Source organism: Coenobita brevimanus, chromosome 38 (genome assembly GCF_032717465.1).
Source record: "Coenobita brevimanus isolate Jiangsu-jjx chromosome 38, ASM3271746v2, whole genome shotgun sequence".
Classification (NCBI taxonomy): Eukaryota; Metazoa; Arthropoda; class Malacostraca; order Decapoda; family Coenobitidae; genus Coenobita; species Coenobita brevimanus.
The window spans coordinates 7,320,001-7,377,500 of NC_136991.1; the positions used below are offsets into that span (position 1 = coordinate 7,320,001).

General features: G+C 42.2%; 1 protein-coding gene across 1 annotated transcript; it reads left to right on the plus strand.

Moving 5' to 3' along the window:
• Positions 1-1,255: 1,255 nt before the first annotated feature.
• Positions 1,256-39,845, plus strand: LOC145396495 (glucose dehydrogenase [FAD, quinone]-like). Its single transcript, XM_080269866.1, has 13 exons — positions 1,256-1,391; positions 10,236-10,438; positions 10,929-11,118; positions 11,651-11,785; positions 13,003-13,124; positions 19,126-19,182; positions 24,551-24,664; positions 29,794-29,953; positions 32,419-32,576; positions 33,159-33,336; positions 35,372-35,445; positions 37,686-37,837; positions 39,653-39,845. The coding sequence occupies exons 1-13, from the start codon at positions 1,256-1,258 to the stop codon at positions 39,843-39,845; spliced, it is 1,872 nt and encodes a 623-aa protein (XP_080125992.1).
• The last annotated feature ends 17,655 nt before the right edge of the window (positions 39,846-57,500 follow it).

Consider the following 57,500-nt stretch of genomic DNA (forward strand, 5'->3'; position numbering starts at 1 on the left):
AACAGCTGAGTGGAGAACCACTGTAAAGGAGCTAATGGTCACTCTTATTAACTCTTCCAGTCCAAGTTCACTCCAAACCGTATAAAATCGCCTTATCGTGGCAAGAAACCTATCGCTACATTTCTATTTTTTATTTCTTGCTATCTCCTGACGATTTAATTTAGGTTTGGGGAGACGTTTCTAACTGGGTTTTTTAGATGCATCCTTTATTAACGTCTTCACTTTGAGGAGGTCTCTAGCCTTGCATTAGCTAGAAAATCAATACACCCTGCGTCATCGGACTTAAAGGATATTGAGGTGTCACCGTACAGAAAATAATAATAATAATAAAAATAATAATAATAATAATAATAATGAAAATAATTAATAATAATAACAACAACCACAACAGAATAAAACTCCTGACTCAAGACCACATGCAAAACGGGAGGCAAACGCGCCACCCACTGAACTAACTTGGCTCCTATTTTCATGTTTTTAATTTTTGTACTGACTTTGTGAAATCCCGAAAATATATATATTCTTTTCTTCAAGTAACATTATGGAGGATTTGTTTTGCAGCTAATTAAAAACTTGTTACCTCCCTCTCCTTACCCCCTCATTATTTTTTTTTTTTCAATTCATCTTTTTTGTTTTACTTTATACCCTTGGAGGAATGTTGAAGCGAACTGTATTATTCCGTGGTCAGTTGTGGGGACAAGAGCCTTGAGAACACGGGATTGCGAAGTGGTGAGTAAATGTTATATTTTGCCTAAGGCTGGTACTGTGAAATTTTTGGCAGAATTGCGATAAGGTCTAGTATTTTATTCTTCCCACAGACGGTCAGCTTTATTAAGCTTTGAGGAAACCGTTTGTAGCTGAGGAGTAAGCTAAAGTTATATCTTGCACGCTAGTAAGAAAAATCTTCCATAAACTGGAGGAAGTTGTCTGAAGGAAGCAAAAATGAAAAGGGAAAGACTTTATAGACATGATCAAGTGGTTAATCTCTCTCTCTCTCTCTCTGGGAGTAGGGTAGCTCTGTGGTAGAGCGTCGGACCCGGGACCGAGGAGTCGTGAGTTCGAGCCATGCGCGGTAGCTGCCATGCCGAGAGGGGTAGCGCCCTTCTGTCACCTAACAGGGATGTATGATCTAATAAGGTCTAGCTCTGGGGGAACATTTCCACCCTTCTCTCTCTCTCTCTCTCTCTCTCTCTCTTGTGTGAAGAGGTAAATCCACAGTTACTCGTAACAGTTCTCCTGTTATTTCAGAGTGGTGATGCTGAGTACTCTAAAGCGCAGCATGATGGGGGCTATGATGAAGCTGCTAACCATGGCCCTGGTATATAATGCTGGCAGACTCCCCTTCCCAACCCCGCCCACAACACTCCACGCACAGTACGACTTTATAGTGGGTGGGTGCACTGGCTGTGTTGTGTATACCTGTACTGGTGTGGGGGGGTTCATATCTGTAATGGTGTGTGTGTGTGTGTGTGTGTGTTTTATCTGTGGTGATGTGTGGTGGTTCCGTTTTTACCTGTAGTTGTGCGGGCGTTGTCGTCTATGGTGGTGCTTGTAATTTGTCGTGGGATGGGCGTTGCTGTCTCTAGTAGTTTGGGTGTATTATCTACACCTTCAGTGATGTGGGTGTGTTGTCTGTGTGTGTGTGTGTGTGTGTGTGTGTGTGTGTGTGTGTGTGTGTGTGTGTGTGTGTGTGTGTGTGTGTGTGTGTGTGTGTGTGTGTTGTCTGTATATGCAGTTGTGTGTGTGTGTGTTGTCTGTATATGCAGTGGTGTGTGTGTGTGTTGTCTGTGTATGCAGTGGTGTGTGTGTGTGTGTGTGTGTGTGTGTGTGTGTGTGTGTGTGTGTGTTGTCTGTATATGCAGTTGTGTGTGTGTGTGTTGTCTGTATATGCAGTGGTGTGTGTGTGTGTGTTGTCTGTATATGCAGTGGTGTGTGTGTGTGTGTTGTCTATATATGCAGTGGTGTGTGTGTGTGTGTGTTGTCTGTATATGCAGTGGTGTGTGTGTGTGTGTGTGTTGTCTGTATATGCAGTGGTGTGTGTGTGTGTTGTCTGTATATGCAGTGGTGTGTGTGTGTGTTGTCTGTATATGCAGTGGTGTGTGTGTGTGTTGTCTGTATATGTAGTGGTGTGTGTGTGTGTGTGTTGTCTGTATATGCAGTGGTGTGTGTGTGTGTGTTGTCTGTATATGCAGTGATGTGTGTGTGTGTGTGTTGTCTGTATATGCAGTGGTGTGTGTGTGTGTGTTGTCTGTATATGCAGTGGTGTGTGTGTGTGTGTTGTCTGTATATGCAGTGGTGTGTGTGTGTGTGTTGTCTGTATATGCAGTGGTGTGTGTGTGTGTTGTCTGTATATGCAGTGGTGTGTGTGTGTGTGTTGTCTGTATTTGCAGTGGTGTGTGTGTGTGTGTTGTCTGTATATGTAGTGGTGTGTGTGTGTGTTGTCTGTATATGTAGTGGTGTGTGTGTGTGTTATCTGTATATGTAGTGGTGTGGTTGTGTTGTCTGTATATGTAGTGGTGTGGGTGTGTTGTCTGTATATGTAGTGGTGTGGGTGTGTTGTCTGTATATGTAGTGGTGTGGGTGTGTTGTCTGTATATGTAATGGTGTGGGTGTGTTGTCTGTATATGCAGTGGTGTGGGTGTGTTGTCTACATGTAGTGGTGTGGGTGTGTTGTCTGTATATGTAGTGGTGTGGGTGTGTTGTCTGTATATGTAGTGGTGTGGGTGTGTTGTCTGTATATGTAGTGGTGTGGGTGTGTTGTCTGTATATGCAGTGGTGTGGGTGTTGTCTATAGTGGTGTGGATGTGCTGTCTATAATGGTGGGTGTGTCGTTGTTTCTAGTGGTGTAGGTGCGTTGTCTGTACCTGTAGCGGGTGTTACCTTTTTTATAAAGGCGTGGATGTGTTGCCCATAGTTGTAGTGGTGTAGGTCTGTTACCCATAGTTGTAGTGGTGTAGGTCTGTTACCTATAGTTGTAGTGGTGTAGGTCTGTTACCCATAGTTGTAGTGGTGTGGATGTGTTGCCCATAGTTGTAGTGGTGTGGATGTGTTGCCTATAGTTGTAGTGGTGTAGGTCTCTTACCCATAGTTGTAGTGGTGTAGGTCTGTTGCCCATAGTTGTAGTGGTGTGGATGTGTTGCCCATATGTAGTGGCGTGGGTGTGTTGCCCATAATTGTAGTGGTGTGGGTGTGTTGCCCATAATTGTAGTGGCGTGGATGTGTTACCCATAGTTGTAGTGGTGTGGGCGTGTTACCCATAGGTGTAGTGGTGTGGCCGTGTTACCCATAACTGTAGTGGTGTGGGTGTGTTACCTATAACTGTAGTGGTGTGGATATGTTATCCATAGCTGCAGTGATGTGAATGTGTTACTCTTTTGATGGTGTGAGTGTGTTACTCTTGTAGTGGCGCGGGTGTGTTGTCTACACCTGTAATGGTGCGGGTGTGTTGTCTATACCTGTACTAGTGCGTGTGTGTTGTCCATATCTGTAGTGGTGTGGGTGTGTTGTCTATACATGTAGTGGTGTGGGTGTGTTGTCTATACATGTAGTGGTGTGGGTGTGTTGTCTATGCCTGTAGTGATGTGGGTGTGTTGTCTGTGCCTGTAGTGATGTGGGTGTGTTGTCTATGCCTGTAGTGATGTGGGTGTGTTGTCTATGCCTGTAGTGGTGTGGGTGTGTTGTCTATACATGTAATGGTCTTGGATTGTTGGTACCTGTAGTGGATGTGATGACTATGCCTGTAGTCATGTGGGTATATCTATTGAGAGTTGGTGGATGGTGTGAATAATCTATAGTGGGTGAATGATGATATCCAGATAGTGGTGTGGGGTGGCTGGTGTGGGTATAATGGTATATAATGTACATTGGGTCGGCAGTCCTGTGTTGCTGGGGTTAATGATTATAATTGCTGTCTTAAGTGATGAACAGGAAACATCACCCCTCTCGTCTCCCCCCCCCCCACACACATTCCATTGCACAGGCCGATGCAAAACAATGCTTTCAATGATGAATAGACGTCTTCCTCTACCCTCCTGCCCCTCACATATTCCCCACGTCACCTCTCTATCCTTCTCCCACCCCCCCAATATATTCCCCACGTCACCCTCTACCTTTCTCCCTCTATACTTTTCCCTGCACAGACAGATGCAAAACAATGCCGGACACAAAGTAAGTTTCAAAGCCAGGCACAAAATTGTCTGTACAGTCAAATGCAAAACCAAACCATCCACACAGCTAGGCGTGGAGTCAACGTAAACCTGGAAAAATTATACCCATATCTCAAAGTTGTCCTTAGGGAGCTACAGTAGTTTTGGCTCGACCTGTATCTCTTCAATAAACAATTGTTTCAACTGAATGTATGATTCATCCAATATATTACCATTATGCCGGGCATCGAACCCGGGATTCTCAGTTGTGAGCCAGGAAGCAATCCACTACATCAAGGCTTGGTAAAAGTTATCTCACATTGTCACAATCGTGTAACCAATGTCCCTCTGCCCCCACTGTGGGCCTGAAGAGGTTTTAGATAACCCCCTGGCACTCGGGCAAGTAGATACTTTGGTTACAAGATTGTGACAATGTAAGATACCTTTTACCTGATCTTGGTGTAGTGGATTGCTGCCCGGCTCGCTCGCCTAAGAGTCCCGGGCTCGTTTCCCTGCATGATGGTAATATATTGAATGATTTTTTCCTTTAAGTACAGGTTTCTCTTCATTCTGACTTGCCGTAAGTGCTTGGGATAGATTATAAGCATCTACATGCCCGAGTGCCAGAGGATTATCTCAAACCTCTTCAGGCCCGTAATGGAGGCGGAGGGACCCTGGTTACATGATTGTGACAATGTAAGAAAACTTTTACCTAGTCGTGGTGTAGTGGTTTGCTGCCTGGCTCTCACCTGAGTCCCGGGTTCGACTCCCGGCAAAATTGTAATATATTAGATGATTTTTCCTGTGTTAAGTACAGGATTCTCTTTTCTTGGACGTGTGATACTGTACCTCTGTAAAAAAAAAAAAAAAAAAAAAAAAAAAAAAAAGGCTCCTCCAAGAGGAGAATCACACCAGCCGCGATCCCATACATATCTAGCGCGGCTCGGAATATGACCTTGACCTTGACCCACTTTCGCCAATTTCGAATTCGTAGATTTTCATTCCTACTGCACGCCAGTAAGCACTTGTGATATTCTGAGCAGTTGCGAAGTTTTCGTGCTAACAGGCACACAGACCTTGACCTACTTTCACCAATTTCGAACTCTTTGGAGATTTTCATCCCTACTACACACCTGTAGAGTTTTGTGATGATATCTTGAGCGGTTGCGAAGTTATCGTACTAACAGATACACACCGAGAGACAGATAAATTGAAAACAGTACCAGCTTTGCTATAGCGATTGGTCAAAAAAAAAAAAAAAAAAAAAAAAAAAAACTGGATGTGTGATGGCCGGATACGGCATAATCCTATTCCATTTAGAGAAGAAATATGAATCAGAATCTAGAAATCTCTTTCCTCACCCGGAAAGACAACAGAATAACCAAATTGATCAAGGCTGGTTTCTTTAACAATGCCTCGACACGTTGGTTTAGGAAAGCAAAGGGTTATAGGCAGTGGAAAGATATGCTAGTAAAAAAGGATAAGCATTAATCCCCGAACTAGACCTCATCAGATCACATAGCCCTGCTAGGGTTACAGGAGAGCGCTACCCCTCCCAGCACAGCAGCCAACGGGCGGGGCGCGAACTCGCAATCTCACGATTAAGAGCCCGACACCCTACCACCGAGCAACCGCGCTCCCCGGCTGGTAAAAAAGTATATATATATAAGCTGCCCTGTTATATACTGTAGCTAACGAAATCACTTCTTTTACTGCGGTAAATAATCTATGAGCAGATATAATGTAAATGGCAAACGTACTTTGGCCTAGGAATTTTAGATAGTAGACTGAAGTTAAACTTAGAGGAGGAAAAAACAATCTACGAATTTTTGTCTCTGGCTGTTTGTATGTAACAGGAAATATGATTGTGGGAATGAAACTGTGGTTACATATGTAACAGGGTATTTGTATAACCAGCGGTTTCATGAAATCCCTATGAAAATCGAGAAATGAGTTAATATTAGGATGGATTAATTAAGGTCAGGTTAATTTAGACTGAGGTTAGGTTAGCCCGGGATAATCAAGATTAAATTTAGTTGGTTTAGCTAGGTTAGTTAGGATAAGTTAGGTTAGGTTGATTTATATGAATGCTAAGTTGTTAAGCGTTCATATAAATTAACCTAACCTAACCTATCCCAACTAATCTAGCCTAACCTAACCTAAACTTAACCTAGATTATCCTAGTCTAAACTAACCACAGCCTAAATTAACTTAACCTTAATTAACCCATCCTAATTAAAACTCATTTCTCGAATTCCCTAGGGATTTCATGAAATCACTGGTTACACATACTCCCTGTAACATGTATAAGAAATGAAACTGCAGATGTTATATATATATATATATATATATATATATATATATATATATATATATATATATATATATATATATATATATAAATAAATAAATATGTATATATATATATAAATAAATATGTATATATATATATAAATATATATATATATATAAATATATATATATATATATATATATATATATATATATATATATATATATATATATATATATATATATATATATATATATATATATATATATATATATAACGTTGGGTCTGGTTAGTACTTGGATGGGTGACCGCCTGGGAACACCAGATGCTGTTGGCATCCCTACGTGTCAAGTGGGGTTGGTGGAGGATTAGTGCCCCTCCCTGTAAAACAATTAACTCTAAGCCCTTGGCCACCCCGTCTGGGATACATGGCGTCTGGCAATGGATATATATATATATATATATATATATATATATATATATATATATATATATATATATATATATACAGTGGGGTCTCTTTTATCCGAAATTATTTTAACTGTAATATGCCATTAACCGTAAGTTTTACTAAAACGTTCTCATTTCGATTAACTGCAAAAATTTGAAATCTGTCCGAAAATTCAAACATGGCGGGCTTGTTTCCCGCCACTAGCGTTAGTTTACAATAATGCTCCACTAGTCACTAGAGCGAGTTGCCCACTCCCTCACCTGCATCCACCTCCTCGGAAAATTTGGATGATGTGGAAGATGATGTGGATGATGTGGAAATGATTGAAAAAGGAAACAGAAAACATGAAAAAACAACTAGGTTTAAGACTTTATTTGTTCGAATTGCTTACAGTGAATTACGTAATTGTTTTGGTGAAGGTTTCTTTAAGTTTGAGTGAAGATTTATTTAAGTTGACATTTTCTATTTCATTTACAAAAGTGCAGTTACATACGTAGTTACTACAGTGTATTAAGTGGTTTGGTGATGGTGAGTGGCTATTGGGGTGCTGGTGGTGGTGGTGGGCTAGACGTCGCCAGAAATGGGTGATGGGCGAGTACAATAATGTTCCCTTGTATCCTACATATTATTACAGTATCTTTTATCCGAGAAAATCGATTAATCGAAACTTTAAAAGTCCCATGATTTTCGGATAAAAGAGACTCCACTGTATCTATCTATCTATCTATCTATATACCTAGGCTGCTTCTCCCAAGGAAAGGGAGGTAGACGAGACAGGACGACACACTCCCCATTTACTCATCCATTCAAACACATTCATTCGCATCTTAGCCCCAAGGGGGGCTATATATATATATATATATATATATATATATATATATATATATATATATATATATATATATATAGCAGCAGCAGCCATTACATGTCCACTGCCGAACAAAGGCCTCCCCCAACCTTCTCCACGAATTCCTTGACTGAGCCAATCTTTGCCACGTTTTCCCAGCAAATTTCTCTATCTTATCCCTCCACCTCCTATATATATATATATATATATATATATATATATATATATATATATATATATATATATATATATATATATATATATATATATATATATATATAGCCTTGGTACAGTGGTAAACTGTGTGTTCTTACACACTGGAGAGCGAGGGTTCGCGCCCCGCCAGCGTAAAAACTTTGGGAGCGTTCTCCTGGCCACATACTGCTTGGCGGACATAAGGGGTGCTGTGGTTGAACCAGTGTCGCCTACTATAAAAAGTATGCTTGCACCCAGTCGGCTTGCGAGGGCCGATTACACTTGGTTCACAGGCTACACACACATCCAAAGCCACTCCAACACAACAATGACACTTACAAGCACTTCTCACTCTACATACAGTCTCTACCAGACAGCCTAAGCCACTTAGCAGAGATACATTGGCTGTATCGTTCCCACTTCGGTTGCGATAGGCCGGTCCTGCAGTGGACTCTCAAACGGCTGATGACGATGATGACGATGATATATATATATATATATATATATATATATATATATATATATATATATATATATAGATGTATGTATATCTATCTATCTGTATATATATATATATATATATATATATATATATATATATATATATATATATATATATATATATATATATATATATATAGATGTATGTATATCTATCTATCTGTATATATATATATTTATATATATACGTGGAACGACATTGTGGAATACATTATAAATATATCTATATCTATCTACTGTATCTAGGAGAGAGAGAGAGAGAGAGAGAGGTGGCCTGCAGTCCCACCGGACACAGGTTCAAATCCCCTCTGGGCCAGGGAACAGTTTAAGGATTTGAATTTAGTAAAAGCAGACTTTACTTATGTACTAGAAGACCCGACGACATGTCGTAAAAATACGCCCGCTAATATCAATACACCAGTCCTGTATGAGACAGCCCTAGCATGTATTCAATATGGACGGTGGATGTTAGTGCCGAAGTGGTAACATGTATAGGTGTATGGTATGTAGGAGGACTAGTAGGCCTTGGGAACAGGCTGTGAAGCCTTTGCCCAGAGTCGGACACAAATATATATATATATATATATATATATATATATATATATATATATATATATATATATATATATATATATATATATATATATATATATATATATATATATATATATGGTGCCTCTGTAGTACAGTGGTAATGTGTGCGTTTTCGTACATTGAAGAACGACGGTTCGCGCCCCGCCAGGGCAATAAACTTTGGGAGCGTTCTTCTTCCCATGTACTGCATTGGCGGACACAAGGGGTGCTGTGGTTGAACCAGTGTCGCATACTATAAAGTTTGCTTGCGGGCCTATTACACTTGGTTCAGAGAATACACGCACATCCAAACCCACTACAATTACACTTACAAGCACTTCTCACCCTGAGCCACTTGGTAGAGATGCATTGGCTGTATCGTCCCCACTTCGGTCAAGATAGGCCGGTCCTGCAGTGGACACTCAAACGGCTGATGAGATGAAATTATATATATATATATATATATATATATATATATATTAGTGTTGTAGTGGCTTTGGATATGTGTGTGTAGTCTGTGAACCAAGTGTAATCGGCCCGCGCAAGCTGACTGGATGCAAACATACTTTACAGTATCCGACACTGGTTCAACCACAGCATCCTTGGTGTCCGCCAAAGCAGTTCATGGCCAGAAGAACGCTTCAAAAGTTTATTACCCTGGCGGGACGCGAACCCTCTCTCTCCAGTGTTCAAAAACGCACACTTTACCACAGAGGCTCTCTCTTTCTCTCTATATATATACAGATAGATATACTGTATATTTAGTATATATATATATTACATGTCCGTCTCTGGGCAAAGGCTTTCATGGCCTATTCCAAGTCCCAGTAGTCCTCCTACACCTCCACATGTCACAACTTCGGCGCAAACATCCACCATCCATACTGAATACATGCTAGGGGTGTTTCATACAGGACTGGTGTCCTGGTATTAGCGGGGGTACTTTTATGACATGTCGGGTGGTCATCTGGTAGATCAGAAAAGTCTGCTTTTTAAGTAATGAAAATCCTTAGACTGTTCCCTGCCCCAGCCGGGATTCGAACGTGGGTCCATTAGGACTGCAGGCCGTCTCCCTTCCAATTCTGCCACCGCCTTTTTATATATATATATATATATATATATATATATATATATATATATATATATATATATATATATATATATATATATATATATATACTGTATATATATATGGAACGACGCTGCGAGTTCCATTATCTTTTCCTCTAGTGGGAGCAGGGTCAGCAGGTGCGGTGATAGCCTCTCGCCTGGCTGAAGTGAGCGGGTGGCGGGTGCTGCTGTTGGAGGCCGGGGATGTGCCGCCCCCAGAAAGCACAGTGCCTGGACTGGCGCCCCTGCTCATCGAAACACCCGTGGACTGGGCTTACCGGATGTTGCCACAGACTTCGGCGCTTTCGGCTTTCGAGGACCGTGTGGGTTGAAAAGATTTTTTTCTTTTCTTTCCTTTTTGTATCTCTGAATTAGAGAAGGTATTTCATTGGTTTATCCTCCCTGCCACCAGAGTTTATTGAGCTGTGTTAAAGGGACTTTTTTTTTTTTTTTAAATCCCTAAATCTGATTATGTATTTCACTGGTTTACTGATGTTACAACAAACCGTTTTATTGAACTTAGACTCATGTAGTGATGGAGAGAGACATACCAATTGCTGCCACAGGCCTCCACGCTTAAGGTTTTTTAGGACAATAGGTGTTGAAGTGATTAACTGAGATCGTGTTTTTTAATAGTTTAATCATATTAGTGGCTAAAGTGGTGTGTTAGTAGATACAGTGCTGAGTAACAGAAATATTTTTAAAAACAGCGTCATTTGTTTGAAATGGCATATTAATAGAAATGAGAACATACTGTGGCTGCCTTATAAGATTTCACAACACCATTTCTTATCCACCTTATATCTTCTCCAGTCCTTCACGCTCTCAGCCGGGAAGGCCCTTGGAGGCGGGTCATCTGTTAACTGGATGCTGTACGTGAGGGGCAACAGGCGAGACTTCGACAACTGGGCCTCGCTCGGGAACCCTGGCTGGAGTTTCAGGGATGTGTTGCCCTTCTTCAAGAAATCTGAGAACTACCACGGGCCCTTGGATAGTGAGTCGGGTGGGTGGTAGCATGAAAACCAAATATTACTATACTCATTTTACTCGAACTTAGCCTAAAATTCCTAACTCTCCATGAATGCTAAGTTACAACAATAGGTTGACAGTAGAATATGATACTAGTCACGAAAGGATTCTAGGTAAAGGATGTAGAGCCGTAGCGTTGTATTTTTCTGTCTCTGAGCTACATGAAATATGTTCACTTCCATGCAATCTTTTTTCTGAATTAATTCTGTTCGCACTCATGTATAATTTACTTCATCCCTAATCGTGGTGTCCTAGTCTCAAATCTCTGTCAGTCATCCCTAACCTCATTCGATCCTAATCTGACATGTATCTGCTGTAATCGTATTTGCATCTATTCTCATTCAACGTTCATCCCAGTCAGCTTTCGCCTCGGTCACCCCTTATCTCAACGAATTCCAATCTTAACGAATCATAATTTCATTCAACTCTAATCTCTTTCAAAGCCTAATCTCACTAACTCTTACCTTACCACCCTTAATTTTATCGACTCTAATCTTTCCCAACAGCACACTTCCGTGGCAGGGGTGGACCCATGAGCGTCGAGTCCTCTCCATGGGAATCGCCCATCACAGCAGCCGTGTTACAGGCAGCACACAGTCTCGGCTACCCCATACGAGATTACAACAGCGCCGAACAGATTGGTGAGCAGGGATGAAGGATGGATATTATGCAGTAATGTCTTGTTTAACTACACCCTTTTTTTACAATAATCTGGCCTAATATTGCTGTCTCTCCATCTTGAATGCTAAATTGTGGCGGTAGATTAACGCTTAAATATGATGACAAAGTACTATTAATAGAATGTAGGACCAGAGTATTGTCTTGTTCTGCCTCTTGAGCTATGTGAAATAAGCTGTAAAATGATGGAAGTTTAGGCAAAGTATCTTTTTGTATCTTTTTGTTTGACACCTGTTTACTCCATGTAAGTCGTCAACAGAGCTGAACAATTTGGTGAACCGATTTTCTTAACATTTTTTTTTTTATTATTTACGTTTCTAATATGCGTAATAAATTTATTATTCGGTACAAGGTTTCAGCGGTACTGCGCAGACTGAGTTGGAGTGGAGAAAAATGGGTACTTTAATATCGCTTATCAACCATACCTCTTATATCACCTGTATTATGGATAAAGTTGGGAACGAAATATAGAAGTATGAAATGAATAAAGATTATTATAAATGATGGGCTCATTTAAAACTTGTTTTCCTTTTTATTCGTAGGTGCAATTCAGTTATTTATCGATTTTTGTACGTTGCTTTCTGCTCTGAAAGAAAGATTAGGAGAAATACACTGAGGTGGTTTGGACATGTGGAGAGGATGGAGAATGAAAGACTGACTAAGAGGGTGTATGTAGGTGAGGTGGAGGGAGGGAGAGGGAGGGGTAGACCGAGGATGAGGTGGAGGGATGGAGTTGAGAGGTATATGAGGGAGGGGGGGGTGAGTTGGGGGGAGGGGAGTCAAATGGTGGGTGACAGAGTGACTTGGAGGCGTTTTGTCTGCGGCCACCCTTTGCGGGATTAGGGCGTCGGGCTATAGATAGATAGATAGATAGCTTTCTGCTCTTCAATATGAGGCTCAAATGACGTCATACATATTGATGAGGTGGACCGGAGACTGTCCGAGATTAGCTAATAATAGTTTGTCTTGTGTATTTAGCTATTTGTCTGTCTATCGTTCTACTTTTTATTAAGTTTTATGATATTCAAGTGTGTATTTTCTTCTGCGACTAATATTCATGCTTTTTTTTTTTTTTTTTTTTAAGCTATGATATGCACTGTTTGGGGTCCTATCTGTACATGTGAGGATGTTTTCTATTTATCGCCCGCCCTGGAATTAATGCACTATTATTTCACTCCAGGGTTCTCCATCCCGGACTTAACCGTTGGAAATGGAGTGCGTTCATCCACCGCCTCGGCCTTCCTCCAGCCTGCCTCTTCCCGACCCAACCTGCATATCCTCACCAATGCTTACGTCACGCAGGTAAGGGAGCAGGTGTGATAAGTGACCCTTTCTACTAGTGGACTTCATTTTGATTTCATTCTTATTACCGGGTATTCAGCTGAGGAAAGACTTTTACGACTGGAGGGTTACTGTAGATATAGCCTTCATTAACACCTTCACAGTGGAGTCCATACAAAGGTGTACAAAATCGTTCGATGGCAACAAGAACAAGAAGCATTTGGATGCAACACCCGCGCCATACAGGCAGTTTAAATTTCGTTTACACGATCACCGGGCACTTATGGTTTTGGAGTATGCTGTAAAATAATTCTGTAAATGCGATACGCCAAACATTTGACTATTCGCCCTGGCCTGCACTCTTGACCTTAACTGATTGCTCTCAGTCCATACTAGTTAATTTTTTCGTGACCCTTAACCAGTACATAATGTTTGGTGCAAATCATATAATAGCTGCTTAAATTGACCTTACACTGTGACCCTCACTTTTGATCTGTTTTTCTGAAAACAGATTAACTTAATCTCAAGTTAACATTAATCACCTTCATAAGGTTTGATTATATCGACTCTAGACAACTTTGAGTCAAAGGACCGAACTCTGGCCTTGCCCTGTGCCCTTTATCTTTGACCGATTAGTCTCATAACTGAATCATATCGCCCTTTCCCGTCCCACAGTTCTTCCACCAAGTTTGGTCAAAATCGAACATAGCCTGAGAAGACTTACCCTTTACCTATGAACTATTACTTTTTTCTGGCCAAAATTAATCACCTGTTCCTTGATGGTAGTAAATCATTGTCAAATATGGCTCAGATGCTGGTACATTTAATACTTTTGTATTAAGCTTGCTGTGAAAGACAGCCAGATAGACACGAGGACAGACAAACAAGAGCAAACACAAAACCTCCTCACGACGTCGCGCAGGATTAATAAAAACACTGTATATTATCGGATGGCCGCGGTCAATAAATGCGGTATTATGTGGAAAGGTTTGGTGTTAGGAGGACTGGTGTGGTGCTAGGAGGAAGTGTGTAATGTTAGAACAGGTGTGGTGTTAGGAGGATTGGGTGGTGCTAGGAGGAAGAGTGTAATGTTAGAACAGGTGTTGTGTTAGGAGGAAGAGTATAGTGAAAAATGTGGTGAAAGAATTACAGGTGGTGTTAGGAGGACATGTGTTGTGTTATGAGAACAAGTGTGGTGTTAAGAAGAAAGGTGTGGTGTTAGGAGAAAGGTGTGATGGTAGGACAGGTGTCTTGTCATGGGGACAGATGTTATCATGGGTACAGGCGTGGTTATCATGGGTACAGATGTGAGACCATGAGGACAGGTGTGGTATTATGGGGACAGGTGTGGTATCATGGGGATAGGTGTGGTATCATGAGGACAGGTATGGTACTATGGGGACGGGTGTGGTAGTATGGTGACGGGTTTGGTATTATGGTGACAGGTGTGGTATTATGGTGATGGGTGTGGCATTATGGGGACGGGTGTGGTATATTATGGGGACGGGTGTGGTATATTATGGGGACGGGTGTGGTATATTATGGGGACGGGTGTGGTATATTATGGGGATGGGTGTGGTATATTATGGGGATGGGTGTGGTATATTATGGGGATGGGTGTGGTATATTATGGGGATGGGTGTGGTATATTATGGGGATGGATGTGGTATATTATGGGGATGGGTGTGGTATATTATGGGGACGGGTGTGGTGTCCTGGGGACGGGTGTGGCATTATGGTGACGGGTGTGCTGTCATGGGGAAGGGTGTGGTATTATGGGGACAGGTGTGATATCATGGGGACGGTGGTGGTATTATGGGGTCAGGTGTGGTATCATGGGGTCAGGTGTGGTATCATGGGGGCAGGTGTGGTATCATGGAGGCAGGTGTGGTATCATGGGGCAGGTGTGGTATTATGGGTATTGTGTCAGGACAGGTTTGGTATTAGGTGGACAACTGTGGTGTTAAGAAATGTAGTACCATCACAGGTATGAAGTTGGACAGGTGTGGAGTTAAGGGAGACGTAAGGGGTTAAGGGATGTGTTAAAGGAGACATGTTGTGTTAAGACTGGTGTTAAGAGAGACGTGTGGTGACGCGGGAGGTGTTAAGAGAGACGTGTGGTGATGAGGGAGGTGTTCAGGGGAACGTGTGTTGATAAAGGAGGTGTCAAGGGAAACGGGTGGTGATAAGGGAGATGTTAAAGGAGGTATGTGGTGTTTGGATAGGTGTTTTGTAACTTACAGGAGGAGGTGAAACTTTTTCAACTGGAGGGGTTAGATATCACTTTCATTATGAGGTCCACCCAAAGCTAAGCAAAATCGTCTAGTGATAGCATGATTGGCAAAGTATCTCTGTTATATTACGGGTATAAAGGGTTAAAAGATGTGGCACTGGGGAGAGAGGTAATGCAGGCGAGATAGCACAGGTGCAGAGTTCAGACGAAGGCGTCTGTTTTTTTTTTTTTTTTTTTTTATGCGAGGAAGAAGGAACCAAAGGCCATGAGCCCGCAGTAACAGTTCCCTCCAAGAGAAAAACAAAATACAATAGAGAGCCAAATTCAAGATCCGATCATTTTGAGATGCCTGGACACACTACGTTTGAAAGACTGGAGATCATAGGCAGCAGGAAATACAGACAGAGGGAGACAGTTCCAGAGCTGACCTGTTGCATAAATGAAAGACTGGGAGTAACGGTTAACTCTTGCATTAGAGAGCTGGACAGAAAAGGGATGAGAGTTTGCTGCCAGACGGGTGCTACGCGCCCGTCGTAGAGGTGGAGGAATGCAAGCAGACAGTTCAGAGGAGCAGTGACCATTAAAGTAGCGATAGAAAAGAGATAAAGATGCAACAGTGCGGCGAAGAGACAGAGGTTGAAGGGAGTCAGTAAGAGGAGGAGAGTTAATGAGACGAAATGCCTTTGACTCCACCCTATTGAGAAGAGCTGTATGTGGGGAGCCTCCCCACACATGAGAGTTGTACTCCACACAGGGGCGGATAAAACCCCTGTATAGAGTCAACAATTGCGCAGGGGTAAAGAAAGAGCGGAGTCGGCTTAGCACACCCAATCTCTTGGAAGCAGATTTTACAAGAGATGTAATATGATCTTTCCAAGATAAGTCCCGAATAAATGAAACCCCAAGCATGTTCAAGGATGATGCAGGATTAAGCTGAATATTACTGAACATTAGTGGGTATACCTGTGGAAGATTTTGTCGAGTTGATAGGTGTAAGAACTGAGTCTTGGATGCATTAAAGACAACCATATTATTTTACCCCAGTCAGAGATATGAGCCAAGTCAGACATTAGGTGTGCCATAGCCTCATCCCTTGTTTCTTGAAGTAATTGTTGAGATGGGCGTTGCGGGAACCGAATGGAAAGGTGAAGGGTGGAGTCATCAGCGTATGAGTGGATAGGGTTAGATGTACAGCTTAGAAGATCATTGATGAATAAAAGGAAGAGAGTTGGTGATAGGACAGAGCCCTGAGGAACACCACTGTTGATAGATCTAGGAGAAGAACGATGGCCGTCTACAACAGCGGCTATAGAACGACCAGAAAGGAAGCTAGCGATGAAGGCACAGATAGAAGGATAGAAACCGTAGGAGGGCAGTTTGGAAATTAAAGATTTATGCCAGACTCGATCGAAAGCCTTTGAGATGTCAAGTGCAATGGCAAAGCTTTCGCCAAAGTCCCGAAAGGAGGATGACTAGGAGTCTGAAAGGTAGGTGAGAAGATCGCCAGTGGAGCGTCCCTGACGGAACCCATACTGACGATCGGAAAGAAGGTTGTGATAGGAAAGATGTCTTAAAATTTTTCTATTAAGAATTGACTCGAAAACTTTTGAAATACAGGACGTTAAAGCAATTGGACGATAGTTGGAGGGTTGGGAGTGGTCACCCTTCTTTGGGACTGGCTGAATGAGAGCAAACTTCCAGCAAGAAGGAAAGGTACAAGTTGACAGACAAAGGCGAAAGAGTTTGCCTAGGCAGGGTGTAAGCACAGAAGCACAGTTCTTGAGAACAACAGGAGGGACCCCATCAGGCCCATATGCCTTGTTAGTACTGAGGCCAGTGATGGCAGAAAATACATCAACTGAAGAAATTTTAATGTCAGGCATGAGGAAGTCAGAGGGGGGAAGTGATGGAGGAACAGCACCGGAATCGTCTAAGGTGGAATTGGAGGAGAAAGTCTGTGCGAAGAGATCTGCTTTATCAGTAGAAGAAATAGCTACAGAACCATCAGAATAGAAAAGAGGAGGGAAGGATGATGAGGTAAAGTTGTTAGAAAGATTTTTGGCAAGGTGCCAGAAGGAGCGGGAAGAATTCGAGTTGGAGAGTTGAGAGCATTTAGTATGGATGAAATTATTTTTAGTAGAGCGAAGAACAGACTTAGCACGATTCCGGGCAGAAACGTAAAGATTATGTGATTCAGGGGTGGGTTGGCTCCGGTACCTTTTGTAGGCCTTCTCCTTGTTGCAGACAGCATTAGAATAAGCATGATTAAACCAAGGCTTTCTTGCGTTAGTCAAAGGATATGAGAAAGGAATGTATGCTTCCATGCACGAGAGAATAACCTCCATAATGCGCAAGGCACACTCAGATGGCTCACGGCCATGGAAGCAATAATCATTCCAGGGAAAATCAAAGAAGTACTGCCTGAGGGCCTCCCAGTCTGCGGCTCCAAAATGCCACAGACGACGTTTCCCTGGAGGGTCCACAGGCCGTACCGGAGTGATAGGACAGGTTAAGGTAATAAGGTTGTGATCGGAGGAGCCCAAAGGAGAGAAAAGATTAACAGAGTAAGCAGAAGGATTAGTTGTGAGGAAGAGGTCAAGTATGTTGGAGCTCTCTCCAAGGCGGTCAGGGATACGGGTAGGGTGCTGTACAAGCTGCTCTAGGTCATTAAGGATAGAAAAGATGTAGACTTGTTCACCAGGTGGATCCGTGAAAGGAGAGGAGAGCCAAAGGTGGTGGTGAACATTGAAATCTCCAAGAATGGAGATTTCAGAGAAAGGAGAAATGGACAGAATGTGTTCCATCGTAGAAGTAAGATAGTCGAAGAATTTTTGATAGTCAGTAGAATTAGGGGATAAGTAAACAGCACAGATATATTTAGTCAGAGAATGACAGGAAAGCCGAAGCCAGAGTGTGGAGAATTCAGAAGAATCAAGTTCAGGAACACGAGAGCAAGATAAGTCGTTGCGTATGTATACACAACAGCCACCTTTGGCTTTGAAATGAGTATAGAGAAAGTAGGAGGATACAGAAAAGGGTTTGCTGTCAGTTGCCTCAGACAGCTGAGTCTCTGTTAGAAAAAGAAGGTGAGGTTTAGAGGAGGAGAGGTGGTGCTCAACAGAGCGAAAGTTAGATGAAAGGCCGCGAATGTTGCAGAAATGAAGAAGAAGAGAGTCAGACAGTGGTTCCAGGCACCTCGAGTCGTCATCGGGAGAGGGGCAGATGGCGGGGGCATTTATGGTCCCCACCCCTGGCGACTCCGAGGCTGGGTGAATTGACGCCATTTTTGGTGAATTATGAATAGGAAGTGTAGTGTGTACTGTGCATGTAGTTTGGTGAAGATAGTTAGAGAAATTTGTACTGGAGAGCATGCTGGCCTACTCTCTGTGTAACTGAGACACTGAAAAAGTTCAGCAAAGGGGGATGGTCAGGAACTAGTCCTGAGGGCTGATGAAACGGGAGCTCCAGCTCTCCCTGTCATCAGCTATCCAGGGAGTCAGGTGAGATACAGGTAGGCTAATTAAGAGGACTGGTGTGGTGCTAAGAGGACAGGTGTTCAGATAAGGTATATGGACAGTGTGATTAACAATGGGTGAAGATGGACCAATTAGTAAAACAGGGGCGGTACAGGTGCTTTATAGGAAGATGGGTGTGGTATTAGGAGGACAGGTGTCGTGTTAAGGGTGGTGTTAGGTGGAGAGGAATTCTTAGTTCAGAGTTCCCACTTTCTGACAGAGTTAAATGTCAGTGTGATGTCATGTATTAATTTGTAACTGTTTTCACTTGCAGATTGTCTTCGACGGGAACAAGAGGGCGGTGGGTGTACGCTACAGACACGGCGAAAAGGTGTGTACAGACGCGCGGCAAACACATGAGTACACACTTTAAAATATGCATACATTCCTGCATACGTGCATACATGCATATGTGCTTGTATACGCATTCATACATACACATATGCATACATACATGCATACCAATATATATGTTTACCTAAATATATACATACCTCTATATATACTGTACATACCTACATACATATTGACAAGTATACACACATCCCTTCGTGCACACATGCATGCATATTTACTGCATATTCCTACTCATATCCACACGCGTCCGCTCATTAGTTTCTACGCTAAACATTATTTTATAATGCACAAACGTCATTATTATGACCAAATGCTTGTTCTGTCATCTTGCAATGGAAACGTCAGGTGTTTCTTCTTTCTGTTAAAACTTGTATTCAAGAGATTCTGAAGTTGGATATTATTTGCTTTAAGGAACAAAATTAATCTCTAATGAGACTACTGGCTATCACTGGCGGTCAGCCCGGACGCGAAATTTTTTTTCCTGCCCAGTTCCGTCAATTTGCACATATGGCACGTTGCCCTGTGTTTAGTTTGGCAACGCCGCGCAGCAGTGAGCCATATCGGATGCCAGGTTTAGTATTCATCACAATTATTTACTTTTTTTATGCTTGACTATAAATATAATACCTGACTATCTATATTTTACATGGATTGAAAGAATAATAGAGACATAGAGGTCATATAGTGTTCGCTGCCTTAGCTTAAATAAATATAAAAAGGGGCCATACCACTGTCTTTACTTCGTCACTCGTCTGCTGAGAGAGAGAGAGAGAGAGAGAGAGAGAGAGAGAGAAGATGCCCTCTACACTTTGCTAAAATTAGTTATATGTTGATTTAATGAAAATGCGGTACGTCTTAGGGGTGGTACATGACTGCTCGTTGAGAACACTTATCAGTAACATATGTTGTAGGCCTATCCTACTTTCCCTGTCATTTCTTGTCATTGCTCCCAGACGTACGATTCAATCAGCTGTTTACAATCGGCAATGGCGCATCACAGTGACTTTATTTTTTTAATTCCTTGTTTCTATTGATTTACTTATTTTGCACACAATGGTCTATAATGTCTCATGTCTGACCCAATGCCTGTCATCAGCACATGGGAAATAGCATATGGTGCCTGGTGCTGTGTAATATTTAATAAAGATTATACCGTAACAAATAAAGCTTTGCATTTCATCAAATACAAAAACCCTTCAAGCATACTTAACATGAAATAAAGGACATGAGAACATGAAAATAATCTGAAATGTAACCTGACATATGATTTTACTAATATACCTAAGAAAAACAAGAAAATAATCTGAAATCTAACCTGACAAATGATTTTACTAATATACCTAAGAAAATCAAGAAAATAATCTGAAATCTAACCTGACATATATACCTAAGAAAATGTCTAATGAAACATTGATATTCAGGCATCATTGATACCAATATTTCCCAGCTTGCAGCAGAAATACCAAGATTAACCCTTAAGAATGATCATGAAAAGCGTTTTAGGTGATAAAATATTATGGGTCATTAACCTCTCTCTCTCTCTCTCTCTCTCTCTCTCTCTCTCTCCTGTAAACACAGCTGATTGAATCGTACGTCTGGGAGCAATGACAAGAAATGACAGGTAAAGTAGTATAGGCCTACAACATATGTTACTGATAAGTGTTCTCAACGAACAGTCATGTACCACCCCTAAGACGTACCGTATTTTCATTAAATCAACATATAACTAATTTTAGCAAAGTGTAGAGAGTATCTTCCTTGCATACTCACTTTTTATTGATGACCCTGCATGTTATTATTTTATACTGTTTCAAGCTCTCTCTCTCTCTCTCTCTCTCTCTCTCTCTCTCTCTCTCTCTCAGCAGACGAGTGACGAAGTAAAGACAGTGGTATGGCCCCTTTTTATATTTATTGAAGCTAAGGCAGCGAAAACTATATGACCTCTATGTCTCTATTATTCTTTCAATCCATGTAAAATATAGATAGTCAGGTATTATATTTATAGTCAAGCATAAAAAAGGTAAATAATTGTGATGATGGCTCACTGCTGCGCGGCGTTGCCAAACTAAACACAGGGCAACGTTGCCATATGTGCAAAGTGACGGAACTGGGCAGGAAAAAAAATTTCGCAGCCCGGACAGCATACATAATTCAGTTTTCCCTCAAATGCTCGTTATTTTTCTCATTTAGTGAGTTGTTTTCTGTAAATTTTGAGTGGTAAACTTCTCATTAGCTGCTGATCAGTCCAGTTGTGGGGATTTTTTTTTTTTTTTCTGATTTTATGAATAGTAGTGAAGCATGTGTAAGGGTTTAGGGGCATCTAAGTAAGTGGTTCACGATCGGTGGGCGTGCGACAAGGTTGTGTGATGTCCCAATGGTTGTTTAATATATGTACTGTATGGATGGGGTGATTAGAGAAGTAAAAACACGAGTAATGGAGAGAGGGGATGGCGTTGGTAATGAATGGTGGTGGATGGAATATCTCAAGTTTGTTGTATGCTGATGATGCAGTACTGTTGCAAGTACCGGACAAGAACTTGGTAGGCTAGTGCAGAGTTTTACTGATGCTTGTAAGCGTCGTGCCTTGAAAGTATATATAGAAAAGAGTAAAGTGATGGTTATTGAGAGAGAAGGTGACTCCCAGTGCGATGTAACAGTGAATGGAGAGAGACTGGAATTGGTGAGAGAGTTCAAATACCTGGGTACAGTGATAGAAAAGAGAGGAATGTGCAAAATAAGTTGAAAGTAGAGTGACACAAGGATGAAAAGTAGCTGGTGCAATGAAGACCTTGATAAGAAACAGAGGCTTGAGTGTTGCAGCTGCACGAGGCTTACATGAAGGAGTGTTAGTGCCAACTTTAACACATGGATGTGAGACTATGGTGTAGCATGAAAACGAAAAGTCAAGAGTAAGAGCAGTGGAGATGGGACTGCCGAGGAATGTATGTGGAGTACTGAGGGTGGATAGGATACGAAATAATGTGATTCGTGAAAGATGCGGAGTGAGGAAGTCGGTGAACACCAGAATCGAAGAGAGTGTACTGAGATGGTATGGTCATGTGGAGAGAATGGATAACAACAGAGTGGTGAAACAGGTATATCTGAGAGAATTCGAAAGAGGGAGGAGGCGAGGTAAGCCAAGGAGAAGGTGGAGAGATATGGTGGATGAATGTATGAGGAAGAGAGGTTTGGAAGTCGGTGAGGCTAGGGAACTGACAGAACATCGAGCTGGCTGGATGAATGTTGAGGAGAAGTGCATGATCAGGGATTTTGGCACCCCTTTTTAACGTGGCAGCGTCTGGACTGACTCTGTCGGGGACGATTATGTGAAGCTACAGAACGTGGTGAATGTTTTTTTGGCGTATCCGATAGAGCCAGGATTCCGGGGGCTTGAATGATGAGTGAATGGAAGCGTGGCCCATTGGATTGGGCAAATTTGGGCTGTCTGGACATTGCTACTGCTCACCCTGCCCTGGGGTGGGAAAGGAGGTCCGGATGATGATAATGATGAATTTAGAAATAAATAACTAAAGAATTATCACAAAATAACATTTTTTGTCTTGCCGGAGATGCTGATGGTCCTAATCATCATCATCATCATCATCATCATCACTATTTTCGCTACAATAAGTAGTGTTGCGAATGTGGGTCGTATTCTAATGGGTTTGTGAGACTTCGTAGTGTACTTTTCTCTGGGAATTATTTAGCTTTTTACATTTCAGCAACCTCTTGGAACTCTATCTATCTATCTATCTATTGCCAGACGCCTCAATCTCGTTCGGGGTGGCCACAAACAAATCGCCTCCACGTCGCCCTGTCCCTCGTCATTTCACTGCCCTGCTCCCAACTCACACACCCCTCTTTCATATACCTCTCCACCCCATCCCTCCATCTCATCCTCCCCCTCCCTCTCCCCCCCTCCACCTCACTCACATACACTCTCTTCGTCAGTCTTTCACCCTCCATCCTCTCCACATGGCCAGACCACCTCAGTGTGTTCCTCCTAACGTTTCCTATCACATCCACATCCACACCACAACGTTCCTTTATATCCTCCTTGGAACTCACTATGCCGGTCGCTTCGGCCAGTTTCTCTTGTGTCCCGCCCCCTACTGATGCTCCGCCCCCTTCCAGCTCTACTCGTTGCTGATTGGCTGAGATAATTATTCTTCTTACTGACAGAATAATGAACCTTACCACGAAATAGTATTGTATTATTTATTTTACTTTGAATTCATTTCTTTATGACAAAGGAAGCACTATAATTTGCTAACTGAATCAAAATCAGTTTGAAAAGAATCAACTTGCCTCCTCCCGCGACTGCAGCTAAGTTTTGCCGCCAAGAAAGTTCGGAGCTTGGCAATAACACGTCGCAGCTGTGCCGCTATTACTGTTAAACATATTAAGTCACCTATTTGTCATGGCTGGTAAGTTACCACAGTATCATAACCATATTGTAATTTTCCCTATTTATTTCCTTAATATCAGAGGTTTGAACATAGAAGTAGGAAAACGAAATGTCACTGGCTTTGCTTCAAAATAAGAAATCTCATTCTATACACGTGAAGTCAGTGAAATCTTATAGAGGGAAAAGGGCTTTGTGTGTGTGTGGATACCATATTTAAGGAAAAATGTCAAAACACTAAGTTCTTTGTAGAATGTATACCTTTTTATTTTCATAGAGGGAACTTTCGCTACTTTACAAACCTTTCAGGCCGATGACGTTCCTTGGTACTTTTTTCCAACATCCTTTACTACAAAACATTTCCTAGTTAAATGGAAAAGGTATCTGTGCAGTTAACGGGTTAAGTAAAAGTTTTGTTGCTTCGATTGGCGAGAGCGCCTAACATGTTTACCCAACAGTGGCACGGCAAAGACTGGCTCAGAACTCCTACTCGGACCGACGGGTGAGTGGGCGTGGCCAAGGGGGCGGGGCACAAGAGAAACTGGCCAACGCGACCGGTATAGTGCTAACTACTGTGTCAACAGTAAAAAGATATGGTGTGGATACATTAGCTTTAATAGATATTGCTTAAGTGCTACAAATACCCTTTGCCACGTAGGACACGATAATGAGTAATGAAGGAAGTGATTATGATAATGATGAAAAAGATTGATGCAATATTCCTGCCCTTTAAGTGCGTAAATGTGTGTGTGTGTGTGTGTGTGTGTGTGTGTGTGTGTGTGTGTGTCAGAGACAGAGAGAGAGAGAGAGAGCTTCTATTCCTATTCCTGCTACTATACAAACAATGCACAACCCCCCTCTTCCGTAAATACGTGTGGAGTGAGTGCGAGCAAGGTTGATGATGATGATAACTAACCCTTTCATCCCCGTACATAAGGAATGGAGTGTGGGTGCGAGCAAAGAGGTGGTGCTGAGTGCGGGGGCCATCAGGTCACCCCAGGTACTAATGCTGTCGGGGATCGGTCCGGCCTGGCACCTCAACCAGCACGGGGTGAGTCATTCTATACCCTTGTTACTCAAATTTGGCCTACTGTAGAATTGCCATAGCTCCATCTTGAATACGGACTTGCTACAATAGATTAACGCCATAATATTATGCAGATCACGAAGAAGTGCTGTGAAAAGGATGTATAGAAAAAGGCTTATTCTGTCACTGAACTACGTTAATAAGTTGGAAAAAGTAAAAAATCTAGGGCACGTTAGGGTAAAATGACTATGGAAGATACAGTTTTACATTGCACATTATTGTACAGTATTTACACACAGAGTTTGGTAGTTTGATGTTTTTACATTCTGATAACACTGATTTCTTGCCCTTCTTGCATTTAGGGAATATTCCATTTTGGGATTTTTGCACTGAGATTAATGCATAGAGATTACCTCATTTGAAGTTTTGTCTATTGAGATTTTGCTGTTTTGAGATTTTTGCACTGAGATTAATGCATACAGATTACCTCATTTGAAGCTTTTATTTATTGAGATTTTGTTGTTTTGAGATTTTTGCGTATTACGTTTTGGCTGTTTGGAGATTTGGCATTTTGGGAATGTGTTATTCTTTAACTTTCATTGTTGAGAGCTTTGTACCGAGATAATGCATTTGAAAGTTGTAACATTCCTCTTGCGATATTTTAGTAATTGTATCAACGTTTTAGCGATATTCGAGAAATTTTTTGCACATCTGTTTTACAGGCATGCTAAAACTGTACGGTATCAGTACATTTTTAAACAGTAAGCACCCTTCCATGCAGTTTCTTTCACAGGAACATATGTTGTAAATTAACATTTATACATTATGCATTTTTTCCTCTTCACATAGAAAATTCCCTAGCATGATACTGGCAAGGAATTGAGGCAAGTTCCACAAAAAAGTGGATTTGTGTGGATTACAGTATTTCTGGTTATTTTGGTAACAAGTTTTCCACACCTGGATGGGAACTTCTGAAGATATGTGTGCTACAAATTTTTACTTTAGTCTGACTTCTTTCATATAAATCAGCTTTCCCATCATAAGGCATCGTACGCATGGCTATGCTGTCGTAATCATGGGACTCGTTCTCTGTCGTGAGATTAGGTAAATTCTGAAACTGCGAATTTGGTGCTTAGTTTTTGCAAATGTGTACAGGATGTTGAAAGTTGACTGGTAAGTGCTGGATGGGGGCTGACACTACACAACCTTGTTCTAGGACACACGGTTTTCAGAGATATTTAGGTTTTTGCCGCACCCACATGGACGGCAAAGTACAGTGCTTCTTCCTGTGTCACGCACTTACCCGGTACTCACTCGTTCACTGAGTTATTGCAGGCTTTATGGGAGGAGTGTTAGGAAGACGAAAACTTCAGCAAGAGTAGACTTCCCCTCGGTCCAAGTTTCAGGCAGACTGGGACCCCCATGCCGTTGGACATTGCCAGATTTTTACTTAGGAACACGAATTTATCCACAATGGTATATCTTTACTTTCGCAAGGTTTTAAATATGGTGGGGCCGCTGAGGACCGCCTCTCATAGGAGGGAGTCGTTTTGTACGACCAGTTTTTTAACTGAAGATCGTGAAATTTTGCATATTGGAAGATGTTCCAGAGGACTGGAAATCAGGTATAATTGTTCCTCTGTACAAAGGAAAAGGGGAGAGAGAAGTATGTGGTAACCATAGGGGTATTTGCCTTCTTATTGTGACTGGTAAAATATATGGTAGAATACTCATTGATAGGGTTAGGCATATGACAGAAGAGCTAGTTGGAGAAGAACAAGGGGGATTTAGGAAGGGAAAAAGGTGTGTAGATCAGATATTTGTTCTAAGATGTTTAGTGGAGAAGTCTCTAGAGAAGGGAAGGAAAGTGTATGCTGCCTTCATGGACTTGGAGAAAGCTTATGACAGAATAGATAGGCAAGGTATGTGGAAGGTATTAAGAATATATGGAGTGGAGGGGAAATTGTTGAGTGCTGTGAAGAGTATGTACGAGGGAGATAGGGCTACGGTGTGAGTGGATGGTGAGCTGAGTGAGTTCTTTGATCTCAGTGTGGGACTGAAACAGGGGTGTGTGATGTCTCCATGGCTGTTTAATATATATATATGGATGGGGTTGTAAAGGAGGTGCAAGGTAGGGCAGTGGATGTGGGGCTGGCCCTAATGAATGAGGGTGAGATTTGGAAGCTTCCGGTGTTGCTGTTTGCTGATGATACAGTATTGTTGATTGAAGATGAATGGGAGTTACAAGGTTTGGTGAATGAATTTGGGACAGTGTGTAGGAGGAGGAAGCTGAAAGTTAATGTAAACAAAAGTAAAGTTATGGTGTTTGAGAGGAATGAAGTCACAGAGTGTGCAGTGAGGTTGGATGGTGAGGATATGGAGAATGTGAGTGCATTCAAGTACTTGGGTAGTGTGATGAGTAAGGATGGAACTTTGGGGGATGAAGTACGTGAAAGGGTACAGCAGGGAAGGAAGGTTGTTGGTACACTGAAAGCAGTGATGAGAAATAGAGAGGTGAGTATGGAAGTTAAGAAGTCACTGCATGATAGTATTGTGATCCCTACCCTGACGTATGGAAGCGAGGCGTGGACCTTGCAAGAGGGGAACAAGTCAAGAGTGAGAGCAGTGGAAATGAGTTACTTGAGAGGAGCATGTGGAGTGACGTGGAGGGACAGGTTGACGAATGAAGAAGTGAAGGAACGTTGTGGGGTGGATGTGGATGTGGTTGAGAAGATTAGGAGAAATACACTGAGGTGGTTTGGACATGTGGAGAGAATGGAGAATGAAAGACTGATTAAGAGGGTGTATGTAGGTGAGGTGGAGGGAGGGAGAGGGAGGGGTAGACCGAGGATGAGGTGGAGGGATGGAGTTGAGAGGTATATGAGGGAGGGGGGGGTGAGTTGGGGGGAGGGTAGTCAAATGGTGGGTGACAGAGTGACTTGGAGGCGTTTTGTCTGTGGCCACCCTTTGAGGGATTAGGGCGTCGGGCTATAGATAGATAGATAGATAGATGTTCATCCCGGCTAAGTTTTAGGGAGGGTGGCCCGCCAAAGGTTGCCCTTCAGGGGGTCGCCCCAGGGGTCGCAGCAAAGCAATTATGCACGGCAGTAGTTTTTAACCTAGAGACACAAAGGGTTGCTTATTTATAGGTGTTTACCGCGGCCACGACTTGGCAAGGTGGGGCCCACGACGACCGCTCCCCACGGACGGGGTGGGACGTACCCCACGGGGGACAATGCCTTTTTTGTTTTGTTTTTTATCTAAGGACACGAAACTTCGCACAAAGGTAGATCTCTACAGGGCCACGATTTGGGCAGAGTGGGATCCCGAAAGTTTATCCCCTTGGGAGGTGCCTGTGGGGCCTGACGAAGTTTTTAACTTCGGTACATGAAATTTTACATGCGGATAGACGTTCTCCCCAGCCAGGTTGTAGGCAGGGTGGGACCACCGATGGAATCACTCCACGCGGGGAAGGGGTGCTGCTTCCCTGAGTGCAACCCCATACTTTTTATGTAGTCACACGGAATTTTCCATGGTACAAGATTTCTACCGGCTCACAGTTTATAAAGGGTGGGACCCCTGAGGTTTGCTTCTCCGTCTCAACCGAAAATAATTATTTCCTTTTCCTTATTTATTGCAGGTGCACGCGCGGCTATCAAAGGTATCCTTCGTCTCATTTATAAAATTTCACGTGACTTGTCTCTTCCCTGAGCCTAAGAGTTGTCAAGCGTTGCTTTTTCTTGGAGGCTGCCAAACAGTGCTAGATTTTTCACTGATTAATTCATATTTTTCCGAAGGTCTTACAAATGCAGTCACCAGACTCGCTAGTTTATCTTTACTACAGAGCAACATAAGATGTTCTAATAATTTTAGGTCCGTGATGTCTTCTAACCCATTACCACTGAACCAAAGAAGTGAGTGAAAATTCTACGACCATACCACTGTGCATGATCTCACCTGGTCTCTCTCTCTCTCTATCTCACACACACACACACACACACACACACACATATATATATATATATATATATATATATATATATATATATATATATATATATATATATATATATTTACCACTTATGCTCATGCTTTCCACTCACTCAGTACATCGCAGTCCTGAATGACGTGCAAGGTATGGGAGAGAATTTCCACGACCACTGGTTCCTGCTATAAATATTTTTTCTCTGTTTTCTCTGTAAACGAAAACACCTGCCGTTGTTTTTTATTCGTTATGCAAACTCCTCTACTCTCTCCTTACCCAATTCAGTCCCCTCTCCTCCTTAGCATGTACCCGTATTGAAGCATGGGTGAGAATTTTTAGGATCATATTCATACCATTTTTTGTTTTTTTTGTTTTCTATTATTCTTCAGCATTAACAATTACTACTAATTTTTACAGATTGCTCTGAGTCCTTTTTTTTTTTTTTTTTTTTTTCCCTGTTTTATCCACATACGAAATCACTAAACTCCTGTGCTATCTCGCTTGGTACCACAGTCATGTATTCAGTATTCTCTCTCTCTCTCTCTCTCTCTCTCTCTCTCTCTGATCCCAGTCCTGCACGCCATACAACCCAGTTTTTTTTTTATTGAGGCGAAGATGCACCTGATAGGTTGGTGACGATTGGCTGAATGCAACATGTCCGAATAACATTTACTAACCCAAATTTCCCCATCAGATATATGTTGTCAAATAATAATAAAGAGATCATGAAGCAACGTTGCATTCAGCCAATCATCACCAATCTGTCAAGTGCATCTTCGCCTCGATAAAAAAAAACTGAGTATAGGTGAGGCTAAGAATTTCCACAATCACATTACCCACCTCTGCCGTCAGCCTCACACTCCTTCCTCGCTCGCACTCCCTATCCTCTCCCACCCACATCTCTCTCTGCACATCCCAGTCTGTCTCATTCCTTCCCATTTTCATCTACAAATCAGCACTTTTATCTCACACACCTCTCCTCCCCAGATCCCAATCATGTACGGCCTACGAGGTGTCGAAGAAAACTTCCAAGATCACTTCCCATTACCATCGCAGTATTTTTCATTTCCATTCAAATTTTTAGGTTTTAATACCAACCAGTATGTTTACCCCTGACTTTTACTTCTGTTAACTCTCTATTCTCTTTCGACCCACCTCTCTTCTCCAGATCCCAGTCCTGCACGAACTACAAGGTGTGGGTGAGAACTTCCACGACCACATCACCCTACACGGTCTGACCTGGACCGTCACCCCGCCCTCAGCCTCACACACCTTCTTCGATCACTATTCGCCCAGTTCAGTGTCGGAATATACATCAACGAGACAAGGTACTGAGGAGATCAGGGATGCTGGGGATACTAGGGAAAGGATTCGGATAAAGAAAGGTGGATATCAGGGGTACAGAAGGACTGGGGTGCTCACCATCACTCAAAGCAGTAGAAGAGTATACCAAACAAGTAATGTATTGGGGGCTTAAGTGATGAAAGATCGGGCAAGGGAAGCTGGATATTAGGGGAATCTGGAGAAGAAATAGAGGTGGGAGAGACGAGAACTAAGGAAGAGGGGAATGTTATTTCATGTAAATACAGTATATCAATCTATGGCTAAATGCCTTAATCCCTTACGGGGTGACCACAAACAAATCGCCTCCATGTCGCCCTGCCCCCTGCCACTTCGCTGCCCTCCCCCCAGTTTACACCCCACTCTCTCATATACTTCTCTACTCTATCCCTCCATCTCATCATTCTCCCTCTTCCTCTCCCCCCTCCACCTCCTCATATACACTTTCCTGGTTGGTCTCTCACTCTATCCTCTCTGCATGGCAAAACCACCTCAGTGTATTTCCTAACGCTGTCTATCACATCAACATCCGTACCACAGCACTCCTTCACTTATTCATTTGTCAGTCTGCCTCCCCATGGGACTCCACATGCTCCTCTCAAATAACTTATTTCCACTGGACTCACACATGACTTGTGTCCTTTCAACATGGTCCAAGCTTTGCTTCCTTTCGTTAGAGTGGGGATCATAATACTGTCATGCAGCAAATTTTTTACTTCCATGCTCACTTCCCTATTTCTTATCACTGCTTTCAATGAACCAGCAACCTTTCTTCCCTGTTATACTCTTTCATGAACATCATCCTCTATACTTTCATCCTTACTTATCACACTACCCAAGTACTTAAATGCACTCACATTTTCCATTTCCTCACTACCCAGCCTCACTGTCCATTCTGTGACTTCATTTCTCTCGAAGACCACAGCTTTACTCTTCCCTACTGTACATACACCTTTAGATTTCGTTTTTTACATGTCCTCACAAACTCATTCAACAAGTATTGTAGTTCCCCTTCGTCTTCGCTTAACAAAACAGTTTCATCTGCTAAAAACAGAATAGGAAGTTTCCAAACGCTGCTCTCTCCCATTTGGGATTCTCCAACATCCAATGCCCAACCTTATATTTCTATTATTACTCCATCCAGAGACAAATATAGTACTGGTGCAATAAAACTTGAAAGATGGGGAACTGGGTGGATATTAAGGAGAGAAGGCTAAAGTTGATTAATTTTAATATTTGTGAGCATTAGATCGATGAGTTGGAACTAAGGAAAGGTGGCTGGGTACTGGAGAAGGGAGGTTATTAGGGAATTTGATATATCACAAGCAAGGTACTGGGGGACTGGGGAGCTTTGGTATGACAGGGGAAGGATTCGAAAAGGGAGGGGTGGGTATTGGGGTACTAGGGGGAAGGATGGGGGCGGGGAGGAATAGCCGTTAGAGAAGAATAGGACTGGAAATGATTGATAAGACTGGACATGCTACGAACGACAGTGGAAGGATTCGGGTAGGGAGGGGTGGATTAAGGACTCATTATTATTATTATTATTTTTAGGGGGGAGGGTGATTGGGGAGGAAAGGGATAATTTTTGAAGAAAGGGACTGGAAAGGATTGGTATTGGGAAGGGTCAGTGTTTCGGGGAGGTTGGTGTTGTTGTTCTGCATCTACCATAAGCAAGGTATTGGGTGCGTTGAGTAATGGTGGAGAGACGGGATTCTGGATGTACTGGAGAGGGAGACTGTGGAAGGAAGCAGGTACTGGGAGAAATAGAGGTAGAGATATACAGAACTGGGTGGGTTGGTAATGTAGATGATTTACAGATACAAAACATTCTGACACTGGGAAGAACTGGAGTATATAGAGAGAGCTTGTGGAAGGATTAGGGTGAGGAGGGGTATATGTTGAGGGAAAAGCTGCTGGGGCGAATTGGTAATTTTCCCTATATCTCAGTCGCATATTGTTATTATTATTATTATCATTATTATTATTATTATTATTATTATTATTATTATTATTATTAATGCTGTTGTTGTTGTTGTTGTTGTTGTTGTTGATGATGATGTTTTTATTGTTAACATTAATATTATGTTATTATTATTATCATCATCAGTATTATTATTATTATTATTATTATTATTATTATTATTTTCATTTCTATAACAGCATTACCACATTGTACTGTCAGAATCACTGTAATCAATATAGGTCTACATTTATAAACTCTGCTATTCTTAGGTCAATTGGGTATAAGATGCTTGTATTTAAGTTTGTGTTCACTCATCTTGCTACCAAACATTGTAAAGCCAAACAAGATATCATCAAGGACGAAAACAAATCCACTTGTTGTGATAGTCAAGTGTTCTGGAGACATGTTTATCCTGGAAGTTGATAGGATCCTTGATAACTTCAACCAATATTCTTGATTCATATTATATCACTCTCGTCTCCCCAGGTCCATTCACCGTCGCCGCTGCCTTCGCCGCGATCGGGTGGGCGCTGTCAGAGGAAGGTGACCCACTGTGGCCTGACCTCCAGTACATATTCTCCTCCCTCACCCTCGCCCTCGACCACGGCGCCACCCTTGGAGCAGCTTACAGGTTCAAGAAGGATGTAAGTCCGTGCAAAATACATCAGTTTTCCCATCCTTGTTTTCGTTTTGCGTTTTTTACCTTTTACTTTTTTTTTTCTTTTTTAAGTCACGCTGGGAGCCTCTTTCGGATTCAGGGAGGATGTGTGTAAGTACAATGTCTTTGCCACTCTGTATTGTATCATATACCGGTATCCCTTTTTAAAAATACTGTACCAGTACTCACTTGATTTCTTTACTTTTTTTTTTAAATCCTCTTTTTAATGGGATTTCCTCTGATTATCAATTTCCCCTTTGCTATATACCGGTACGTAATTATATTCCTTGACAAACTACACCTAACTGTGGCCTTCGATTGGATAATATGATTTTCATATTTGTGACTGGTGTTTTTTTTTTTTTTTGTTATTCGTAAATTACTGAAAATAAAGGAATGTACAGTAAAATGTAATATGTTAACACCTAAGGTAAAGGGTGGGAGGGCGTGGCTAAGTTGTCTGGCTCACTGGTATGTGTGGAGGTTAATCGAATCTCTTTGTGGCAAAAAATGAATCTTCGGGCTCGCTGAAGCGAGAATATCATATTCATTGTCTCCAATCCTACAGGTGTTCAAGCCATACTTCAGGCGTGTACTGGGTGTACCTGGTTTCTCTATATACCCGTGTGTAACCAGACCCAAAAGCCGGGGCACCATACGCCTGCGCTCCAGGAACCCACTCGAGACCCCTATTGTCGACCCTAACTACTTTTCACATCAGGATGATGTCGCCACCATGATAAAAGGTGAGGAGGGGATATTGTGACCCACTGGTTAGCCTCTCGACCTCATTAAAACCATAATTAAAGGTGAGGATAGGTAATCGTGGCTCGGTGGTTATTGTGTTCGCCTCCTGTTCTCAGGGTCGCCGACAGCCAACACCAAGCCCGGGGCAAGATTATCGACAACGCCCCCTCCTCACCCTGAAAACTGTGCTGAATATATTACACTCGAAGTCTAGCTCACTGCAGGACTTCTCCCTAACCAGTTTGTCACGGCACTTTGATGTACTGGCAAATGAATCCTGGTGTACCGTCACCCCTACCCCTCCCTTTCTATATAAGAATGATAACAACTACATAGAAATTATACTAGATTATGTAAAAAGAGAGAAATACTATTAAGTAAATTTGTCATTTATTCATGCAGTACTTTATACATGCAAATTGCTTTCCATTCATTTAATACATGATACATATTATTTTTTTCTCCCTCTTAACACTACTTTGGAGGGCGCGGCCCTCCATTAGAACAAGAATGATTAGGCCATTTTTTTTTCCCATTAGTCAAAGGGTAGGAGAAATGAATGTATAGTTCCATGCCCAGGAAAATAATCTTCATAATGTGTTAGGCACACTCAGATGGTTGTCGGCCATGGAAACAGTAATCACTCCAGGGAAAATTGAAGAAGAACTGTTGGAGGGCCTCCCAGTCAGCAGCTCCAAAGTGCTTCATTTGCTGCTTTTTGGGAAGGGTCCGCAGACCTTACTGGGGTGAAAGGAAAGGTTAAAGTGATAATGTTGTGATTGGAGAAATCCAACAGAGACAAAAGATTAACAGAGAAAGCTGATGGATTAGCTTTAAAGAAAAGGTCATGCATGTTGGATCCTTCTCCAAGGCGGTCAGGGATACGGATACTATGCAATACTTGCCGCACTAGTTTGTTAAGAATAGATAAGATGTAGGCTTGTTCACCAGGTGGATCAGTGAATGGAGGGGAGAGCTAAAGGTGGTGGTGAACATTGTAATCGTGAAATTTGGAGATTTCAGAGACAGTAGAAACTAATATGATGTGTTCCATCCTAGAAATAAGACAACCATTGTATTTTTCATAGTCTGTAGTATCTGGGAACAAGAAACAGCAGAGCTATATTTAGTCAGAGAATGACAGGATAGCTGAACCTGAGTGTAGAGAATTCAGAGAATTCAAGTTCAGGAACGCGAAAGCAAGATATGGTGTTGCGTACTTATACACAACAGCCACGTTCGGCTTGAAGTGAGCATTAAGTAAGAGAATACACTGAAGGGTTTGTTATCATTCAGATTCCTGAGGCTCAGTAAGGATTAAGTGAGGTTTAGACGAGGAAAGGTGGTGTTCAACAGAGAAAATTGAAGGAATGGCCAAGAATGTTGCAGAAATGAATAGTTAGTACATCCTTGGTTGTCACCAGGAGAGGGTCTGATGACTGAGGCATTTATGGTCTTCCCCAACCTCCCCCCATCGCCATTTTTATAAATATATTTTTAGACGAAATTGTGGTGTGCAGTGCGCTTGTAGTCTGGTGTAAACAAATAAATGAAACTGCATAGATGAGTATGGTGGCTACTCCTAATGTTACTGAAACACTGAAGAAGTTCTGCAAAGGGGGATGGTCGGAAAGTCCTAGCGGCTGATGAAACGAGAGCTCCAGCTCTTCCTATCATCAGCTTTCCATCCTCCTTGGGAGCACTGTCCTGTTCGACTGGTGCCACAATCTACTCCTTGTGGACTGATAGCTCACTTAGCTGAATATTTCTTCTTCCATTTCCTGGAACGGAATACTAGGTATTAACATTATAACTCCTATAACTTAGGCTTAGCTGAAAAATGGCGTCGGGGATTAGCTTCAATAAAATGCGAAAGAAGACGGACCATGACAGGGTTAGTCAATTTTTACGATAAACATGTTTCCTTAAGCTGATCTGTATATAGCATGGATAATCTTGTGCCATCATATTTCAGTTTTTAACATCTTTCTCTTTATGAAAATCACCATAGCAAACTACTTCACTCTCCACCAGGTATTAAGTTCGCCATAACCATAGCCAACACTACGGCCCTGAGAGACGGACTCGGAGCCAAAATCCATGACGAGGTGAGTTTTCGAATTGTAAAAACCCATTACTGAACAATAGCATCCTGAGGTACTTAAAATATAATAAGGACGTCATTGGACTGAAGAAGCTAATGGCGACAATTTCCAGCGCTTTCAGTAATGCTTAATTCTGTCTCTCTACAGTTCATTGTTCCACTGTTGAAGAGTAAAGTTAAAGATCCTTTAAGCTGTTCCAACTACAGACCAATAGCAATTGCTATCATATTGTCAAAGATAATTGAATTAGCCAAGCTACACAGATAGAGGCCTATCTGTACTCTGTAGATAATCAGTTTAGCTACAAAGTAGAGCACAACACTGAAATGTGTATTTGAACTATTAAACACATGATTGACTACTACACAAAATGAGGATCCTCAGTCTATCTCTGTTTTCTAGATTCTAGTAAAGCATTTGACAGAGTTAATTACTGAAAACTCTTTAATAAACTGCATGAAGGAAGTGCTCCAGAATATCTTACAAACTTTCTGGTGCATTGGTACACAATGCAGGAGTTCATTGTTAAATGGGGTAACTCCTGGTCTTGTGGCTTCAAAGCAGTCAATGGCATTAGACAAGGTGGGCTACTGTCTCCCCACCTGTACAGTATATGTGCTGTTCAGCTTAGTATTACTCTGAGTAACTTGAGGATAGGCTTCACATATATGATAAATGCATTAACTCCTTAAGTTATGCAGATGACATGGTGCTTATGGCCCCTACAGCTGATGCGCTGCAAATACTTATAGATGCCTGCCAGGCGTATGCAGTCAGTCATGATATCATTTACAATACAACAAAAACTGAATGTATAGTAGTACCTCCCAAAAATTCCAAGGTAACCTATATAAGATCTGCATGGGTTAATGGGCGTGCATTAAACTTTACAAATAGTTTTACCTAACTAGGTCACATCATAACAGAAGACAGGAAAGATGACTGTGACATATTGAACCAAATAGGAAGCTTACGGCAGTTGACAACACAGTATTAAGGAAATTCTCTTTCTGTACCCAAGAGGTTAAACTAGAACTTTTCAGGAGTTATTGTTACTCAGTATATTGTAACTGACTGTGGTATGGATATAAAGCATCTACCATCATTAAAATCAGGGTGTGTCAAGATGACGTACTGAAAAGGATGCTTAAGCTACCAAGATGGACGAGCTCGTCCATGGCCTTTGTCACCCATAATATCAAATGCCTAGATGTGATAAGGCGGAATTCTGTATATAGCTTGAAGTGTAGAATAGAGCAGTCTACCAACAGCATTATTACTGCAGTTCGACATAGTTGCGTCTATATGAGCGGCGCAATGTATTAGGAATGGAAGAACGTGCTGCATAGGAACGTAACCACTGTCTGAGAACTACCTCAGCAAGTGGTAAAATGTACTTGCATAAAGGCATATGACTGCCATGTTATATATATATATATATATATATCCATCCATCATCCAATCCTACGTTGCCCCATGAGGAGCGTAGGAGCCCGGGGCTAGGCAATTGGTCCTGACATTTAAGACGAGTGACCAACCTCTCATCCCTGAGTGGCATTACGTGAGCAATAAACCCCAACCAACCCTTGGATATAAACCTTCACCGGCTCAATCCGATTGAAGCACAATAATTACCCACTAAACCACCAGGCGCCAGAATTTGGTTTTATGGTTACCACCCAGCGTAGTAAATGGTTTCCTGGTGTACAGGAAACCAATTGGCTTGTCATTCAGAGTAGAGTCACCCACAGGCAGAAGGAAGAGGAAAGAATGAAGGAATGAAAGACAGAAGAGGTAGTGTAAAGTCACCCGTAGGCAGAAGGATGAGGAAAGAATGAAGGAAAGAAATAAAGAAGAAGATGGAAGGAAAGAAGGATGGAGGAGAGGACAGGGTAGACACCCGAGAGCAGCACTACATTGAGTGAGTGGATGGTAAGCGCCCCCACCTACCACAAATATATATATATATATATATATATATATATATATATATATATATATATATATATATATATATATATATATATATATATATAAAACTGTAACACAATATGCAAATTATTACTGATACTTCAAGAACAATATAATATCAGTTTACTTATATAAGACACCACGACAGTAATAACCGTGTATTATAAATACTATTGGCTATGCCTTTATTGACGAAATAAAACTATTATTATTATTATTATTATTATTGTTAACTCTTTTTAATTTATAATCTCTCTGGTTCCCTCTCCCAGGTTCTTCCCGGCTGCGAGCATACAGAGTGGGGTAGTGACCCGTACTGGGCGTGCTTTGCGCGGGCACTTGCATCCACCAACTACCATCCTGTGGGATCCTGCAAGATGGGGCCCCGTTCTGACCCCCTAGCTGTGGTCGATCATACTCTCAGGTGGGTAGGTTATCGCCTGTTGTCTAAATATCAAACTCTTTCATTACAGCAGGGTGGATTTTGATGAAACTAGGCGTACTGATAAAGTTGACCACGCTGAGTGTCTGTCAGTAATCAGATCTCAGATACTGCCATTTTGTCTGTCATCAAACCTCTCTGAAGAAGGTATATAGATTCCAATGAAATTCATGAGAAATAGCTGGGCCTGTTTTCAAGATAATTTGGCCGAGAGGGAGTGAATGGCTGTATGGACTAGGTGCAACTGATGGATACATTTGTGATTAGTGATGGTTTTTAATGTACATCCTTGGTTCTGGTCTGTTACTCTCCCGAAGAATTATATTTATTGTGAAGATGATACTCAATAATATAAGATTCAAGACCCTAAGATAAGTCTGTTCTGCAACATAAGTCAGGTTTGATAACAGCAATATTTAAGTAACAGATCTGAAAAACGATTATATTTGCATCATAAACAATCTTATGGTTATATTTACTCGACAGTAGTGTTAGTTTAGGCTGTGCAAATTGCTTTGCTTGTAATGTGGAACTCTGATTTTAAAGGTCGGAATAATGAGTACACTGTGTATTGCCGATTTCACTGGGCGGGCTATTAATTTTGCTACTTCCTATTTACACTTTTTTATTTGCTTCTGATAACCACTCTGTCTCATCTTTTATGATGACGATAGGGTTGGGGCGAGGAACTGTTCACATGTAGTCCCTGTGTAGCTGCGAGTAAAACTAGATGGAACGGAAGTTTACATACGACTTTTCCTTGTATTAAAACCAGAAAAAAGTAAGAGACAGAGAGGGAAAAAATGAAAGCAGGAAGTAGAACTATTCAGGAAATCCCCAAAGGTTGAGGGTGGGAGCTGTGAAGGATGTTTGAGAATGAGGGGCAAATAAGCTGTGGTATGCGTGCTCTCTGTACACTCTCTCTCTCTCTCACACACACACACACACACACACACACACACACACACACACACACACACACACACACACACACACACACACACACACACACACACACACACACACACACACACACACACACACACACACACACACACACACACACACACACACACACGGAGAGAGAGAGAGAGAGAGAGAGAGAGAGAGAAACGAGAGAGAGAGAAACGATAATGAATCAGCAGTATACAACTAGCTGACCTTGACCTTGCGCATTCATTTTGTAGCAGTGCCAGTCGGAGAATCAAAGCAGAGCCAAGAATAAAAGGTGCTATAAACAAGGCAACATATTAAAACTACTTGGAATGATTGTTTTTGTACTCTTTGAAAAGTATAAAGTGTAACAAGTCAGCAGAATAACTCAACCCGACTTCCGTTTTCAAGTGAGAAGACAGCTTGTGGGCTATAATTCTGGATTTGATGATGATTAATTGCATGCTTAGCCCATTTCGTTTGCCAGACATTATACGGATTTTCAGTCTTTCAGCTTCTGGATCTTACGCACTCCACTGAAATAACTGAGCTGCATTAGGATGATAATGACTTAAGCAGTGCTTTATGCCTTTGAGACGCTCTCTTTGAACAGTCATTGGCCACATGAAGGACCGCTGGGATACGGTGTTTAAGGATGCCTTTTCCTGTTAAGGTTGTTGTTGAGAATGGAGATGGTAGGTGGTCTGAACTGGTTTGAATGAAAGGGAGGTTGGCCCGTCTAAAGTCAATAACTATAACGCCATCCACGTTTCAGGATCAATATGAATAAAAAATTATGTGAAAAACGTTATCTTGCTATCAGCTTATTATGTGTTAGTTTTTAACTCATATGTATGCTTACAGCGTGTACGGTGTGAGTGGCCTGCGAGTGGCTGACGCGTCCATAATGCCTCTGGTGACGTCCGGCAACACCAACGCCCCCTCCATCATGATCGGGGAGAAGGCCGCACACATGATAGCCAACACGTGGGCAAACTGCAGGGGTGAAACATCCCTGCATAATCACGCTTGTCGTCCTGCATTTTTAGCGCCCTAGAATGATCAGAATTGCCGAAGGCATCAGAGCAACACCAATCCAGCCCAGTATCACTGAACCATCTCTGTAGGTAGCAATATGGAGAGGAAGGTGTGTAGAATTCAAACTGGACGTGATGTAAGAAGGGTGGGATAAATAGGGAACAGATGTGGTGGGAAGAAGTGGAAGGGAAGGGAGCATAAGGGAGATAACACTGTATAGTAGAGTGGGCGGGAAGAAAATAGGGAATAGCACAGATGGGCAACGAGAATGACAAGATACTGGGAAAAGAAGGTACAGGAAGAGAAGACGAGACTGAATAAAGATGGGTGGAGGCTGTGGAATGGAGTGGAGAGGGTAAGAATGAGGGTGAGAGGAGTGGATGGGGGGAGACAGGATGGGGAAGAGTGAGCCCATCAGTAAATGCAGTTACGTGGGACAAGGCCAGGTAGGGTGGGACGGGAGAGGGTTTTCCGTGGTGGGTTCGTGGAAAGCCCCACGTAAGGGCGAGGCACGTACAGTAATACAGTATTTTCTTTTCGTTCTTTCTGTGCTCTAGGTGAATACCACTTCTCTATACAGCTGTTAGCTGGATTGGAAAACCAGCTGTAGTACTGGGAAAAGCTATTTTTTTTTTTTTTTTTTTTTTTTAAGGTGACACATCCACTGGGGATGAGTGTGGCAAGATTAATTTTCATAATCGATCTAAACTGTTTGGAAGCATCAACGACAAAAACATGGTACTCTACCTGAACTTTAACATACACGAAATTGGTTATCTATTCTCGAGTACATGTAAACAAACTGGACAATATTGTTCTGTCATTTTGAAAAGAGCTTCCTCCTTATTTCACTGATTAATTTGTAGCAAGACGCGTCTGCACCAATCACACATAGATTAGTGTAATGACCAAATTTCGATATGGAGTCTTCCAGAACGATTACTCGTCTGAGTCGTATTATACGTCAGGGTCCATAACACGATGACATAGTCCTCGTGATTGTTCCTCCCTCACGCTGCAGTCCGGAGCAATGAATCTAAAAGAAGAAAAACTTAACAACTCTAACAGATCCAAGTGGTTTCACGAGGCTGTTTGTAAAAAGACAACAAAAAATTGGCCAATTTGGTGAGAGGGCGTAATTTGGGTTAATGTTTTATCTGATTACTGATTATGAAAGAAATGTTTATGAACATTTCGCGGTGCTTCTGGTCCAGACGAGTATCTGGCATTAATTCAATATCACATTCAACGCAGGTGTTTGCCAAGATGTTCCGTGAATCTGCAGTTAATAACGTAAACATTTATTGACACTTAGATGAATGCGTTTTACTGTTTAAATGTATGCGTTTGTACAGTTGGCATTTGACAGATAAATAGTTAAGCAGTTGTAGCCAATACCTTTAGTACGAGGACGACCATCTCTATTTCATTTGCTTTATCTCCAGCGATTTCATTCAGCTTAGGGAAGACAAAGCTGGAGGGTTGCATACCAGTATATCTTCAGCTATCTCCGTTGAAAAGTAGTCGGCTGGTAGGCCGGTTAAAAACAAAATGAAATGAAGAGGTTAAAAATTTAAACATTGCGTGCCTGAGTCAAATGTGTGTGACGGTGGCAAAAAGAACACTCTTTCAAAGCAGAAGCAACACATGTATATTGCAGGCTCATGCCCAGTGTACAGCTGCGCTCAGTAGTTCCTTTACAGTCTCAAAACGATATCAAAACCTTATGACATCAAAGCCAATCTCTACATTGACGCGGGTTGAAAGTTACGATGTCTCACCTCAGTAATTTGGGACCCCAGGGTTATAAACCGCAACTGTACCCATCCTTCCCTTACCCTCCCCACCTCCAGCGTTCTCTAAGATGCACTGTGATATTCTAAAAGGACGAAAATCCTTGAAGAAATTGGTAACAACGTGGGTAGTGTTTCATCCAACTATAAATACTTTCTTTTTCTTTATTTAACCCATTCAATCAGGCGACGTGTTTTATTTTTTTCCATTTCACTTTTAGTATTCAGATTACATATTTCAGTTTGGGAGAGAATTTTCAGGTTGGTGGTTTAGATAAAGACTTTGCCTACTCCTTAACTAACAGAGGTCCTTCTTGGGTTAAATAAAAAAAAGCTTGGAGATAAGGATATATTTGGTGCTCTCTGGCTGAATGGGTTAAATTATATACATGGGGGCGTAATTGGCACAGCTGTTTCTCAGATGCTGCAATCTCTCCACTGAATTATCCCCGTTTCTCAGGAAGTCGCCACAAAAAAAATACTCCGACAAATCTATGAGCGTCCGGGATCCTTAGGTATTTCCGATCATCTGGCTGAAGGTGAGGTATGGTAGGTGTTGGGTAGGGTAGGGCGGCTTGGGGTGGGGTGGGATGGGTGAGGTGGGATTAGTTTGTGTTGAGTGGAGATAGGTTAGATGGAGTTGAGCCGGGATGAGGTTGAGTGAGGTGGCGTAGGGTGAAATGGGGTGAGGCTGTGTTGGGTGGTGATAGGTTGGATTGAGTGAAGTGACGTGAAAGTGATTCGGAAGGGGAAAGAGTGAGTTAGTAGTGGGTGGGGGAGGTAGGATGGGGTGACGTGGGGTAAAGCCGGATGGCAGTAATTGAGGTGGGTAGGATGAGGTTAAGGAGAAGTAGGACGAGGTGGACTGGGTCGGTGAGGAAGAAGAGAGGTGGATAGGACAAGTGGGATGGCTAAAGGAGGAGAGGGAGGGGCAGAAAGAGAGAAGATATTTACTGTATAACTTCATCCTACAAGAAAGACAACTGAACCACCAGCCCAAGCGAGGAACTCATTGAGTAAACGAACACAGGAGAACAAAGGACGAACAAGAACAGATTCCCAGTTTGGTTCAGCAATATGGATATGTTAAAAAAAAAAAAAAAATCTCCACCATGGTAAACGAGAAGCTATGGAAGACAATTCTAGCCCCTCTTGTTCGAAAAGCTAATCTTAAGCAGAAAAATACCGTCTGGTGATAACAAAAATAGAGTTCGCAAATCATAGTGCTGAAGGGATACACTACTTCAGCCTAAGGACGTCCTTCACTCTTTATTCTAGCTAACGTGCAGATGATTATATTCAGCTTATAAGAGCACCCTAGTAGTACAAGGAGTAATTAAAGCCATACGTCCACCTCAAGTTCGAAGGCTTGAATAAAATCGTCTGGCCGTAGCGAGAACAAACAGCGGTATGAAAGACGTCACCTTAGTTAAGAGTTTACTGATCGGACTGAAAACAGTCAACCGTCCACACCGCTGTCTCGTTGCATTTAGAATAAGTAATAACTGAATTATAGCCATGATACGGTAATTTTAAGTAATTTACGTTATAAGAAATAGACAATTCTAATGCTGTACATGAATAACTGTAATTTTAGACTGGTATTTTAACTACAAGAAGAGCCAAAATAAATACGGTTGCACATAAATACATGTATACATACATGTATGTATCCACGCATACATAAATACATACTTATGTATACAGACTATACATACATACGAGTATAAACATATTGTATACGTACATATAGAGAATTCTTGTAGTTAATGTATAGAATTAGCACCGTAATAAACTTTGTAAATAACTACTATGTGCTTTCATTACCGTAGCTCTTGCAACACGAAAGTAATATCCTTCTAAAATGATATATTGTAGAGTTATGCTCAAATTCCTTATTCTTTTACAATGCCTCTAATCTGCTAAAAATACTTGACGAGATCTTGCTGAAATAAACAGTAATATTGCATCGGGTGTGAAGGGTTGGTATATAGCATCTTTAGTTTGGAATTTCGGACATGTAGAAGGATTACTGGCCAACTGTTGCTCTCATTATTGCAAAATGTACTGAATATCTTCTAAATGGTTAAATGTAGCGGAAAATGCTTTTTTTTTTACCTATACCGAGTCCCTTGTGCCTTGGGGATGAATGTGGGAAAATGAGCAACGAAAATGATAGAGAGTGTTTAATCTGTTCCATAGGAAAGTGGAACGTGAGTGTGGAAGGGAAGGTGAAAATGGGGGAGGGGAGGGGGAGAGAACGAGAAAAGTCAGACGGAGAGGGGAGGAGAGAGAGTGAGACCAAGGTCTCCCGGAGGCGGTCCAGCATAATAACTAATATTACTTACACCCAAGTCACATGAGAACAAGAATATAATAAGGAAGAACAAAGCTCTCTCCCCAACCCTCCATACCCTCTGGCTATAACCGTTACAGCAAAAATAAGTAAAATAAATAAATAAATAAAATAAATAGCATGTCGCAAGACCGAAATACCTGAGGGGAATTTCATATGACAGGTAAAAAAGATCATTAAAATGCCCGAATAGAGTCTCTTGAGTCCTCAAACTAAAACTATTAAAACTCCACTTTTTGCTTAGTAAATAAATCAGTGATGCAAGGCAGAAAGTTTAGAACTAAAGCTGCTGCTGCTGTTGTTTAGTCCTGGTCTGTCTAGCCGAACGGACCAGTCGACCACAGGTAAGTAACTGCTTCTGCAGGAGTCCTACAGGTACAGTATAGTCACATATATTGTACAGGGATCCGGCGTCCCATTGTGATAGACAACGCTTCACTAGGGTCGGACCAGGGACTTGTTTACAGCAACGTGCAGTAGGTTTGGCTCCCGGGTGGACGCTGCAGCTGCTTTACCCAGATTGCACAGCGCCTCGAAATGTAACGTACATTGACTGAATGAGTCATTAAGACTGACGATATTTTGTAGTCAGAGACCTCTTTGAATACGACCTGCAATAATCAATGCAACAGCCAGGTCCTCAATTGTCGGCCTACTCATGGGTGAACAAGGATAAAGAAAAAATAAATCCTCAAGAGTCTGACCCACTTGAAAATATAACTCGGGTTCTTCTAGTTTTGAGATGAACGTTCTAACCATTGGACGTTGAGCTTCATGATTACTAAGGCAGAGCAAGAACAATGACTAAGTGGGGGGGGGGGGAGAGCGCTGGTACATGGATTAGCCCCTCCAACTCATAACTGAAAGATTGCCAGTTCGATTCCCGGGCCGGTAAGTCTTAAATTTGTTTTCCGCTTGTCCTTGTTCATCTAGTGGCCAAATTAGGGACCTGGACGTAAACATATTACAGCAAGTCGTATTGCATGGTAAGACTCAGGCAGGAAAAACTGTGTGCCTTAATGATGCTCGTATAGTTGATAAGTATTGAGCCTCTTTGTGTGTGTGTGTGTGTGTGTGTGTGTGTGTAATTCACCGGGTCGGTCAGGATCACTTGATGGTCGTGATCGTCAGCTTTTACCCTCCTGGAAGGGAGCTGAGAGCTCATGTAGTCCGATCTAAGAGCAAGGCTGTGACCTTCACACACGCACACACCCGTCCCCTTGCTCAAGGGTGACAGTTACCACCCACTTCGTCAGTGAAACTTTTCGCAACCTGAGCGAGGCGCGAACTCCCGTCCACCAGCTGGCAAGCGAGAACGTTACCACTGCACCAGCGAGCGGTGTGTGTGTGTGTGTGTGTGTGTGTGTGTGTGTGTGTGAGAGAGAGAGAGAGAGAGAGAGAGAGAGAGAGAGAGAGAGAGAGAGAGAGATGGAAGAGGGTGAGGAGGAAGAGAAGGGATATAACGAGGCAGAGAAACAAAGAGGAAGGGGTGATAAAGGAGGACATGAAGTGAAGCAAGCGAAGAAGGAGGTAAAGGAGAAAGATGAGGAGGAGGCAGAGGGGAAGGGGAGTGATGATGTTGATGATGACGGAGGAGGTGGAGGGGGAGGAAGACAGGGAGGCATAAAATAAGAAGGGAGGGAGGGAGGCAGGGATCTAGGTAGGTGCGGAGGAAAAGTGCAGTATTGCTTGATGGCAGTTGTTCGTTGGACTTCTTACAGTGAAGGTTCCTCTCTCTCTCTCTCTCTCTCTCTCTCTCTCTCTCTGAACTTTATTTTTTTTGCTTTCTCCCCACTTTTCGCGGTTTCATTTTATTATGTTTCTCTTCTCTGTCCCCTTTATCTTTTTCGCTTTTCCCTTCTTCTTCCCTTCTTCCCCTTATGTTACTGTTCTTATTTTTAATCTCCTCTTATTGCTATTTCTTCTACGGTTTTACCCACTGTTCCTACTTTCGTAAATATGTCTTTTTTTTTTATTGTAATTTTTAACTCCTTACTGAAGTCTATTGCTATTTTTTTATCAGACGAAAATTTTGACTTTATAGTGAAGAGTATAATTATATTCTTGTATGAAGTTAAAATGCAAAGTCCTTAAACTCATTCATGGTCTGGGCAACTCTACAAAAGTACTCTACCCATGCTAACGCCAGACGATTTTCTTCAGCTGAGTGGGTCAGAAGAAAAGAATGATATTTGTGGTACTTAAAAAGAATGACGTGAGACTTAGTAGGGGAAAAATACGTTCTGTTGTTTAAGGATCTGTGAAAGTTATCTTTGTAGTGACGAAACGAGTGAATGGTGAGATAGAGAAGGAATGGAGTGACGGAAAAATTAAACAGGGAAACAAAAAAGCAACAGAAGTGGCAGAATATTGACAAAAGGATAGAAAATGAGTGCTGGAAACAGAAATCTGGCATCAGACAGACAACCAAATATATTGATAGATATGTGACTACTGTGATACAGCAATCCCGAACGATAGAAAAAAAAAAAAAAAAGAAAGACAGAAAAGATAATGAGGATTCTAAGTTGTACTAAAGAATATAGAAAAATCACTGGAATGATAGGAAAAGCGATGAGTTGCCAGAAAAACAAACAGTGAAGCAGATCACAGCCTGAAGTGATTAGAGAAGCGTCTGAGGTTGGAGAAAATATCCAGATACACATAAATTACAGAAAAAAAAGCAATTAAAAAAAAAAAGGAAACAAAGTATCGTATGAGATAACAAAAAGAAAAGATATTGGAGAGATAAACCATAACCTGAGGTAGTTGAAAAAGTAACCGAGGTGACAAACAAGAAAAAAAAACAACAACAGAGATTGACAAGATGAGCAAAACGTGACAGTCTGCAAACTCCACAATAAGAGAGGAAAATGGATTAAAGGTAAGAGTGAGGCTGGTGATAGAGGAGGTTAAGGTGCTCCAACCAGATTTGGCCCATACACAAGGGTTTAAATTCAATGGATACTTGGGGTGTATTGGGAAACAAAATGCAGCTCAGGGAAGAGCAACTGATTATTCTCACCAAACGTTTTTGCATTATGTACCCTAGCCCAGGATCCCTACGGTCTTAATGGGTTAGGTGGCAAGTCCTTCTAAGGTGTCAGGGACGATGATTTTTAAGTACCAGTTCTGTCATGGTCGAGTCTTCTCTAGTGTTTTTTTCCACCTAACGGTAGACAGTTCTCTTCAGCTGCTAGTATAGGAGCCTGAGAATGTTGATACCGTCATCGTGAACCCTTTCATGGGCGGGACAACACTAGCATTCTATTCAAGGTTGCATCAGACATGTTTATTTTGTTGAGACTAAGCTCAGGAGACTGAATGTTCATACTTCCACCATTAACTCTCACTGACGGGACAACACTAGTATTCTATGCCAGTTAACATCGGAGAGTTTTATAATACTATCACCATTAATTCTCTCATGGGGGGGACATCTCTAGTGTGCTTATCCAGGCAAAAGCCAGGCGATTTTACTGAACTAGGAATGAGTCGTAGATGTCCCAATTCGCAAGTTATAAACACAAACAGACATAGATACGCACAGACAGACATATACAACAAGTCAACAGATGCGTGACCTGCTGACAACACATAAGCCATATCCCTCTAACTTGGAGAGAATCTCACTTAACCCCTTCAGCCTGCGGACAAGTACTTTATATTTTGTTCTGGCTAATATATTTTGTTACGGTTAGTGTATAGGTATTATGCTCTGGCTATTATGTTTTGTTCTGAGCAATGTATGTTGCTGTGGTTAGTGCATCATGTTGAAGGAGGTAAGGCATTTTGTTTTGGTCGATGTATTATGCTGCGGATAATGCATTTTGTTCTAGTATATGTATTTTGCTCTGAATAATGTATTTTGTTCTGGCTACTGTATTTTGCTATTGCTAATGAAATTTACTCTCCATAAAGTATGTTGCTCTGGATAATGTATTTTGCTCTGAATAATGTATTTTGTTCTAGATGATGTATTTTGCTCTGAGTAATGTATTTTGTTCTAGATAATGTATTTTGCTCTGAATTATGTATCTTGTTCAGAAAAATGTATTTTGTCCCAACATCACAAGCTTTTACTGAGCTACCGCTACGAAGAGACCTCTCCGGTGAAGGAGTTAATATCAGCATTCTTCATTTCTAATCCTAACATCCTTGGGTTCTAACCTTGGCATCGTTTTAGTCCTAAACTCACCATCCTGTGGACCAAACCGGTCGCGATTATGTTATGGTTGCATGGGGTACGAGACGGGTACTTTACAGCTGCCGGTATTGTGTAAATGGATGTGAGTGTGGTGTAGGGTCGACACTGAGAAGGAACATATAACGTTTGGAGACCCTTCTGTCGAGATCTTCCCTCACAGGACATGACGTCAGGCAACACTGTAGACGAAAGGTTTTCTTTGCTAACATGACCCAGATTCTCCAAATATATAGCTTATATACTGAGGTATCTTGGTCAGAATCAAGGGGAAAAAACTGGAATTTTCAGTGTGTTGAAATACCTGATTGAGAAAGTCACGAGGATTATTTGTATTGAACGTTTATAAAAATGCTCAGTAAGTGCAATGAAAATTAAAAGACCTTGGTTCAAAGCTTTAAAAAACTTCGGAGATAATGGTAAGAAATATTTTCATTACATACATATCCTACAGTCTCGAAATAGGAAACAGGAAACTGAAATAATCCGGGCTGAGAGTATTTATTGAAACTGATTTTTAAGTCCCTTATCAAATAGTCTTCCTGCGATATAATTTTGTACTGTACGTAAGGGCCTATGAGAAGGAAGAGAAGTTAAAACTACAGTAAGCTACTGGAAGAGTAACGGATATCCCCGGAGAAACGGGAATACCAATGCCACCTAACAGCAGTAAGTTGTAATGACTTTGTTCACTTATACAACTCTCATCACCACACGCATAGCAAATATACAAGCAGAAACAGACACAAGCCATACCAAACACACACACACACACACACACACACACACACACACACACACGTATACATTACATTCTTCGGGGTGGTAACGTGTGTGTGTGTGTGTGTGTGTGTGTGTGTGTGTGTGTGTGTGTGTGTGTGTGTGTTTTGTGCTTCACTTGTCACTGTTCAGGCAAGCGCAGTGACAGAAACTGGCCGGCAGTGAAGGGGAAACAATGGCTGCGTAACACTTGATGGTCTTCTAGATGGGCTTGTGAACTGCAGTATGTGTGTGTGTGTGTGTGTGTGTGTGTGTGTGTGTGTGTGTGTGTGTGTTGTATTCTTTCTATCTCCAATCGATTTCATTCAGCTCCGGAGACCAAATTCCGAGGTTGGACGATGCTCTCCTAAGCTGATGAAAATCGTCTGGAGTATCAATAATAAAATATACAGTAAATAACGTTCTTCAGTTGAAGGTGTTGTCTTTAGAGCCCCATGAACCCCTTCACTACAATGACATCTTAGCTTTACTGTTGCTACCCTCGGCGATTTTATTTTGAAAGATTTTTTCGAACTGGAGAGGATAGACGCACTCTTCGTTAACCCTCTCAGTACAAGATCTTTTCCCTGAGCTGAGTAAAGGCCTATGAAGGTGCCAAAAATGAGTTATCATACTGAAGGTTTTAATCTGATTTTCAAAGAAGTCTATTTATAGCTCAGCCTAGTAACCTACTTACTGACCTAGCCAACTGACCTAGACTGCTTGACTATGAAGCGTTTTTGTAGGGTTGACCTTACGATCTTCTAAGTGCAGTTCCTTCCTGAAACATAATATGCGCAGTGGAAGATGAGGATGATGTGATGATGAGGAAGGCAGGCTATGTGTCTGTACACTACCTGCAGCCTCTGTGGAGAACATGATATCCACTTAGGGACAATATCCACCATCATAATCGGTATTCTTTGTTGTCCGTACTTCACCACGCTGGCTTAGAACAGGTGCCATAGGTATAGAGCTTAACTCTTCTTAACTTAAATTGTGCACGGGGTTTCTTGTAAATACGCTCTTCACTCACACACCAATCTAGCAAGTAAAGATTAGATTGAATATCACTGACACACATGAAAACAAAACAATTTTTTAATAATTAACTGTTTGGGTGACTTGCCTATCTTAAAAACCCACTAGAAAACTTAATAAAAATGACCTCAGTGTGCAAGATGAGAGGCCTCAAGTGTCCCACATTGTTACCGCTATGCTGTCGCAAATTTTAATCCTTCCCTTGCGTTCAGCAAAATCACAAGAAGAACTTCTTTGCCGACTGAACTACAATGAAGCCCAGGCAGTCAGTATTAGATAACAGATGATATACTAATATCAACTCCTATCCAATGACGTCCTGCTGTATCCAGACGACTTCATTCAATTAAAGGAGACTCCCTATTAGCTAAGAGCTTGAAGGTTATATCTACCACCACTAAGTTGGAAAGTCTCTCCTGCCAAAAGAAAAAAAAGAAAAGAAAAGAAAAGAAAAATCATCCGGTGGCTAGAATACTCTAAAAATTTCGTCATTGGAGTGAAGAAGCTGTACACTACCTCGATTACCATCACAACTTAAATACAATCAGCAGCTGCCAGGTGATATAGGAAACCGTCTTAATGGCAAAGCTGCAGTCAAGAGTTCCGTTATACCGTCTCACACTCTACTCAGATCTTGCTACACCAGTCAGCATCAAGCATATAAGCCTCGATCTCTTTTTCCCTAGCTATACCGTTCAAAAGTTCTCGGGGTGGAGACGGTGGTGTTTTAAGCGCAACGGTTAGAATAGTTGTGATAAAGTGGAGGATTTTCTACTAGGAATGTTAGGTAACTCTCCTGCACTCCATTTTACTGAACTACGATTGCCTAGTCACGTGCTCCCTCACCCCCCAGGAACTAATATGGAACAGGCTACTTTTTCACCGGACCTGCACGTTTTTGTGAGGTTTATGAAGATACCTTGGAGAAAGAAGCCGTTAACCCCTTCACTCCGAAAACCTCATTTTTTTACTTTATTCTGCACGTATGGATGGGTGTGCTGTGGAATGCCTGAAGGGTGGTGGAGTGACTATTGTTGACTGGTTAGTAAGATTGTTGAATGTGTGCTTTGTGAAAGGTATGGTGCCAGTTGACTGGGCAAGTGCTTGTGTGGTCCCGTTGTATAAAGGCAAGGGTGATAAGTATGAATGTACTAGCTTTAGGGGTATAAGTCTGTTGAGTGTTGTAGGTAAGGTGCATGGTAGAGTGTTTATTATGAGAGTTAGAGAGGGTACAGAGGGAGTGATTGGTGATGAGCAGTGTGGCTTTAGGAGAGGGAGGAGATGCATGGATCAGGTGTTTGCGGTGAGACAAGTGTGTGAAAAGTATTTACCGAAAGGCAAGGATGTGATTTTGGCATTTATGGATTTAGAGAAAGCGTATGATAGAATTGATAGGGAGGCTTTATGGACTGTTTTAAGATTGTATGGACTTGATGGTAAGTTACTAAAAGGGGTGAAAAGTTTTTATGTAAATAGTAGAGCGTGTGTAAGAGTGGGAAATGCTGTGAGTGATTGGTTTCCCGTGAGAGTGGGGCTGTGACAGGGATGTGTGATGTCGCCTTGGTTGTTTAATATTTACATGGATGGTGTTGTAAGGGAGGTGAATGCAAGAGTTTTAGGTGGAGGTCTGCATCTGGTGAATGTTGATGGTGGAGAGTGGAATCTGAAACAGCTGCTGTTTGCAGATGATACTGCACTGGTGGCTGATTCAGAGGAGAGATTGAAACAGTTGGTAGAGGAGTTTGGAAGGGTGTGTGGAAGGAGGAAATTGAAAGTAAATGAGAATAAGAGTAAAGTGATGAAGTGTACGAGGTTGGTAGATGGTAGGGGGATGAATATAGTTTTGAAAGGCGAGTTGCTTGAGGAGGTAGAGTGTTTTAAATATCTAGGGTCACATGTTCCTGTGGATGGAAGAATAGATGCAGAAGTGAGGTTTAGAATAAATGAAGTAGGAAAGGTGCTGGGAGGAATGAAAAAAGTTTTTTAGATGTCGTTCGCTTAGAATGGATGTAAAGAGAAAGCTGTATGAGGGTGTTGTGGTACCGACTGCATTATATGGGGCTGAAAAATGGAATATGGGTGTAGCAGAGAGGAAAAGTTTGAATGTAATGGATATGAGATGTCCGAGGAGTATGTGTGGAGTGACGCGTATGGATCGAGTGCGGAATGATGAAGTGCGAAGGAGAACTGGAGATGGTCGGGAGATGGCTGGTAGAGTTGAACAGAGGGTGTTACGATGGTTTGGACATATGGAGAGAATGGATAATGAGCGATTGGTGAAAAAGATAACTAGATCTGATGTGAGAGGTGTAAGGCTGAGAGGAAGACCACGAATAGGATGGATGGACAGTGTGAAGAGAGCGCTGAATGCGAGAGGGATGTCTGTTGAGCAATGAAGAGTGGCTGTGCATGACAGAAATACATGGAGAGAAATTGTGAATGAATAAGTGATGACAGCCCTGAGGGGATATTCTCCTGCATTTGGTCTGATCAGCTGATCAGGTCAGGTGCGGGTAAGGGAATGAGTCTGTTATGATGTGGCAGGGGTAAACCAGCTCTGCTGTTGGGCCCTGCTGCGGATGTCACTGATTGCATTGCGCAGTTGACCCTTGTGCTGTGTGGTGTGGTGAGGATCTGTCCGTTCTCCCCTTTGGGGCTAAGATGCGAATGAATGTGTTTGAATGGATGAGTAAATGGGGAGTGTGTCGTCCTGTCTCGGCTACCTCCCTTTCCTTGGGGGAAGCAGCCTAGGTATATAGATAGAGATTCTTGCAACTAACAAACAATTTAAGCTTAGGAGAGAAAAGTAGAAGCGAAAGGGTTAGTGAAATCTATACTTGACTGTTAGGTAGGTATGTCTCTCCTGAACTTAATGAACTTGTCTAAAGCATAAAAACGCGTCCTCCGGCTGAAAAGGAAAGAATCAGTTTTCCAAGCAAGATCTATTATCTATCTATCTATCTATTGCCAGACGCCTCAATCCCGTTCAGGGTGGCCACAAACAAATCGCCTCCACGTCGCCGTGTCCCCCGCCATTTCACTGTCCCGCTCCCAACTCACACTCCCCCTCTCTCATATACCTCTCCACCCCATCCCTCCATCTCATCCTCGGCCTCCCCCTCCCTCTCCCCCCCTCCACCTCACTCACATACACTCTCTTCGTCAGACTTTTACCCTCCATACTCTCCACATGGCCAAACCACCTCAGTGTATTCCTCCTAACGTTTCCTATCACATCCACATCCACACCACAACGCTCCTTTATATTCTCATTTGTCAGCCCGTCTCTCCATGTGACTCCACAGGCTCCTCTTAAATAACTCATTTCCACTGCTCTCACTCTTCACTTGTGTCCTTCCGGCAACGTCCAAGCTTCACTTCCATACGTTAGAGTTGGTATCACAATACTGTCATATAGTAACTTTTTCATTTCTATGCTCACTTCCCTGCTTCTTATCACTGCTTTCAAGGAACCAGCAACCTTTCTTCCCTGCTGTACCCTTTCAAGCACTTCACCCTTCAAACCTCCATCCTTACTCATCACACTACCCAAGTACTTAAACGTACTCACATTTTCCAATTCCTCACCATCCAACCTCGCTGTACATTCACTGACTTCACCTCTCTCAAAGACCATCACTTTACTCTTCCCTACATTCACCTTTAGATTCCGTTTCTTACACACTCTCCCAAACCCATCCAACAAGCCTTGCAGCTCTCCTTCGTCTTCACTCAACAATACAGTATCATCTGCAAACAACAGTACAGGGAGTTTCCAAACACTACCCTCTCTCACCAGGGCCACTCCAACATCCACTACCCTACCTTGTACCTCTTTTATTACCCCATCCATGTACTGATTGAACAACCATGGAAACATGACACATCCCTGTTTCAACCCAACCTTCAAAGAGAAAAATTCACTCAGTTCACCATCCACACACACTGCGGCCTTCGCACCATCATACATACTCTTCACAGCATTCAACAACTTCCCATCTACTCCATATATTCTTAATACTTTCCAAAATCCTTGTCTATCCACCCTGTCATATACTTTCTCCAAATCCATGAAAGCCGCATACAACTTCTTTCCCTTCTCTAGAAACTTTTCCACTAAAGATCTAAGAATGAATATCTGATCTACACAACCTCTTCCCTTCCTAAAGCCTCCCTGTTCTTCTCCAACTAATTCCTCTGTTCTTTCTCTGACTCTGTCAATAAGTATCCTACCATACATTTTTCCTATTATACTAAGAAGACAGATGCCCCTATGATTACCACACTCTTCTTTTTCCCCTTTTCCTTTGTACAAGGGAATAATTATACCTGACTTCCAATCCTCCGAGACTCTACCTTCCTCCCTGGCCAATCTGCACATCTTCCACATCCATTCTATTACTATCTCTCCACCATTCTTCAGCATTTCACCACACACTCCATCAATTCCTGGGGCTTTCCCCAATTTAACTTTCTTCATTGCTTCCAGAACTTCTATCCTACTGATACTCACAAATTTAGAAGCATGGTGAGGAAGCACACTATAAACAGTGAATAGGAAGAAGGGATGGTGCTCTATTTTATATACATCATCATTTTCTACACATTCTCCAACACCTCATGGCTGACATTAAAATTTCTTCAGTTGATGTATTTTCTGCCATTACTGGCCTCAGTACTAACAAGGCATATGGGCCTGATGGGGTCCCTCCTGTTGTTCTCAAAAACTGTGCTTCTGTGCTTACACCCTGCCTAGGCAAACTATTTCGCCTTTGTCTGTCAACTTGTACCTTTCCTTCTTGCTGGAAGTTTGCTCTCATTCAGCCAGTCCCAAAGAAGGGTGACCACTCCCAACCCTCCAACTATCGTCCAATTGCTTTAACGTCCTGTATTTCAAAAGTTTTCGAGTCAATTCTTAATAAAAAAATTTTAAGGCATCTTTCCTATCACAACCTTCTTTCCGATCGTCAGTATGGGTTCCGTCAGGGACGCTCCACTGGCGATCTTCTCACCTACCTTTCAGACTCCTGGTCATCCTCCTTTCGGGACTTTGGCGAAAGCTTTGCCATTGCACTTGACATCTCAAAGGCTTTCGATCGAGTCTGGCACAAATCTTTAATTTCCAAACTGCCCTCCTACGGTTTCTATCCTTCTATCTGTACCTTCATCGCTAGCTTCCTTTCTGGTCGTTCTATAGCTGCTGTCGTAGACGGCCATCGTTCTTCTCCTAGATCTATCAACAGTGGTGTTCCTCAGGGCTCTGTCCTATCACCAACTCTCTTCCTTTTATTCATCAATGATCTTCTAAGCCGTACATCTAACCCTATCCACTCATACGCTGATGACTCCACCCTTCACCTTTCCATTCGGTTCCCGCAACGCCCATCTCAACAGTTACTTCAAGAAACAAGGGATGAGGCTATGGCACACCTAATGTCTGACTTGGCTCATATCTCTGACTGGGGTAAAAATAATATGGTTGTCTTTAATGCTTCTAAGACTCAGTTCTTACACCTATCAACCCGACAAAATCTTCCACAGGTATACCCACTAATGTTTAATAATATTCAGATTAATCCTGCATCATCCTTGAACATGCTTGGGGTTTCATTTACTCGGGACTTATCTTGGAAAGATCATATTACATCTCTTGTAAAATCTGCTTCCAAGAGATTGGGTGTGCTAAGCCGACTCCGCTCTTTCTTTACCCCTGCACAATTGTTGACTCTATACAGGGGTTTTATCCGCCCCTGTGTGGAGTACAACTCTCATGTGTGGGGAGGCTCCCCACATACAGCTCTTCTCAATAGGGTGGAGTCAAAGGCTTTTCGTCTCATTAACTCTCCTCCTCTTACTGACTCCCTTCAACCTCTGTCTCTTCGCCGCACTGTTGCATCTTTATCTCTTTTCTATCGCTACTTTAATGGTCACTGCTCCTCTGAACTGTCTGCTTGCATTCCTCCACCTCTGCGACGGGCACGTAGCACCCGTCTGGCAGCAAACTCTCATCTTTTTTCTGTCCAACTCTCTAATGCAAGAGTTAACCGTTACTCCCAGTCTTTCATTCATGCAACAGGTCAGCTCTGGAACTGTCTCCCTCTGTCTGTATTTCCTCCTGCCTATGATCTCCAGTCTTTCAAACGCAGTGTGTCCAGGCATCTCAAAATGATCGGATCTTGAATTTGGCTCTCTATTGTATTTTGTTTTTCTCTTGGAGGGAACTGTTACTGCGGGCTCATGGCCTTTGGTTCCTTCTTCCTCGCATAAAAAAAAATAAAAATAAAAAAAAAACACAGATCTTCATTAGTCACATGGACGGGCCTGAGAGAATCCCTATTGTGGCTAGTTTGTGGCTGCTATACGAGGTTAAATTACACTGGATTAGATATGAATAACGTCATAACTATTATGATTAGATTGTCTCACTCATTCACTCACTCACTCTCTCTCTCTCTCTCTCTCTCTCTCTCTCTCTCTCTCTCTCTCTCTCTCTCTCATACACACACACACACACACACACACATATGCAAATTCTGTGAATCATCAAGGTAGTCTTTATGAGTATTGGCGTGTTATCTTCCATTTTTATATAATGTGTAAAGTTGCTGAAAGGATGGGGTGGTGACTAGTTGAAATGGGCGCGCGCGCACACACACGCACACACGCGCACACACACACACACACACACACACACACACACACACACACACACACACACACACACACACACACAGGCAGCTCTCAATGACCTTCACCCTGACTGACTGCAGCCACTTTCTCTTTCAATACCTCCCTCCCTCCTTCCACTTCTCCCCTCCCCGCATGACCTTGCCCTCCTGTCCTTTCACCCCCTCCCTCCGTTCCTCCCTCTCTGTCTGTCTGTCTGCCTGTCTGTCTATTTGAGCCTTACATCTTACTTCCCTCCTTGTCTGTGTACCGTGTTTCTCTGTCTGCCTCCCACTTTATCTCCATCCTTTCTGATTTGCTCATCTTCCTTCCTCCTTCCATTCCTCGCCTTACCCTCCTCCCTCGTCCCCCCCCCCTCTTCGCAGTCTCTGTCCCTCCCTCCTAACTTGCCCATCTTCCACCCTCTTTCCCTCACCTTAGCCCCCTCCCTCCTATCCTATCCATCTTCCTCCTTTCCTCCCTCCTTCACCATACCTTCCTCCTCCCCTATCACTTAAATTCCCCGTACCCCTACCTTCTTCCCCTATCTTACCTATCATGCTCCCTAACCATATCCACCTTCCTCCCTCATCTTACACACCCTCCTCCCTCTCCTCACTACCTTCATCTCTCATCTTACCTACTTTCCTGCCTCACGTTACCAATCTTCCCGCCACACCTTACTTACTTTCCTGCTTCACCTTACCTACTTTCCCATCTCACCTTACTTACTTTCCTGCTTCACCTTACCTACTTTTCTCCCACACCTTACCTACCTTCCTGCCTCACCTTACCTACTTTCCTGCCTCACCTTACCTACCTTTCTCCCTCACCTTACATACCTTCCTGCCTCAC

What these genes read in the sequence shown, in the direction of transcription:
- LOC145396495 (XM_080269866.1), top strand. Translation starts at nt 1,256, where the DNA reads ATGCTGAGTACTCTAAAGCGCAGCATGATGGGGGCTATGATGAAGCTG. An exon ending in CAACAGCGCCGAACAGATTG is followed by an intron (nt 11,786 to 13,002) that starts GTGAGCAGGGAT and finishes ATTTCACTCCAG; the next exon opens with GGTTCTCCATCCCGGACTTA. An exon ending in GCTACAGACACGGCGAAAAG is followed by an intron (nt 19,183 to 24,550) that starts GTGTGTACAGAC and finishes CCCGTACATAAG; the next exon opens with GAATGGAGTGTGGGTGCGAG.